General features: G+C 39.0%; 2 protein-coding genes across 2 annotated transcripts in view; one reads left to right on the top strand and one right to left on the bottom strand.

Annotated features, from left to right (window-relative positions):
• The window catches only part of LOC115223708 (TPR and ankyrin repeat-containing protein 1-like), a 66,163-nt gene extending 51,743 nt beyond the window's left edge, over positions 1–14,420 (top strand). Inside the window, exons 20-23 of the mRNA XM_029794384.2 lie at positions 5,579–5,795; positions 7,465–7,878; positions 10,816–13,128; positions 14,309–14,420. Coding sequence (XP_029650244.1) covers positions 5,579–5,795; positions 7,465–7,878; positions 10,816–13,128; positions 14,309–14,343 — 2,979 coding nt within the window. The 3' untranslated portion in view covers positions 14,344–14,420. The remainder of the gene's footprint in view (positions 1–5,578; positions 5,796–7,464; positions 7,879–10,815; positions 13,129–14,308) is intronic.
• A 10,841-nt stretch (positions 14,421–25,261) lies between these two features.
• On the bottom strand, positions 25,262–66,723 carry LOC115223629 (protein DEK-like). The gene is made up of 12 exons (XM_029794299.2): positions 66,565–66,723; positions 48,849–49,026; positions 47,283–47,435; positions 46,004–46,080; positions 45,234–45,328; positions 38,782–38,927; positions 36,909–37,093; positions 35,498–35,609; positions 32,405–32,472; positions 30,224–30,307; positions 28,301–28,369; positions 25,262–26,080 (listed from the first exon to the last, which is right to left on the bottom strand). The coding sequence occupies exons 1-12, from the start codon at positions 66,601–66,603 to the stop codon at positions 26,069–26,071; spliced, it is 1,218 nt and encodes a 405-aa protein (XP_029650159.1). The 5' UTR covers positions 66,604–66,723; the 3' UTR covers positions 25,262–26,068.
• Between the last annotated feature and the right edge of the window lie 5,366 nt (positions 66,724–72,089).

Here is a 72,089-nt window from a genome sequence, read left to right as displayed (position 1 = left end):
TTTACATAATAGTCAATTTCATAATGCCTACATACGTTTCAATATCTACCGTCATTTATATTTTATAATTAAAAATTACATTATGAATTTAGAAGATAAAAATCTCTTTATATTACTAAAATTTTGTTCTCATGTATTGAATGGATGAAAATATCTATAAATTAATCGATATAGAGATAAACCAGTGGACACTTGTGATGTAAGATGTCCTTAGAAAGAGCAATTTCTTTCTATACAAAACTATATATATATATGTATATATATATGTGTGTGTGTGTGTATATATATATATATATATATATATAATGTTTCATTGATAATGGCTGGTGCTGTAGTATCATTGTAAACTGCTAGAAGGGCAAGAGAGAGGAAACTACAGAAGGTATCAAAATGTTGGACCAGGTCATGAAGGTTACAGAGAAATATTATTACAAAACTGATTAGGGATAGTATTTTCTTGAATAGGGTGCAGTTGGGCTTTGTTCTAGAAAGTGGTACCACTAATGCCATATTTCTAGTGAGACAGCTATGAAAGAAGTGCATATCTGAGATTAAACCTCTATGATCTATTATTTATTGATCTAGAGACAATTTTTGACAAAATCCCTGATACTGTAATCTGATGGTCTCTAATTGAAACTCAGAGTAGATGAATGACTCGTGAGAGTGTTACAAGGCAAGTACAAAGTCAGCAATGAGTTCAGTGATGAATGTAGTGTAGAGGTAGAAGTCGATTAGAGCTTGTTTATTGTGCTCCTGCAAGCCACAACAGATGAATTTTAAGACCAGTTCCCTTCGATGTTCCTCTATGCTGATGGCTTAACTCTTATAGTAAAATCTGAAGTAGAAATTCCAGGCATGGAAGTAAAACCTAGAATTGAAGGGCCTTAAATCTTTAGCATTCAGTTCAGCCATATTTGACCCAAATATTGTACCTGTTCAGATGTTAAAACTGAGCAGATCCAGCCTCTTATGCATACCCTACAATGTCATTCTAAAAGTATACAAATATACCATTGAAATCTCAAAGGTACAAGATAATCCATGATTAATTCAAAACAATGTGAATAGATAATCCATGATTAATTCAAAACAATGTGAATAGATAATCCATGATTAATTCAAAACAATGTGAATAGATAATCCATGATTAATTCAAAACAATGTGAATAGATAATCCATGATTAATTCAAAACAATGTGAATAAATAATCCATGATTACATTTCACAGAATGATGTGAATATTAAAGGGTTAAAGTGTACTTAATGAAATAAAAAGTCGTTATAATTAGCCAGGAAGACGGGACTGTTTTAACATCAGGGATAAAGCTGTGCTCTGTATGCAGAAAAAGAATCGGTAGAAATTCCATAAAGTGTTTCACATGTTAACAAAGAACACACAAGGTCATGTTGGGGTTACAGGCAGGTTAAGAGAGAAAGTAGGTTTTTTCATATCCAGCAGATGCACAAGGGAAATGAGCACTAAGAGTGTTTGAGAAATAGATCCTTTCAAAGGCCCCGATGGTTCACTAGAAATGATTGATAACATTTGTTACCTCAGTGATGTGATTAGCTTTGAAGGGGTAATAGTTAGAATAAGAACATGTCGGAGAAAGTTCAGAAAGCTATTACCTCTACTAGCAACAAAGAGCTTCTCCCTCAAAGTCAAGAGCAGAGTGCACAGTGCACAGTGCACTGCTCTATGGCAACAAGATGTGGGTCTTAAATGCAGAGGATCTGTGGAAACTAGAAAGAAACGAGAGGGCATGATTTCCTGGTTGCTCCTTATTAAAGTATAATGAGACAGAATGGGTATTTGTGGGGATGAGCCGGAAGAAGAGGGTCATGATGTCAGTGGTCAAGGGATTAATCAGAAGAGGAAGCACAAGAGGAGAGAGAGGCAAGCGTCAGCCCCTTTTTGCATCATGAATGGACATTAGGAAATCCACTCCTGAGTTGTTCAGATACCAGCTGCTTATACTGGGTGACAGGGGAAGGGCAGGATTGTCGGGGAGATTACTGCTAGACAGGCAGTCGATGAGAGGAAGGTGAGTGAACCTCTTTTCATTCCCCATGCAGGACAAGCTATTTCGGCGATCATATACAGACATCATTGTCCCCTAACATATGATGGCAGCGAAAATAAGGATCGGCAATGATATCATCGGACCTTTCTATAGTCAAGTTTGTAGCAAGCCTCATGGCACTGTATTTGGAGGGGAGCACACTGGCACTCTGCCTCTAAATGAATGAAGAAGAATAACTGAGCGTGTCAAAGATCGTGCAGCCCTTGAGAGGGAGAGTAGACTGCTTTGGATAAGCTGGGAACGGTCAGATGGACAGGAGAACAGGTTGATGAATATGCTGCAGAGGTCCGGAGACTGGCTGGCTGTGCTGTCCGGTCTCACTGGAGAGGGTCTGGAGAAGGTAACACAACTGGGTTTTGTGAATGGCTTTCGCAATGACATGTCAGCACAGCTATAACAAGCCCACATGTTGGCACAAAACACCAGGCAGAAGGTTGCAAAAGCCCAGGATGCTGCATGACAGCCAGTGAAGGACAAAAAGAAACCTGCTGTGGAACAAGAGCAGCCGTTCACCACAGGCTTGTGTTTGAAGTGCCAGGGCTGTGTGGAGCCCGGACCAGGGAAAAGGCCTCAGAGAAGTTGCTGCCTCTCACCCCCCCCCCCATCTGCCTATGAACGAGTAGAGGCACTTGTGCAGTCACTGCCCGTAGTCGAGGTCATGGTTGGGGGAAACGGAAACATGTTCAAGGCCCTTGTACGACATCTCGTGTGACCCCTATGGTGACAAAGAAATGGAAGGGGATGTGTAGGTGTTCGAGTGGTTGACAGCAGCGAAATCAAATGCAAGGGTAGCAGCGACATGGAGATAGTGGTGCAAGGCACAATGCTAAGGCTGCGGGCGATCGTGATCACCATGTGGTAGACGGGATTGATGTGGTAATGGGAATGGACGCAATTGACCGCTTTGGAGATGTCAGTGCTGGAGGGGACATTGTTTTGTTTGGTGCCATGGGTTCATCATGCACTGTGAGTCAAGAATGTGAGAGGGAGCAGACCTCTGTGAGGGACTGCACTGCCTGCACCATTGAAGACAAGGATTTTCAGGCAGCATTCGATGGTCAGCAGTGGACAATAGAGTGGCACTGGAAAGAAGAGCCCCCGATGCTGAAGAACAGAATGAGATGCTACCTGAAAGGCCATACCAGGAGCAAGTTTGAAGAAGAGGTGGATTAAGGAAGGTGTCCCTATTCCATTGAAGGAGGAGGAGGAGGTGGTGTGCGGAGTGCTACCACTAATGGCAGTGGTGCAACCAGCAAAGGGCAAAGTCACACCAGTACTGGACTTTCGGGAGAGGAATGGCCATGTATCGTGCCACAGAGGTGGTGAGGCAACTGACATTTGCAGTGAGACGCTGCGCATATGGAGACCTCAACTAAGGCAGCAACGATTGTTGACTTGAAGTCAGCATATTTACAGCTCTACGTGAGTGACAAACTGTGGCAGTACCAGCTGGTGCGATACAGGGAAAAGTGGATAGGATAAGAAGGGCTACCAACTCCTATATAGATGACATCTTAGTGGAAAAAACTGTAGTGCCTGCCACAGAAATTGTGAGACATCTGAAGGAATTTGGGCTGATTGCGAAGCCACTGGAGCCAATGGCTGGAGGAGCTGCACTGGGGATTAAGCTTCAAAGAGACAGAACAGGTGTATTGGTGTTTCGAATGGGGGAATGAGATCCCGGAACTGGGTACCAATGTCAGCAGAAGAGAACTGTTCTTGATGTGTGGGAAACTAGTAGGTCACTACTCAATCACGAGGTGGCTGCAGTTACACCAAGAGATGAGCAGAAGGGGAGAACTGGGGTGACAAGATGAGAGAAGGTACAGTGGTGATGATGTGGGAAATCCCAGAGAGGATGAGAGTGGAAGACCCAGTCAGAAGGAACTGGCATGTTCTCAAATTGGATAATGGGACCGTATGGTGTGATGCTAACAGTATTGCAATAGGAGTTGTGTTGGAAATTGGAGGTGCCAAAGTAGAGGACACAGCCTGGTTTCAAAAAGCAGATGACTACAACCCCATCAATGTCGCTGAGTTGGACGCAGTGCTGAAGGGAGTGAATTTGGCCTTGAAATGGGGGCTGCGCTCCATTGAAATCCAGACGGATTCGACCACTGTGCTTGGCTGGGTAGGATCGGTGATCACTGAAGAGAAGAAGGTGTGAACCAAAGGGGCTGCGGAAATGTTATCAAAGCGCTGCCTAGGGTTTCTAGGAGAGCTGATTGGCAAGTTTGGCCTGAAACTGAACATGGTCTTTGTGCCTTCAGAGAGAAACAAGGCAGACGTTCTAACCAGGGTGAAAAAATCTTGGTTAGGGGAGCGAGAAGAATCGAAGCAAGGGATAGCCACAGTGTATTTGTGAAATGACTCCAAACTAAGGAGACAGCATGCTATGGGCATGGATAGGGGACCCTGTATCTCACCAGGAAGATTGACGTTACTGGATGGAGCAACCAAAAGCTGGTCGGGAACTGCGATAGGGGTCAATCCATCGCCCCCCCCCTGTTCTGAGAGTGAATGAGCAAGGAAACATTTTGGTAGAGCACAACTGGAGATGACTGGCAGGGGATGTAACACATGGGCGGGGCCAGAGGGCCATATTTGGAGGGAATTGATCACTTGACAAAAGAGTTGTTAACTGTAGAACCATACAGTCAGCCCTTGAATGAACTCTCTTCCTATTCTATACCCTCAAATTTCCCACCATATCTTCCCCTACCCTTTGAATATCCGTTCTATACCTGTCTCATATGTACATCATCATCATTGTTCACATTTCCATACTTGAATGGGTTGGACGGAGTTTATTGAGGCCGGATGGGCTGGATGGCCTTCCTATTGTCAGCCCTCGCCTGCAAGGAAGCTGATCTTTCTCCTTGATTAGACATGTCTTCACAGAATACTGGAAATAGAGGACTCTGCTTGTATGACAGGGACATTCATTTATAACTATCATCATGCTAAGTCAAGGAGACACAAGCACACATCTGCACACACACACAATGGGCTTCTTTCAGTTTCTATCTTCTAAATCCACTCACAAGGTTTTGATCAACCTTGGGCTTTAGAAGACACAAACTAACGTGTATTGCAGTGGGACTGAACCTGGAACCACATGATCTGAGAAGTAAAGTTTTTAACCCTACACACACACATCAGCGCGGGTGTGGCTGTGTAGTGAACAAGTTTGCTTCCCAACCATGTGATTTGGAGTTCAGTCCTACTGCTTTCCATATTGGGCAGGTGTCTTAGCTGTAGCCCCAGGCCAAGCAAAGCCTTGTGAATGCCTTTGGTAGATAGAAATTGGGAGAATCCCATTGTCATCAGCAACACTATTATTTGCATATATGTATGATGTGTGTCTGTACACACATGCATATATACAGTGGGCTTCTCCCAGTTTCTTTCTAACTAAGCTGTCTATCAGTCTATCTCTCTATTTTTGTATGCTTTTCTTTCAAGTCATATATATATGTTTATTGTTTCAGTCATATGGTGATTCTGCACCTGAGGATTTCATAAAGAATCGTCCAACAAAAGATATATTCTACCTCGCTCAGCAAGCTGCAAATCTTTACTACCAATATAAGGATTTTGAGAAAATGAAGGTGGCCTTGCTTCATTTCACCACATTGGAAGATAAACTGAATTTCCTGGAGAAGAAGAGACTCTTCAAAGATGCTGCTGAACTGCTTAGAAATAATGGTATGGATTAGCATTTCTACACGGATTATAAACCAGCTTCTTTAATTTGTTGATGTTTGTCTTACTTCAGGTCCTGAACTCCTTATAAAATTCCAGGGATGCTGTTTTGATGTAATTTGGGTACCTTAAATTTGATAGTCATTTAACTCCGGGGCTGAGAGAAAAAAGAGGATGCGAGAGAGAAAAGTAGAAGTCTCAGTACTGGACTGTTACTGACCCCGAAAACAATGAAAGCCAATGCCGACCTTAGTGGGATTTGAACCCAGAATGCAACAGAGATGAAACAAATACCATACACACACACACTTCATTTTTCTAAGCCTTGGATTAACCATGATCCAAAGAACATTATCAGAAATTCTCAGCTTCTTTGAAAACTGAATTTTGACTGAGACTGCATTATTTTGTGTGTTCTTAATTTTCTTGGGACTTTCTTGATTTGAGGAATATTTGGTTGCTATTTCTAACATTTTGTGTACAGAGTGTACACTACTGGCATAAAGTCTGTTTCTTTTAATTTGTTGGATGATTGAATATATAAATATGACTTTTTGTGTGTGATGTTATATCAATGTGTGTGTGTGTGTGTGTGTGTGATCTTCTTCCATGCTTGTATTGTTTCTTCCCCTTGTGAATTACCCCCACTTTTTCTTCTCTTTAGTTTTCTTTTATCTCAAAGGAGTTAAAAATAATGAATGCTCAGTATTGATCTCCAGGTGGAAATTGTAATTGAGTAGCAAGAAGCTCACCTTGTGCTCTTCGGTTCGGTGCCAACGCATGGCACTTTGGGCAGGTGTCTTCTTGTAGAAGACCAAAGTATTGTGAATAGATTTGGTTAGATAGCAATTGAAAGAAACCCATTATGTATGTCTGTCAAATGAGATTTGAGCCCAGTAAAAAAAGGCATGGTCTGTCACAAATGCCTTTCTTTTGCTGGGCTCAAATCTCATTTTGCAGAGCCGTAGGAAATAAATGCCCACCAACTATTCTACCTGTATATCTGTGCACACCTGTCAAAGCCGTGTATGCCATCAGGTCTGCAAATCTAAAGGAGGCCTCAAAACACATTTTAAGATCCACAAAGATCAGAATTTAACTGCAATTCTTGGTGGTCCAAATCGGATATGCAATCTGTGTGGGTGTCTCTTCAGTGCAATGTCTGGTTTAAAAAGCTACACTGGGCACCCTGATGAATCTAAGATGTAAGTCCAAGAATTGGTCATAAAGAGCAGACAACCACCAACCACTGCGTGTGTATGTGCGTGTATGAATGGTGTGGGAGAGCCTTGAGTAGACATCATGTAATGTTTGTAAACGAGCATCCCTGTCATACAAGAGGAGTTGTTTGTTTCCAGCCTTCCATGAAAAACATCTGGAAACAGGTGAGGGTTGCTGACAGGAAGGGTATCAGATTATCTGCCTCAACAAATTCCATTGTGACCCATGCAAGTGTGGCTAAGTGTGACCCACAATATCTTCGTGGTCACCTCGGTCACAATGCTGTTTCTGCCTCTCCACCAATAAGCAGGAAACCTGACAATTGACTTCACTAATTATCTAAATTTCTAAATCTTTATTTGTTTCCACAGTCACAGCTAAAGTCATACATAAGAATTTTTATTTGTTATTTGCTCATATATTTACTTCCAATATTTTTTTTTCTCAACAGGCCAAATTCAGTCTTCAATGGACTTACTTTGGCAGAACAACTTGTTCTCTGAGAGTGTAGCAGTGGCAGCCACCCTGAATGACAACAAGCTATATGCCGACTGCCTGTATAAACAAGCTGGACACAGCTATGTTGTGGCAAAACTAAAGACAATGCGCACACCGATGCCGTCCCCTGCTGCTGAGGGTGGAGATAGTGTTAATGACGGTAAGAGTGTTGACATTGACCTTGATCTCTCCAGAAACATTGAAGAAGATTTGAGGAATGCTCTGCTGCTTTATAAGAAAGAAGGCAACAATTTTGGTCAGGCTAAATGTCACCTGTTACTGGCTAAACTGAACGAAACAAACACCAAATCCACCATTGATGCAGTGGAGGCCTTCAAGCAGTTCAAATTAGTCAAGGTTCCAATTGGTAAGAGGCATTTTTTTACTTTGCTTGAAATAATAATTCCATAGATTAAATGCATCAGTGTGTGAGTGTGTATATTGGTTGGTCAGTGTGGGTCACTTGCTGTGCATGTATATGTGATCTGTGTGTGTGTCACTATTGGTCTGTCTGGTGATAAGCATCAATGTATAGATGCATTTACCCTATTCTCACATCTCTCTATGGCTTACTTTTACTTTCACTTTTAGAAGAATTGCCATCTCTCACTTCTCCCTTCCTCTCCCATTTCCCTGACAAACCCACCAAACCAAGATTCACCGTTATCCACTTTTACCATCCACTGCATCCATGTCCACCCTCATCTCTGCTCTCTGTCACTTGCCTTTCACGCTCTCATGAACCTGTCTACCCTGCCATCCTTCATTCTTAGTCCCTATTTTCTCTTTGTCCATCTTTTTGTACCTTGAGGGTACATCCTGATATCTCATCTCCATCATCCTTTCTCTCTTCCCTGCAGAGGTAGCCATGTATTTTCTCTTTGACAGGGTCAAACTGAAAAGTTCCTGACTTTGGGGAAAAGAAAATACAGGATGAAGATCAGTTAATTATGATTTTATTCAACATATTCCCCTCTCAGACAGGCACACACTTATTGCAGCAGCTACCCTTCAGTTTTTCTAAGCCCTGCAAAAAAACCTCGAAAGGAGCTTTTCAGCATCCCCTCATACAGCTGTGTCTGTGTGTCTCTATCAGACTTTAGCCTCTCAACACTTGACTCAAAGCCACCTCTCTCAATACTGTGCCTCCTTTCTCTCAAGGAGTCGCACAAGTTACTTGGTGGCCCCACTTGTGCTTTGCCATGGAAAAACAAAGCACTTAGTACATTGTGTAAACTGGTTGGCATCAAGAAGGACATCCAGCCATTGAAACTGTGCCTAACACAGGCAATGGAGCCTAACGCAGTCGTTTAGTTCATTGGATCAGGTGGAACCATCCAACTGAAGCTGCTATGGAATACAAATGTTACATGATGATCATGATGATGATGATTCTTGTCATCTAAAGAGACTTTCTCAGTTTGGTAGAATTTCTTTTGTTTCTTTCTTTTCTTCTTTCTTTTTTGCAAGTGAAATGGTAGATTCCCTCCTTCTCAATGGAATCTTCATTTCCATTGCACACATTCTTCCCTTGTTGTTGTCTTCTTTCATATTTTTGTACTTTTTTTAACCATGTGTTTTGCTTGTCTGACTTCATGTCTTCTTTCTCTCCTTTCATTATCATACTTGCTATGTGTGTGTCTGTGTGTCCGGTGTTAGTGATTTCATGTGTATATGTGTGCCCATTTGCCTGCTTATGTGAGTATTTGTTGGCATGACTATGTCTGAGTATCTCTGGATGTCCATTTTGGTATGATCTTTGTGTGTCTGTATTTGAACAGGTGTTAGTGATTTCGTGTGTGTGTCTGTGTGTGTGTGTGTGTGTGTGTGTGTGTGTGTGTGTGTGTGTGTGTGTGTGTGTGTGTGTGTGTGTGTGTGTGTGTGTGTGTGTGTGTGTAGTGCTCAGATGTCGTGTAAAACAATGTCAGAGAGTGTAACTCAGCTGTTTGCAGAATGAAATCACATGTTTTCCTGATTTTACTAACAAGATTTGCTCTGAAATTTTCATTTAGATATGAACAGATTATTCCAGGCATCTTTGGGCAGTTTGGTAACATCAACATTTTTGGGCATGTACAGGTGGGGCATGGATGGGTTGGTAATGAAAGGTTCAGTGTCACAGCTTCACTACCTCTAAAGAAGCCATGAAAAAGACATTTTGAAGTTTGTTAAATGGTGAGGTTGTTTATTTTGGAGGTCATTTGTGGTGATTACTAGATGAGAAACAACAACAGTCCCTGTTGTGGGTAAGAATTCAACTGACTTCAGGTTGAGACAGCTATTCTAGTTTTTCACCAGTAATTAATGTCATGTGTAGAGAAGTAAGTCTATTTTGCAAGTAGACAACCAAATGACTGCTTGAATTTGGATTTGGATCTCTTAGCTGCTAGTCCAGTACTCTACTCACTCAGCCATTATTACTTTCAGCCTTTGAACTGTTGCTTCTAAGATGAAAAACGATGAGCTTTGCCCGGCAAGATTGTTCTAATAATGTTCAGTTGTTCCTCAGTGATTTAGTTGATGAGGTGACATTCTTATGTTGGAAATAACTTATAGAAGTAGAGCTTCATGAACAAGGGAGCATCTAACAATTCTAATAAATTTAATATACTCGTTACAATCCACTTTTTTCTGCCGTCTCAAATAAGCCGTGCCATGGACTGTCAGTAAGTAACAGCGGCAAAAGGTGCCTTAGAGTCTTAGAGTTGAACCTTCACTTCATTGGTCCTGCATTTCGCTTGGGTCTGTCTACCTGGAAGCTGTTGAGTTTAACTCGTTGCCCTCTTCTTCTTCCTCCTCCTCCACTTCATGGCTATTTTCAGTTGAGCTTCTCTCAGAGATTGGTGCAAGTTATTCGGCGTTGGTTTCTCTTTCTCCTCCCCACAACACAAATACAAAGCTTTATGACCTTTATTTAGATGTCTGTATGCTGTAGCGAAAGAAGGCATAGAAAGAACATGGACGTTGTCCTCCCTTTCTCGATTATTTTAAAACTGCTCAGGCACGCAAACACACACACACACTGTAGATTTGATGTGATTTGAAACAAAGATCAAAGTATGTCACTGATGTGAGAGCTGACCTATGGAATCTGTGTACAGCTAGGTGGACTTGGGCAGTTATAGTTGTCTTATCTATTGATACTGTTTAGAAAAAAATGACTTGAGACAAAACTGTTAACTCTTTGGTTGGATTTCCAAAAACCTATCAAACTGACCAGCTGTGATTGTCCTGCTTTATTAGATTCTAAAACAACTTATTTCAAAAATTCTGTTCTCTGATTTATGTTTTGTTTCTTCTGCAGGTTGTTTAGAAGCAATTCAATTCTTCACAGATCTCGATCCTCATGATTTCTATAAGGAATCTTTTTGGAATGTTATCAATGAAAGTTTTGCTTTAGTACATTTGCTGAAAAGTCATCTGCAGAGTTCAAACCTTGTGGTAAAATCATATTTACCATATTTTGGTCTCTCTTTCAAGGATGATTCTGTGTGGAAATCTCACACAACAGAACCATTGTGTTGCATATCTCTCATAGAATACAATATTTGTAATAGAATGTCTTATGCAAGTTTTACCTTTGATAAATTCAAATCGTGGCTGAATAAATACCTCAAATTTTGTATTCGAAAGTTATTCCAAATACTGTATCACAAGTTAACCATCCACATCATCATAAGTACACCCTGTCCATTTGAATCTGCAGAATTATGCCAGTCTTCAGAAACTTGTTGTTGTCATTTGGCAAATTTTTATGGAAGTCAACATACAGATTTCTGCCGTTTTCAGGAGAAAAAATGCATGCATCTTCATGAATCCAGTACTTTACCTCGTTTTGATATTCGTGTAGTTATCTGTCAAATGCTTCTCACTATAAAGCTACAAGACGATTTTGAAGAGTTTAAATTCTTTGCAACTCATCTTTATAAAGCCCTGATTTCGAATTTAGATCAAGATACCCATTTGTCAGACGTCTTCCATCCAGACAATATAAATGCCTTAAAAATCTGTATTCGAAATCATTATAAAATGGTTTTTCAAAAGATGACTCTATTGGAAAAAGTACAGTCTTCAGATTTCTATTTTGAAGTAAATATTTTATTCAGCTGGCTAAATATTAGATATGATTTGAACAAACTCATGGAAGACATGTACCAACAAATTGGAAAAGAATCATTTCCAGACGTGCATATTGTAAACTCATCTTTGGTTTCTTCTGACAACAAATATATGTGCATATACCAACGGTTCTATGATTCTCTCTATTTTCTTTATGAAAGACATCAGCCATTTGAAGCTGTCATTCAATTTTCTAAATTTTGTGTTTTGTTTCTAAAAAAGAGAAAACGTATTCTGCCAGATTTGCACTGCCTCTTATTGTGGATTGAATTCTTTATGACAATAAGTTTCATGTTACTAATGAGACACTGCAAAATATCAGTGGTTCTATCTTCCTCTCATATTTCCTCAGTTGACATTATAGATATACTTCAATCAAGGTTTTCAGAAAAGCTTCAAGACATTTTAAATTCCAGTCGTATGTGGCTCAATTTGAAACTTCTAGAGGTACGTGTGGCCAAAATGGTCAGTTTGATTTTTAGTGACAACATTTTTAAGTGTTTACAAAAAGAAGATGTAAATTCAAGAAAACTTGCAAAGCGTGTTTTCATTTTGGGCCTTTGTTACATTCATTGTTTTTCTGAGCAGCCTTTTGAAAATATACCGGACCTCAAATTTTTAATGAAATGCGAAAATGTTGCAACTCTAGTTGAGGATCCTTTATTAAGAGTGAGAGATATATGCAGGCTGATAGCAGAAAACCAAGATGTAGCATGTAGGCTTATTAAAGCTACTGTAAAAGTTTTGATGCAGACCCCAGAATATGAAATCTCAAGATATTATTGGATGTTTAAAAATGGAAAACCATTAGGACTACAGTTGGTTTCTGATAAGCAATTGCCAATGTCGAGGCTTGAAATGGCTGACTCAAGCCCCACAGGTGTGTCTGAAATTGACTCTGAAATAACAGAAAAAATGGTTGAAGATTTAATAAGTAATGAGGAAAAAGATAAAAAGAATGATTCTGTGATGCAAACAAAAGCTGTTCAGGTGATTGAAAATGCTTACCTGAGATATAGAAATAAATTATTGAAGGAGCTGAGATCGTTGGAGATTCCAGCTAACTTACCTTTATTTAGTCCAAGTGAGAAATATTGCTCCGTGTGTGCAGTTTCTTTTTCTTCAAAACAATGGATCACTCCTTTTAAGATTAATGGAAACGACAGTTCTGATGAGAAAGAAACTTTATTTAAACACTTGAAGAAACCTGCTCATTCAGCAAAGATTTTGGAATTCAAAGCATTCTCAAAACTCTATGAAACTCGTTTTCTTCCTGTTAAAGAAAGAGCCAAAAATTATCTTGATTTAGATTTAGTTTCAGACAATGAAGAAATTACATTTTATTTCAATTTACTGAAATTAAAATTGCAAGAGTTTGATAAAAACCTGGATCAAATTTGCCAAAATGCAAACTGGACAGAAACTGAAAAACTGGAAACAATTGCTGGAAACATTGAACATTTTGCTGAGAAAATGAAGCAATTATACAAAAATTCAGGTGAGTGTCTCTTCTTTACTTGATAACATCAAAATACATTTGATTAGATTTTGGTAAGATATGTCCATTTGACATAACGTTACAGGATATATCAATTAGTATGAATAATTTGACTTATTTTCGTTATGTTTTCTGAAACGTCAAAGACTGATGTGATTGAGACGTATATTCTGTGGCTTTCATACTGGCCTTATTTTAGTTTGGTCCATTATATCATGTTATTTCATTATCTAGGATCAATCTGTCATCATTATCTCATGTTATTCCACATTTTATCTAATGTGTTCGTTAATTATTAAAAATTTTTTTTAAAAACCCATTAAATTGTAGGTGGTTGATTTCAAGGAAATTTGGCTGCTATTTCTAGCTGCTGTCGTGTCTATATCTAGATGCAGACAAAAGAGTTTGCCACAGTCTTGATGTGTCGACCACTTTTATGTGGAAGACATTTTTTCTGCTAAGTAAAGTTTGAGGCCCAGGTTCAGTTCTCAGCTACAGGTCATTCCTTTCACTGGCATTATTAATTCTACTTACAGAAAGATATTCATGGAGCAAATGGTAATTCCGCTTTTCTAACATTGTCAACAAGAATCTCCAAGTTTAGAGCAATATTAATATTTTTTCAGGCAGCATTGTTTGGTGTGGGGGTGATGTTTGGTCCATGTAAATGACAATGTTTAGCATTGCTCGTTGGCGCTAGAATGGGATTAGATAACCAAAAGGCTGACCAGTGATGGGTTTTGCTTAGATGATTCTCTAAATAGATTCTGTCACACTGTGTGGTACTTGCAGTGGCAGGTAGCAACAGCATCATCATCATTTGCAAAGGTTTTAGACAACAGAGCAACAGACAATGAAGTCTTGTGTTGCTTTATGTTCTGATCCAACAGCAATCAATTTTGTCTCATCTCATAAAGAATTCACATAATAAAATCAATTTATTTCCTTTTCCCTAAAATCTTCTCCTCGTTTATCTTTCATTTGCTTCAGTCATCGGACTGTTGCCAGGCTGAGTCACTACCTTGAATGATATTATAAATTACTTGTCAAAATCATTTAGCTAAGTTTAAAAAATCAGAAAATTAATGAAAAATCAAAATTATAATTATTGGGAAGTAAAAGAAATCCAAAAAATTTTTCTCAATGCCTAAATTACATTTTTGTTTTAATTATTTTTCAGAACATCTAAAGCAGGATGTGAAGCATTTGATGTGAATAATTTTTTAGCTGAATTTGCACAGACCTGTGGTAATGCAGCTGAAGAATCATTTTGGAATATTGAAGAATGAAAACCATAGCATAATTATGTGAATGGGAAATATATCAGTAAACTGAGGAATATGTCTACCCACTCATCCATTCATCTGTCTGTCTGTTTGTCTCTATATATAACCAAGTTCCTGTCAATTGTTGGCAGTCAATATTCTCTGTTAAACAACCCTGCCACCAATTTAGGCTTTGTGCTTTAGGAGAGAAGCAACTTTCAAGGGATGTGAACTTGCAGATTACAAAAGGCATCATACTTGCAGTATTCAGTGTTCCTTATGCCATTGACTCGTCATAGTCCTCCAGGCTGCGACAGAGGAATTTAAGATGGGCTGCTCCTGGGAGTTCTTCGATGCTGATGGCCTTGTTCTTAGAGCCAAATCACTATCAGAACTAAAGGAGAAATTTTGGGTGTGGAAGCAAGGTCTAGAAGCAAAGGTCCTTAGAGTTAATCTAGCTACAACCAAAGTCCTAATAAGTAGGAAGGCAGACAAATCACAAATTCCTTCTGGTGAATGTCCCTGCTCAATCTGTAGGAAAGGTGTTGGTAGAAACTCCATAAGATGTACCCAGTGCAAGCTATGGACACATGAGAGGTGCAGTAATATCAGAGGAAGGTTAACAGGGAAAATAGTTTTTGCATGTGGAAGGTGCACAGGCGCAATTAATAGGAAAAATGTGCAGAAAATAGGCTCCATCAAATGCCAGGGGAGAAAACTGGAAGTAGTTGATAGCTTCTGTTACCTAGGTGACCAAGTCAGTAGTGGGGATGGATGCTTCAAGAGCATAGCTGCTAGAATAAGAATAGCCTGGGCAAAGTTCAGAGGGCTCCTACCTCTGCTGGTAACAAAGGGCCTCTCCCTCAGAGTGAAAGGCAGATTGTACAATGCCTGTGTGTGAACAGCCATGTTATATGGTAGTGAAACATGTAACTTCTGAGGACATGTGAAGGCTTGAAAGAAATGAAGCCAGTATGCTTTGCTGGATGTGCAGGGTCAGTGTGCATGTACAACAGAATGTTAGCATCTTGAGAGAAAAGTTGGGCATAAGAGGCATCGGATGTGGTGTGCAAGAGAGACAACTGCACTGGTATGGTCATGTGTTGCGTATGGATGAGGAAAGCTGTGTGAAGTGCTAATCTAACGGTGGAGGTAACCCTAACCCTAACCCTAACCTGTAGATGTGGTGAAGCATGGTCTTTGAATGGACTTCATGGAGGCAATGACAAGTGTCCAAGACCTTTGGTGACATGTTATGCGTGAGAAGATCCACCAAGCTGAGTGAAATCTCAGTCGTGGCCGATGCCAATGTCAGTGGCATGTAAAAAGCCCCACTTGAGCATTGGGCTTCATGAAGGCAGTGGCAGGTGACTGAGACCTGTCAAGCCATGTGGGATTACATTCATGTCTGATGCCAGTGTTTCGTAACCAGCACCCGTGCCGGTGGCATGTAAAATGCACCTACTTCGCTCTTGAAGTGGTTAGTGATAAAGAAGGCATCCAGCCGTAGAAACCACACCAAATCAGATTGGAACTTGGTGCAGCCTCTCTGCTTACTAATTGTCAGGTCAAACTGTCCAACCCATGCCAGCTTGGAAGACGGATGTTAAATGATAATGATACCTATCATCATCATGATGCTTTCCATGCTGGCATGGGTTGGATGGCTTGACAGGAACACCAAGCACCTGTGTATTTTATGTGGCACCAGCACCCACACCAATGGTATCTTGGTTTTAGGATCTCAATTCTGTTGTGGTGCTCAGGTCTTCTCAAGTACAGCAATGTACCACGTAGCTTCGTCCTCTCTCATCTCCTTTGTAAGGTTCAGCATTTTGAGGTTGGCCTCCAATACTTTGTCCCATGTCTTCCTCTGCATCACATGACCAGACCAGCACAGTCTCCTCCTCCCTCAATACACCAGTGCTCTGTTGCACATCATACCAGCTTCATTGCTCACACATGCATCGTACAACTTCGCCTTCGCTTGAACTTCATCCTATTCTTAATCTGGTTATTGTACTCTCTGTACAGCTTCCTCCACTGCTAATTAGATAGCAGAAATGATCTACAACTTCCAGAGTCCCCAGGGCATCTAAGGAAATCACTTTCCTCTCTATCTCTCATCCTCCACAGGCAAATACTATTTTGTCTGTTAACCTTCCTAATATTCCACAACACCTCTTGTGTGTCTGTAGCTTCCATTCAATACATTGAATGGAATTTCTGCCTGTGCATCAATCAGGACCATTTACCAGAAGGATGAAGGGTCCTGTCTGATTTCTTGTTTTCTCAGACCTTGGTCTTTGCTAAGTTGACTATTTTAAAACTCATTGATTTCAGGTTCTGTTTCCACACCTGGAATTTTTTTTTTAATTCTTCTACATATTCTGTTACAAGGGCAAAATCATCAGCATATAATCGTTCCCATGGGCTTCCAATGTTAAATTCCTCTGGAGGACAATGATAAATAGGAGGGGGCTAATGACTGACCCTTAGACACCTACCTGTACACTAAACTCATCACTCTTACCTTACTAACAGCATCCCTGTACATGGCCTCTTCTGCTTTCACAAGCCATTCGTCCATCCCTAGCTTCCTCTGAGACCACCATATCACAGACTTGAAGGCTTTCTCTAGAATAACAAATGTCAAGTGCAACAGCTTGTTCTTAGCTAAATACATGTCTTGCAGTTGCCTATGGAAACAGCATCTGTGAAGCTGCTTCCCAGACAAAGCATTTCATCTTCATTGTTTCTAATTAATTCGGTCCAGCCTCTACGACTACTTCTATCTAGAGCATCTCCTTTGTCCTTGTAGCAGCTGATGATGCTGCACCAGTCACTGAGGATTACACCTTTCTGAATTACCTGATTAACTATACGGTATCCAATTCTACCAGATACTAGAAAGAAATTATTATTTCAGGTGGCAAGCAGGTAGAATCGTTAGCACACCTGACAAAATGTTTAGTGGAATTTCTTCTGACTTCAACTTTGCCTTTCATCCTTTTGGGGTCCATAAAATAAGCATCAGTTGAGTTGTAGGGGGTCAATGCAATCCACTTAACCTCTCCCTCCAAAATTTCAGGTCCTATACCTTGTGGTATTCAGGTGGGTTTACTCTTTAACCTGTGACCTCAGCCATCCAAGAACTTTTGAACTGACCTTCATCATTCCTCACAAGCAGGCCAGTCTTTCCCTGTCCACTCCAATGACAATCCCCCTATGACCCTAACCCTTTTCCTGCTTATCCCTCTTCAGGTCCTGGTTTCTATCTTGTTGATTTCATCTTTCTTTTATATTTATACTTACTTTTATTATCTTTGCTAATTTCCTTCAATTCTGGTAAAAATCTTAAAAAAAAGTTTTTTTTTTAGCCCCAGACAGAAATGCAACTGAGAAGTGCCAGTTGTTTGCTCAGGGCGTTTGACGGGTGCAGACCTGTTACTACACAGCGTGAGATCTCTCAACCAGCAAAAAGGGGAAAATACTTTTTTATGAATAAAATTATAAAATGTAAACATGCTTCTTTTGTCATATTTGTTTATCCAAAAGAATTCACCTGTGGTGCAAATGGTAAAATTGCTTTCATCATTGGCTGCGTATTTTGAATTACATCTTCCAACATTATGATGGATCCCCGATCTCCCAGAAACCGCTGTTGAACTCCCTAAACACATTACCTCTGCCCCTTTGTCATTTGTCTAAGTTTCACTTATCAACATATGTATTTTGTGTATGAAATCCTAATTTGTTTATCCACATTACTGCCTCCATATCTGCTCACTTGGATTCCTCTCGACTCTCTCATCCATATATGCATGTACCCTTGTCTAGACCTCACAACGGTTATAAATGGACCTTCATCCTCCTCCTCCTCACACAAGTAATGCTGTTTGTTTCCAGCCTTTCATTTCGTTGCATCGAGACTGGTGACAGGAAGAACATGCAACTAGAAAATTTGCTTCAAAGGACTCCACCCGACACAGGGATGGTAAATAATCATAATATATATACACACAAGTTATTGGACAAACTGAAAAACACAGCACATTTAGCAAGGGCTGTTAAAACAAATATCTATACAAGGGCTTGCTGAAAAGTTCCTGGCTTTGGGTAAGAGAAAATAGAGGCAGATCAGTTATGATTTTTATTTAACACATTCCCCACTCAGTAGTCCTTCAATTTTCTAAACCCTGTAAAAAGAACTTGGAAGGTTGAGCCTTTCTTCAATGCTCTTAAAACCAGGAACTTTCATTTCCCATCCTTAATCATGTCACACTATTTTCAATCAGTACATGGGTCTCTTGTCCCCTATTCACATTGAACCCAGACAATTTTTTGTTCCAGGTGGACAAACCATGTTTTCACCTCTTCAGCAAGACACTTGCTTCTCTTCCTCCAGGCTGTACCCAGCTCAGTTGAGGGGGTCTTATTTTGTGAGGACTTGGCGACCCCACTGGTGCCACATAAAAAGTCCCCAGAGGACTGTTAAGAGGTATATCCAGCCCTAGAAACCATGCCAAAGCAGATGAGTGGGGCCCGGTGGAACCATCTGTTCTGGTCAAACCGTCCAGCCAATGCCAACATTGAAAGAGACGTTCAATGATTATATATACGTGATTTTATGTGAAAATAAGTGTTACGTTTTGAACCAGTTTCGTTTGGGTGACTGTGTAGGGCCATCAGCATTTTGCAAGACATACAACTGACCAAAGAAAATCTCAATTCAACTGTGTAATTACTGCTTAGCTTGCATAAATTACTATAGATACACACCTGTAATACATGTAAAGGAATACAACATCAAATATGAAGTACAATTTAATAAATAACGAGACAATATTTTAAATTTATTATTTATTTATTTTTGTTGTTTTTTTGTTTGTTTGTTGCATTAGTTGATAAGGATTGAAAATGCTTTCCCCAGAAATTACATAGAAATAATGGTGGCAATGAATAAAAATTGGTCTACATCCACACAAAGAACTGTACTATACTGTCTGACATACAATAGCAGAGGTTAAAATTTGTATGAAGAGAGAGAAAGAGAGATTAGAACCAGTGGAAGGATGAAGGTGAATAGATTTAGATGAATTGATTGGTGTGGTGGTGGTGATGGAGGGATAAAAATGATTTTAAACTGCCATATATAACCTACCTGGGTTTCAATGTAACTAGAAAACTCTCGGCATAGATGTGTGTGTGTGTTCGTGACTCAACAGCTTTAGTATTACAACCAAGATGAAATTGTGACATCATTGGTTTAAAACTTCTGAGAAGTGGTTTGGTCTGTTCCAAGTGGACACCATTTCCATCTCCTTGCCTTACTCTTCTGTATAACCACACTGCTGACAATGAAGTAAGAATAGAACCTGTTGTTTTGCCGGCCAGGCAGACTGAGGCAAGAAAACACCAGCCACGTCGTGCCCTCCCCCCGTCACACAGAGTAAAGGTTTGATCGAAGAGACCTGACAGTTTGCCATAGTTTCTTTAAAATACTGAGTTATAAAATAAAATTCCAGCTTTAAGACCAAATTGAACACAAACTTAGAAAATATTAAATGATCCTTACTTGTAATACTAAGCACGAGGCCATATGGAGCCATCCTGGCCAGATTTTAAAAGGTAACTTTAATAAGAATAATGAACCTTGCACATTTCTAATCCTCTCCCATCAGAAATAAAATAGATTCTACACATGTGATCAGTCAACAAATATAATCACACACGTGCACATTTATTAGTAGGTAGGAGAGATGCATCAGAAAAGAGAACTGAAAACGAAAGCCAAACGCAAAAGGTTTCATTCTTGCATAAATAAATATATATATAGGAAACTTGGTAAAAAAAAAAAAAAAAAGTTCTTTAAATTTTAAGTTTAGAAAGAAAAAGGTTGACAAGAAAGTAAGTGATGGAGGGGGGGACCAGAAGACAACAAAAATAACCAATGCTTCACCCCTGCCTAAGCCAATAGGTAATTGTTAAGCTTTTAGAGGCAGTTTTATAGCTGAAGTGATGTTTTAGTTTCCAGTAGGTAAATCAGCCTGGGACCCAGAGGCAAGGAGCGCCACCAATGCCCTTCCCATCTCACTTACAAAACAACATTTACAGGGTGCATTCAAAAAATATCTGATTTTATATTTTCTTGCCAAAATCGTTTGGGTGGGAGGTGATGCCACCCTTCTGGCACGTTTGTGAAAATCTTTCTGCTGGCTCCGGTCGTTATGTCCTGATTACAGGTGTGGTGCAAACACATCAAGTTTTAAGAAAAGCTCAGTGATACTCAAGCTCAAACCATCCACAAGATTCAACAGGCCCTTGGTGCTGATGCCATGGGCAAAACTCAGATCAAGAAACGGCACAACTTCATTGGACAAGTCTGCACCTCAGTGGAGAGTGAGGTACGCTTGGGCAGGCTATTCTGAAATGAAGGGGGCCAATTGAGAAGTTTCAGTGAATAGTCATGGAACACCACTGTGTAACAATCCAGGAAATTACGCATCAAGTGGAAACAAGCACAGGATCAGTACATTCCATATTAATGGAGGATTTGTGCACATGGAAATATAAAGTCAGATCCATTTTGAACACACCTTGTAATCCAAGCTTTCCTGGTCACAAACACACGTTTAACAGGCTCCTTACTTGGCACCATGTGACCTCTGGTTCTTCCCCAAACTGAAAGCGGAGGGATTTAAGTGGCAGAACTGCAGAGAGAAGAGTGTGAACTCCCAAGGAGGGGGGGGGGGTTTATTTTGAAGGGGATCAAATAAAATTTGTCCAATGTACCAAATTGTTTTTCTTATACCTAAAGGTTGGATACTTTTTGAACACATCTTGTAGATCTTTTTACTCGTGTCATCAGGCTGTGGTCATGCTGGGGCACTGCTTTGAAGAAGTTCAGTTGAATGAATTGATCCCAGTACTTATTCTATCAGTCTCTTTTGCTGAATCGCTAAGTTATAGGGATGTAAACACACCAACACTTGCTAAGCAATAGAAGGGGACAAACACTGGTGAAACTAGAGTAAAAGACATTTGCCCAAGGTGCCACGGAGTGGGACTGAACCTGAAACCATGTGGTTGGGAAGCAAACTTCTTAACCACACAGGCAGTTGTTCTACCATGCCCTGCTTGGCTCCTAACAGTGGTCAGGTGAACGAAGTGGGGGTGTTTGCCACAGCAGAACCAGACTGGGGCTTCACTTCATCGATGAGCCCCACCCACCTCCCTGGGCAACCAAAAGACAAAGTTGACACCAAGTAGGAAACTGTATTCAGAATGTTATGTAAAGTGTGCACCACTCCATTATGCCCACCACCACTGCTACTTAGGCCATCAATTTTGTTTATATTTGTTTAAATCAACAATTGCCCACTGTATTACTGGTCCTTCAACGGTGCCTGGAAAGGGAACTGAACCCTGCAAGGCATTTAAAGCCAGAAATGGGTGATGAGGGGCTGGTTCATTAAATAGACCCTGGAAGGGCAAAAAGGTTGACCTAGCGACAAACTGAACTCAGAATACAAAGAGTCTGGAATAAATGTCCAAATTTTGGCACCAAGCCCTAGAGGGTGAGGTCAATTACATCGACCCCAGCATTCAACTGGTACTTATCTTTTTTTATCAACCCTGAAAGGATGAAAGGCCAAGTTGACTGTGGCAGAATTTGAACTCAGATCGTTAAGAGATGGATGAAATGCAACTAAGCATGTTGTGTCCGCATGCTAATGATTCTAGCAGCCGGCCACCGTTAATAATAATAATAACAATGGTTTATTACATAAGTAGGTTGATAAAAAAACAACTTTGCTTCATTTGAAAGGAGAAAACTGAGAATGCGTTGTTACAAGTGTTTTGTCTTTTCACAGAAATTAATATAAATGGAATAAAAGCCAGCTTGTTGTAAGCTGACATCTAAAAGTCTCTATTAATTATCATACAGTCACCATCAATGTTTTATGCAAGTCTGAAGCGAAATTAAACTCTCTGCAGCCGTGGCGGCGGCTGATAACACAAATGAAAGCATTCAGGTTAGAAACTGGAGCTGGCACAAAGGAGGAAGTGGGGATATCTAAAACACAGGGATCAATATATTGTCAGAAGGATTCAGAGAATTAAAACATCAAACCAGCAGCCCCACCTCATTCTGCAATGCATCATGGGTACTTCACACCAAACCATATCTTGACCTCACGTCCACAGAAGCCCCCCCCCCCCCGACCCAATAATCGGTTTCTCACACAGGGGCAACAGAAATGATACGCTAGGATACACATGCCCCCTCCTATCAATAGTATCAACTAGGAATTGAAACCATGCCCAAAAGATCCAGTTTACCAAGACTAATGGCTATTGGAGATGTCCCAGTAAGCACGGAATCAAGAAAGGTAAGACTTGGTCAAGCAGATACAAACTCAAAGAGTGAGGGCGGGGGGGAAGAATTTGTGTTCAATTGGCACTTATTTTATTGACCCCGAAAGGACAAAAGGCAAAGTTGACCGCAGCAGAATTTGAACTCAAAATGGAACAAGTGCAGCAGCTGAGTATTCTGTCTGATGCCTTTGGTACTCACAACATTTCTGACATAGAGGCACATGGCCCGAAATCTGGGGGAAACCAGTTAGTCAAGACTATCAATTATGAAATTGATCCTTAAAAGCCAAAGTGAATGTTGGAATATTAAAAGCCAGAATACCCTAAAGAATCCACTTCCTCAACACTGACAATTATGCAAATCTACTGCTCTGCATCTGATGATGATGATGATGATCAAGTGAAACTGATGCCTTATTAAAGATAAAGATGACAAAATTTAAAATGAGAAGACGGAGTTGATAAAACTGACACCCGACCACCACCACATACTGGACTGGTCTTTTATTGCCCCGCTTCTCCACTACGCTTAAAGTTGAAACAAAATTGACCATGAGGGGGTTTGAAACCAGGACTGCAGCAATATATAAATTCACAACCCTTTGTAAGAAGCCTTCAAGCAACACCATCCAGCCCACCACCAAACAGCAGTTAAAATACAAAGTGAGATGTAGATGCATATAAACACACGTTTATTTGACATGTGCTTTTCCATGATAATTATGACCTAAACAAATGTATTATTGAGGTGTTATTTCACACTTAAATGCCCATCTTGTAGGACACACTTTTGAAAGCATAAAACCAAGAAATGATTTGTTGACAGGGGAATTGACAACAATGTCACTGCTTGTAGCTCAGTGATTTTTGGGGGTGAAATGTAACCACAACTACACAATCCTAATCATACATACGATGGCAGGCTTTGGTTGGCCTGTAACTATAGAAGACACTTGCCCAAGGTGCCAAACAGAGGGACTGAACTCTAACGTGTATATGTATGTGTATACACACACACACACACACATAGACATTTGTTTTTTAAACATTGACACAAGGTTATAAATTACTAAAGGAAACAGCAAGGCAACAACAATAATAATAATAATAATAATATGTTGAACTGAATTAGTTTGTGATGGATTCTTACAATATGGAACTCTTTCACTTCCAGAGCAGGGGAAAGGAAAATCCCGAAAGGATGAAAAGCAAAGTCGACCATGGCACAATATGAATGTAAAGAAGCAGAAGAAATAGGGGAAAGCAGTTTCTCTGGGAGCCTCATGATTTGGTCAACTCAACTTTAATCATGTCGTTAATAATCATTAAGGTGGGCAAGCTGGTAGAATGATTGGTAAAGCAGCAGGAAAATGGCTTAGCAGCATTTTGTATACCTTTACATTCTTAGTTCAAACTACACTGTGTTCAACTTTGCTTTTCATCCTTTCAGGGTTAAGTACCCTCTACCCCGCCCCAAAATTGCTGGCCTTGTGACAAAATTTGAAACCAATTATAATAATTATTCTTTCTGCTAAAGGCATAAGGCCTGAAATTTTGAGAAAGGATTACATTGACCCCAGTATGTGACTGGTACTCGATTTATAGGCCCTGAAAGGATGAAAGGCAAAACTGACCCCAGTAGAATGTAAACATGGCTGCCCGAAATTTTGGAGGAGGGGCCATTCGATTAAATTGACCTCAGTATACAACTGGCACTTAATTTATCGACCCCCAAAAGGAGGAAAGGCAAATTTGACCTCGGTGGAATTTGAACTCAGAACTTAGCGACAGACAAAATACCGTTAAGCATTTCACCCTGTTTGCTAACATTTCTGCCAGCTCGATGCCTTAACATACACTGATAGCAATAATGGACTTTAAAACTAAGTGCTATATTTACATAAATGCTTTGAGAAGGAAATGAGAGAAAAGACAACGTGTGAATCAGATGCTTGGAGATATTCATCTCTTTAAATACAGAGCCACGTGTCATGTATGGATATGTAACAGTGTGTCTTAACATAGGGTTACATATAGCTATGTGCCTAAAGGACTGACGATATACACAGAGAGAGAGAGAGAGAGCCAAAAGTCATGCACCAAAGCATTTGCCATTTTGTCCGTCGTGTACAAGTACATATGCCTTCAATGCTCTTCCAGAGTGCATTGAACTGGTTCCCCCATTCGGTCTCCATGGTGCAACCAATAGAACCATTGCAGACTCCTTCAACCAAAAGCCACATTGGCATCCAAACATGTCATGCAACAGGCAGTGTGCATGACAAATACCAAAGTGGCTGCCTGGTGCTATCACACAAGACACGGGGGATCTGTCATAATAACAAGCTTCAAAAAAAAAAAAAAAAAAAAAAGTCTAAAGAAATCAGTTTGAAGATCCTTGCAGGAAATTGGCAATTCCTCATGTGACAAATAACAAAAACTGCAGACATTTCGGAACACTTGTGATCATACTGCTGACATTTTTTTTGGCTTTGTAATTAAATAAAAACGTGTTGTCTTTGAAATATGTAATATAATTAAATGAGTTTTAATTTTGGTTTGTGACTTTTTGGCCTATTCTGTATAAATGCATGTATATATATATGTATAAATTTAAAAAAAAATTAGTTATCCAATCAAATTTAAATGCTTATTCGTTGAACTGGTTTCCATAAATAAACTCACAATTTATAAAATTCCATTACTGGTGTGTATTACAAGAACCATCAGATGAATAGTCATGTGAAACAACTCTGAGCAGCAGTTTGTGAAGTTTCTTTTTTAGCTTTAATAAAAGAGTACTTTACTCTGCCTTTCGTATTTGAGCACTAATTTCCCCCACCTTATGTGTTTGTATGTATATATGTGTGTGTGTGTGTATGGGGAAGATAGAATACTTACAGTAGGGGGGGGGGATAAACACTCCACCCCACAAAATGTCAAGTATTTTGAAGTAGAATAATGGAATAAGCCAGTTGTCGTTGTCGTCATCTTTGTCATCACATCTATCACTGTTAACACCATCACCACCATTGAGAAAGAAAATTACAATGAAAATGTAGAATATGTGGAGAGAGAGATAGAAAAATAAAAAGAGGTGGGGAGAATGAGTGAAATATTATAGAGCCATGATGAGATAAGGGGACAATGAAATGCTTGATACCCTTCCCACACTCCCCACCCTACTCCCTACCCCCCATCTGGCCCAACCGTCCACCCAATCTCATCATACACAGATGTGATTGATAAATCTTCCATCCAGCTTTATATAATACAATACTACAACACACAACTCAGGAAATGATCTGAAAAGAGAAGAAAAGAAAGAAAGAAAAATGCAGTTAATTGTGGCAATAATAATAATAATAATCCTTTCTCCTGTAGGCACAAGGCCTGAAATTTTAGGGGAGGGGGTTACCTCAGTGCATCACTGGTACTTATCTTATTGAACCTTGAAAGGATGAAAGGCAAAGCCGACCATGGCAGTATTTGAACTCAGAACACAGTGATTGGATGAATCTACTTTCTACTAAAGGCACAATTTTGGAGGAGGGGGTTCAATCGAATACATTGACCCCTGTGCCCAACTGGTACCTATTTTATTGACCCTGGAAGGACAAAAGGCAAAGTTGACCTCAGCAGAATTTGAACCTAGAACATAAAGACAGACGGCAGTTCTGCCAGTTTGTTGCTTTGAACAATAACCAGCAGCAACTGGGGAAATTCCAAAGTGCAAGGCAACAGATTTGAAAACACTTTAATATGTTAAACACAAAGAATTTCAAAGCAATTTGTCTTTGAAACTGTGCCATTTAATCAAAACTTTCAGATACAATCGAAATGGTGTCGTTTCTTTACCTTCTTTTAATACGTTTGGCAGATATTTTCAGGAAACAAAAGACAAAGGTAAAAAAAGATAAAACCTGTACACTTCTCTGCTGAACTATGACCAAAGATCAGTTCAAATTATTTAGTAATTGAGATTATTTTCAGTTTATTTCAGCTACTTATCTACCTTTATCATCTGTAGACTCACCTATGTACCTATCTAATTAACTAACATATCTACCTTCCCTTCTGCCAATGTATTTGTCTACTCTCATAACACCAATAAGCAATCGAAACTTAATAAAAAATAGCCTTTCGTTTGGAACACGTAAAAGACAAAAGTGCACCATCAACAGGTGTTTGCATTCTAAGGTCATTTCACTTTAACTGTCGTCCATAATGAATGAGCTTTCAGCTTGTTTCATTAAGTGAAGCCTTTCAATCGTGCCTTGGAGTTGAACACATGCACAATATCGACACCCCACCCCCCTTCTTCAGTCACATTGTTACCTCCCTTGGCAGAAATGTAACGCAATGCACAGACACACAGACACTAGCAGAAGGATAAGAGTAACCAGACCACCCATAATAACCCGGCACCAGCAAAGTCGGAATTTCCCAGCAACAGAGTTTTACATGATTTCAACAAATGTGACATTGAAATCATACGTAAACGGCTTCTTTCCCCAGAAAAGGAAAGATTTGGCTGCTATTTCTTGCATGCTCTGCCATCATGTAACAGGTATTTCGGGTCCTTTATCGCAAATAGCTGTTATGTAGTAGCAGCGCATGCTAGAAACAGAAGCCAAATGTTAGGAAAAGAGATACAAAAAATTATTTCACACTGAGGTTATCAATGGGTCTTTTATGAAATATTTACCATATTTTTAAAGTCATTTTCACTTTAAAATATCTTAAATATAACAAAATAATTCTTTGAAATGGTTATTCACTTGAAAATAATTTCAAAAAACATTAAAATAGTGTCTGTTTAAAGAAAGCTGAAATATAAATCCTTACTGTACATTTTTGTAATCCCATTCACTTATAAATATTTCTAAATGATTAAAATATTGTGTTTAACAAAAGTGAAAATACATTTACTGTAAAAAGCAACTTGTATTTTTTCGTTGTCCAATCGAAGGTTAGAGTTTCTTTCCTTTCAGGGTCAAGTTATTTCTGGAATATTTTCCCATTATGCACCGTTTGGGGTTCATTTTCACATTTCAGGGGAAAACTTAATACATGGTATTTTCCCCATTACGTGCCAGTTTGGCTGGGTAACATTCCAAGCAAGCAGGATTCAAGCTCACTAGATAATAATATTCTTCTCTACTAAAGGCATAAAGTCTGAAATTTTGGGGGAAGGGGACACGTTGGTTACATCGACCCCAGTATTTCACTGACCCTGAAAGGATGAAAGACAAAATCAACCTCAGTGGAATTTGAACAAAGATGGATGAGATACTAATAAGTATTTTGCCCAGCTTCCCCCCCCCCCAGTAATTTCCAAATTTTGGCACAAATCCAGCAATTTGGGGGAGGGGAGTTCCAGTCAAATACTATGGATTCTAGTATTTGATTTGTACTTTATTTCATTGACCTTGAAAACGATGGAGCTGGGTGCTATGTGAACTCAAAAATATTTTTCTGATTCTCCAACACTCCTGCCCCACTAACAACAAAAAACAAATTACCTGTTTTACAGTTGATTTAATGAATTCTTTCCTTTGGGTGAGATCAAAGTCAGGATATTTTGCATATACCTGCAGGAAAAACACATCAGAAAGATTACACACATATCATCATCATCATCATTTAATACCTGCTTCCCAGACTCCAATTGTCTGTTCTGACCATGGTTTCTACGGCTGAATGCCCTTCCAAACACAAACTACTTCACAGTGGGGTGAGTGCACCCCTTTGTGCCACTGGCACAAAGGATGTGTTTACGCAGCACCAGCACAAGCCTGCACACATGCACTAAGCTGCCCAACCGTATTGCTTCAGGTCCAGCCCTTCTATGTATGACCACCCCAAGCCAATCGATGCCATTTTAGTAATTTTGGCAGATGGAGACTGGAAGGACCTACCATATACATAAATGATGTTTACATCTGCAGCCAGATGCACTATAGCTGGTGACCTCTGTTGACCTTTCTTGTCAACAAAATGCCTGCTTTTGAATTCTTTTAGAATTAAAAAAATCCCCTTATTTGAAAAACGGGTCAAGACAGTTAAGGGGAACATCCAGCCATAGAGGCCCTGCCTCATGCACCTTCCCATGTAAGTCTTGCTAGCATGGAATAAATAGATGAAGAAACAAATGAATCAACACTGTGATGGTGCAGACTTGGGGTGGCTTAGAAAAACCGAAGGACCCCTGCAATAAGTGTGTGAGTCTGAGAGGGGAATATGTTGAGTAAAATCATAATTAACTGGTCCTCCTGTATTTTCTCTTACCCAAAGCCAGGCACTTTTCAGCCCCATCCCCTTCAAATAATGACAAAAACAAAATGGGGCTTTGGATGAAGAAGCCAAAAATGTGTATGGGATGTAGTTTAATATTTTGCACTCATTTAGGGAGCGGAAGAAGCAGTAATGATTGTTGCTGACACAAGAACTGAAATATGATCACATGGCTGGCAACTAGACTACAGTATGAACTCATTCAGCTTTCATGGTCTATTGTTAAACAGTCTTGATTCTTTAAATACAACATGACCAAATTGAAAGCCTTTACCTTTTGACCAGCAGATTTAGAAAATAATTTTTTGTAACTGAACACTTTCTACCAATATATGAAGTATACTGGTAGAATGTGTCATATAAAACAATTTTTTATTCTTAGAGTTTTCAAGAAAACTTTATATTTACGAAGTTTCGTAAATATTCGTCATATTTCGGTAACTTCAACCAATCAATGACATGTATTCAGCTGAATAAAATTACTGCTGTTGTTTGTCATCAACAACTTCTAGCAGTGTATATATTGTTTGTATGGATAAACAAGTGTATCTGAAGCATGTTTACTTCATGGCACCACCATAATTGTTTGCCCCCCCCCTCTCCCACCCACTCCAATTTCTTCATTTAACATTTTTTCAGTAACTCCCTAACCCTAAAACCAGTACAAACGCATGAATGATGTCATAAATAACAGTGACAAACAATATATACACTGCCGGGAGTTGTTGTTGACAAACAACAGCAGTAATTTAATTCAGCTGAATACACGTCATTGATCGGTTGAAGTTACTGAAATATGACTAACTTTATAAATATAAAGTTTTCTCGAAAACTCTAAGAATAAAAATTGTTTTATATGACACATTCTACCAGTATACTTGGTATACTGGTAGAAAGTGTTCAGTTACGAAAAATTTATTTTCTACATCTGCTGGTCAAAAGGTAAAGATCCATTATATATGACAGCCTTGGCTCTAATCCCGGTCAGAACTGGGCACAAACGGTTCAGGAAGCCAGGTACAGGATCAAATAACACCATGGAGGTCAGGCCTGAAGCTGGAGACAAAAAACAGCCTATACCTTTTTTTTTTCTTTCTATCAATAATTTGGGGAGAGTTAAAAGAAACTGTGCTAACGATGTTAGCACTTACCTGCTTTATAACAGTTTTCATAGTGACTTCTTCTAGGTTGGCACCTTCCAGAATTTTCTTCACGTCTTCATGTAACTCCTCATCCTGATCAAAATGGAATAGAAGAACCAAATCCAAGTCATTAATCATTAGAATAGTGTCAGGTGCTAGAGAAGGAACAGAAGGCTGTTGTTGAGTTTGAATCACACCTTCCAGAAATGATGATGATGGTAAAAATAATTTGCTTTGACGAGGTAAAGATGGATCAACACTAGTACATTAAAAAAACCCCAAACAACCTCACTTTCTACATCCCAGTTCTAAAAGGCTACCAAAACTATTGTTTCCATCACACTTTAGCAACAAGCCATATTTTGGACTGGAGGCAATTGCTTCCATTAGAGTATCCTTCTTTGCAACACGTATATTTTATTAAATATATTTCTCCAAATTTTTCTTTCTTCCATTTCTAAGCACAACAACAATTCCTCCAGGGCCAAGCTAGAACCTGGTTATATTATTTACTTTTACTTGTTTCAGTCATTTGATTGTCACCATGCTGGAGTACCTCTTTCAGTCGAACGAATCGAGTCCAGGACTTATTCTTTGTAAGCCTAGTGCACATTCTGTCAGTCTCTTTTGCCAAACTGCTAAGTTACGGGAATGTAAACACACCAACAGTGTCAAACAATGGTGGGGAGACAAATATAGAAACACAAATACATACATATATATATATGCGACAGGCTTCTTTTAGTTTCTGTCTACCAAATCCACACACAACGCTTTGGTCGGCCTGAGGCTATAGTAGAAGACACTTGCTCAAGGTGCCACGCAATGGGACTGAACACAGAACCATGGTAAACAAGCTTCTTACCACACAGCCATGCAAAATTAAGAAATCAATGCCCATTAACTAACATCCTGTAAATATATATAAAAACCTTTACATATAATCAACTAAACTGCATCTTGGCAGGTGAAAATGACATGGCAACAGGTAAAAAATATTACATGCACACTATATACTAACGATCACTGTAATTTATTGGTAATTTTCATCCAAATTCATGCAATACTTTTATACTGGACTGTGTTTCATAAAAAACTCTAGTTTCTAAAACAATCAAGAAGTTTTATATAGAGAAAGCATTACAGGATGTTAAGGTTTAAAACACAACTGGAGAAAACCAACAGATGCTAATGGCAGCGATTTGACAGTCTTCACTTGCTAAACAGTGTTAGCAGCAGGTTAGCCTTTTGTATAAAACTGAGGTTTTTGATATAATTGCGTTGGCCAAGAGAAGAGATGTATAGCTCTGACATAGTGGAGATGGCTCAACCCCTGATAAGGCCCAAGGTGAATAGCTGAACCATGATAAAGTGTAAACAGCTTAATGCCAGATCATTTCTTTGCAGCAGTGACCAAAAGAACCGATGACTAGCCATATAATTATCCTGTTTCTCTCTCTCCAGACTTTGGCTGCCTAAAATCAACCCAAGAGTATAGATGATAGACAAAAGGATGTAATGAAAGCAAAGAGAGCAGAGAAGCTAATCTAAAAGGTCTCTCTTTAACGAGCCACATTAAGGGGACGTGAGGGGGTGGGGAAGAAGCAAGAGTAACTGAACAGCAGGAAATGTTTATTTATGCTGTAGGCAGGGCCATGTGCTAGAGAAGCTTGCTTCCTAATTATGTGGTCTTGAATTTAGTCCCACTGTGTGGTACCTGGGGCAAATGCCTTCTATTGTAGTCAACTGAAGCTTTGTGAACGGATTTGGTAGACTGATTGAAACCTGTAGTGTGTGTGTGTGTGTGTGTGTGTGTGTGTGTGTGTGTGTGTGAAGCCCACATGAGGGTGGTGCACAAACATCCCCATCATGCAAGCAATGTTTGTTTCTAGTCTTCTGTGAAAAAAAATGCCTGGCCATAGAAGTACTGACCATGAAATCGAACTGCATAAAAGATTTCCTTCCCAGCAAAAAGGAAAAAAAAAAAAGAACCCAGAAGTACTGACCATGAAATCGAACTGCATAAAAGATTTCCTTCCCAGCAAAAAGGAAACAAAAAAAAAGAACCCAGAAGTACTGACCATGAAATCGAACTGCATAAAAGATTTCCTTCCCAGCAAAAAGGAAACAAAAAAAAAGAACCCATGGCTAATAAAGGTCAAGACAATTGGTTTAAAGAGCAATACTTACCGAAGGAGGTGATTTCTTTTTCTTGATGATGGGTTCATCATCTGAGCTATCAGAAGAAACATCAGAAACTGAAACAAATGTTAAAATATTGGATTATTTTTAACTCTGAAGAAACACCCAAAGGAAGTTAGGGGTCGGTTAAATTTAAAATTAACTCTACTTAGGAAGCTGCAGGTATAGCTGTGTGGTTAAGGACTCTGCTTTCCAACCACATGGTTTCAGGTTCAGTGCCACAGCACATTACCCTGGCCAAGCTGTAGCATATGCTTGTGTCACCTGGTCTTGACATTGCATGATAGTTCAGAAGTATCACCTTCATATAAAAGGTGGTGTCAATCATTTCCAAACACTGTGTGGCCATAGGGAAATGTTAGTTATCTTGGAAACAGGTAAGGGTAAATGGCAGGAAAAACATCTGGCCCTAGAACAATCTGCCTCATACATGCATGTAAAGTAAAGTTGATGTTAAAATGATGAATAATTAACCCTTTCGTTACTAACCCGGCCGAAAAATATTTTGGTTCATAATACCAATCTGGCCAAGAGAACCTATTGTTATTTAAATGTAAATTTGAACCCAAATCTCGTTGGTGCATTCGTTAAAACACGTGATTTCACTTTGTAAATAGTTGGGTTATAGTATCCGACATTGCTTGACACGATATCTCAACTCAGTGAATTTTGGGAGATTTTTTTCCACATTTTTTTCGGCATCGATTTTTCTTCAACTTTGAAAATGGATAGGAGTTTCATGTTATCAAGCATTGATTCCGAATTTAAAGCTTTTTCAATGGAAAATAGGGAGATATTGAGAAAAAGAATGAATGAGGTACAAAAGCACGTGGTGTATAATAATGAATAGGATATTTTTTTATCCGTTAACCGAAAGCAGCGATTCCGAAGAAACAAAGCGGCGATGGCGACAGCAAAGACGATTTTACATCGGAATGAAGTAAAAATGTTTTTATTAGCAATTTTTCTGAGGAGATAGTTTATCTATAGTCTTTCTTAGGAAGTGAAACCATTAGACTTTATTTTGTTTTAGTATGCTTGTTTTAAGTGATCACTTCGTAAACAAATTTACGCAGATTGTAAACAAACACAGAATGGGGGATCAAAGTTTGGAAAATTTGTGAAGCAAATACTGAGTACTGTTGTGGATTTAGTTTTTATACAGGGAAAATAATGTTAGTCAGCATGGCCTAGGGAATGATGTGGTCTGGAATTTATCACTTCCATACCATAACCAGGGCCATATATTATTTTTTGATCGATTTCTTTAGTTCGGTCAAACTTGCGGTGGATTCCAGTATTTCAGTTTATTCCACCTTTATGGTACACCTGTTGTGCATTAAATTCAACTGATGATCTAGTGATGTGCACAATTCTTCTTTATCAAAATTTTGTTGCATACCCATTTGAATATTAGCTGATGATTCATTTTCTATGGTGATGTTTAAACAAAATTTTAATGTTTTACTTTTAGCTCAATTTACCTGTAATTAAAGTCACTTTGAGACAAAAGTTATGCAATAGAATTGATTAAGAACCCTTTCTTTATGTTCCAAATATCACAATAATATGTTGATAAGTAAAAAAGTTACAGTTATTTAATGAAACAAGCCTAAATTCATGAGTATTTTAGAATTTAATTGAAACTCATGAGGGGTGTATTTTGGTCAGAAATATAGTAACGAAAGGGTTAACAAGTGTCTCATTGAAGATCTGCTGCCTTCACTCTCTCCATTTTTGGAGAGAGTGCTAAGTATAACTACCAAGTTACACAGATGCAAACAAACCAACATTGGTTATCAAGTGGTTGAGAGGACAAGCATGGACACATACAAGGGCTTCCATAGTTTCCACTTACCAAATCCACCCACAGGGCATTGGTCAGCCTGGGGCTGTAGTAGAAGACCCTTGCCCAAAGTGCCACAGTAAGACTGAAAACCAAACCAGATAGAAGAGAGAACATGCCATAGTGGTTAGGATGCAGTACTCATGAACACTAGAGCGTGGGTTCAATTCCCAGACCTGGCAGTACTTTGTGTTCTTGAGAAAAACACTCCATTTCATGTTGCTTGGCGACCATTTCAATATGTGACATGTGGTACGCTCATGCACCTGTACAGGTAAGGTAAGTTGAAGGAAGGAGCAAGGCAATGTGCAGCACAAACATCTGATTACTGTAAACGAATCATTTGTGCAGAGCCATCTTTCTTGGACGACCATCCATCCATAGAGATTTAAGACAAGTCTTTTAAAAAAAGGGAGAAAGAAAAACTGAAGGTGCATGGCCTAGTGGGTTAGGGTGTTGCATTCACAAATGCTAGATTGCAAGTTCTATTCTAGGAGCAGGTGGTACACTATGTTCTTGAGCAAAAAACTTCATTTAATGCTGCTCTGCATACTCACACACCTGTACAAGCAGCATTGATTTGATGGAAGCAGTGAGCGACTGTGCAGCGGCACACAAACATTGATCGCTATAAGCAAACATTTGTGAAAGTCCTTCAGCAAAAACCAAACAGTCATAACATCATCTTTGATGGAAGAAGAGTCCATCAGGTACACATCATGTGCAGGTGACTTTTGTTTTGTATTACACGTGAAGACATTTCAGTCCTCAACAGAATAAGTGTGCAGGAGACTATTCTCAGAGCCTGGCCTATGAACATTTGTTATACATCACAGAATGTTCCCTTAAGTTTCATGCAGTTATCTGGGCACACGACACCCAGTTATGGTTGGTCTTATTGAATAACATAAACAAGTAAAATATCCCTTTGTTCTGTGTGCATGTATGCACGTGTGTAAAATACTTAGATCAGCATAGAAATTTCCACCCAGAGACAATCCACAGACATGGGCAGTTGATGGGGAGGCCTTGTGTGGTTTGATGATACAACAGAAATAGATTTAATCCATTCGAAACATTGAAGCCATTTCACTTTTATATAAAATAGATTTTAGGTAGAGACATTTGCAAACAAAACTCCATGATACACACAAATATATATGATATCTATCCATGCAAACTTATACAAGTTGTCATGATATTATTTTCATTATTCAATCAACACCAATGCCAACCTTTTCGCTTTTTGGCAACCACTTTCTTTTTGGGGGTTTCCTTCTTTTTCTCTTTCTTCTTTTCTTTCGATGGCTTCTTCTCTGGTTTAGATTTCTTCTTTTTCTTCACCTCCTACAAAACAAGAAATACATGGGGTGGGAGAGATATGTTAGTACATGTGGAGAGAAGCAAGGGAAACAAAAAAAAAAAAGAATTATAGCCATGCTTATTGCATAATCAAGAGTTCAATTCCCACCCGCTTTCCCACAGAACTGATTGGCTAACATACAAGGTGCCCAGATTACAATGGCACTTGTGGAATTTCGATCATTGTGAAATCCCTTCCGCACACCTGCAACATCAATAACAATTCCAAATGGTTTTATTGCTCATTGTCATCACTACCCTTTTCAAGTCCAATTTCCCACACTCACAGGATTGGATGGAATTAGTCGAGGCAGATTTTCTGGGGTTGGATGCCCTTCTTGTCACCACTTCAAGTAATACTTCCCCATGACCTGACATATTTTCAGGGAAATGAAGGACCCAGCTTGTATGACCCTGACATCTGCTAACAACTACCGTACAATGCCAAGGCAAAGAGACACACAAACAGGTTTTTCCTTGTTTCTGGTACACTTACAAGGCTTTGGTCAGCATGAAGCTATAGTAGAAGACACTTGACCATAGTGCGATGCAGTGGAACCGAACCTGAAACTATGTAGTTGGGAAGCATAGTTTTTACCAGAGCCACACCTACCTTAGGTGTCTTTATTCAGGAATAACCCAACCAATGATCAGAAAAACTGTAAATATTAGCAAAAATATTGAATGTGTCAATTTTTCAAAACAATGTGCATGTGACATGCCAAGCAGAGAAGGGCTGCACACCAAATACTGAAATAGATTTAGGTGCAAGTGTGGCTTCTCAACTATGTGGTCTTGGGTTCAGTCCCACTGCCCAGTATCTTGGGTTTGATCAAAGTCTTTTGAACAATCTGGTAGACAGAAACAGAGTGTGTCCGTGTGTCCTTGTCATGTGAGGGTTATAAATAAGCAAGTGTCCTTCACTCCCAATCTTCAGTGGAAAACATGTCTGTCCATGGGGAAATATTACCTTGCTTTGAAAGTGGTAATGGTTGGTGATAGAAAGGGCAGCCAGCTACAGAAAACCCATTTCAACAAATGCTGTTCGACCCATGTGACTATAGGAAAGTGGATGTTAAACGACGAAGATGAGGATGTTTTGTAAAAAGCATTCAAAAGACGTATCTCATCAAGTGGCCATTCATGATAAAGCAAAAGGATTTCCTAGCTTTTAGTAACTCTTGAAAATCAGAGTAGACAGTGAAGCACACAAACTTTTGGTGACCAGATATGCTTGATGGAACTGGAAGAAGAGAATAAGAATGGCACAACTACAAAACTTACTTTTACTTCTTCTTCACTTTCTTCTGATTGTTCACTCTCTTCATCTTCTTGTTCCTCTTCCTCCTCCTCCTCGTCGGAATCAGACTCAGAAGAGTCAGACGACACCACTTTCTTCTTTTGAGAACTAGATGATTTCTTCTTGTTTTTCTTGGGCTTGCTCTTTGACTTGGTTTCACCAGATTTCCCTGCAGAAAAAAAGTGATGGATGCCAAAGAGAAGGAAAATGAAAAGAAGGACACAGCCAATGCTTCAAAGTGAATATGAACAATAAAACATTGTAGGATGGACTGTTAACCATTGACCCCAAATCCTCTGAGTTTTTATAATTTCAAACATTCTGTGGAGAACACATTCGGCCATAGGGAAACAGGTAAGGGTTAGCAACAGGAAGAGTATCCAGCTGTAGAACACTTGCCTCAATCAATTCCATCCATGCAAGTATAGAAAAGTGGATGAGTCTAGACACCAATTTAGCCCTTTCATTTTCATACTTCTAACTAAAATATTTTTTTCTGTGTTTTATTTAAATTTGAAACTAATAACTTCATTTATTAATTATACATATAAAAGAATACAGGATGAAGAACCTTCTCAAGTCCAATAGGCTGAAAAGGCTGCTTCCTGGTTGCCATGGTGAATAAATTCTCCACTGGGACAGGATGCCAGTCCACTGCAGGGTTACTCACTTTTGCCAGCTGAGTAGACTGGAGCAATGTGAAATGAAGTGTTTTGCTCAAGAACACAATGTGTTGCCCGGTCCAGGAATTGAAACCACAATCTTATGATCACGAGTCCAACACTGAGCCACTAATATGAAAGTGGTGTTTTAAGGACAGCTTCAAAGGTTCTAACAGAAATCTATTTAGGGTATTTGTCTGAAAACAAATATAGATAAAAATCAATATAGTTATGCCCTGCTTTTGTCTAGTTTATATTCATTTTATCTCCTAGCACCTGTGCTGGTGCCATGTAAAATGCACCCAGCCCACACTCTGTAAAGTGGCTGGCATTTGGAAGGACATCCAACCCAAAGAGACCATCCCAAAACAGACAATTGGAGGCTGGTGCAGCTCTCTGCCTACCCACCTCCTGTCAAGCCATCCAACTCATGCCAGCATGGATAATGGATGTTACGAGGATGATAATGATAATATGCAACACTCATCAGTATTACCCTTTTTATAGTCCAGCCCCACTGCCAAGCACCTCCCACTATAGCCTCAAGCTGGCCAAAGAGAGAGAGAGAGAGAGAGAGAGAGCTAGCTCTTGCCTCCTTGTCACTTTTCCTAGAGGCAATATTGTGTAGCTTGGTGCCCTTTCAGATATTTACCTTATTTCATTTGTCTTGCTTTAAACAGCTGAACAATGGGACATAAGCATCAACACCCACTTAGTGACAATGAAACAAAACACACACATACATGATGGGCTTCCATACAGTTTCTGCTATCTAAATTCCACTCGCAAGGCATTGGTCATCATGAGACCCTAGTAGAAAACACTTGACCAAAGTGCCAGACAGAGGGACTGAACCCAATACCTCATGATTCAAAGCAAATTCTTGCCTGTTAAAATTATTGGAATAAACAAACCAGACCCAAAATAGCTTTGTTAAGGGAATTAACAACTGCATAATGGGCTGCCAAGGTGTGGGCCCCTAATACGTAGCAGGGGTGAATTTTTATTGCTCCCTTCATGCCTGGAGGCATAACAAATATAAACAAATGACCTCCGAATTCTTGATTACTTTAAATATCAATTGAAACACTTTTCATGTTTCATCAAGTATATGATATATGCAAAGATGAGATTAAAGATGGGCAGACAGCAAGAGGACAAAGAATGGAAAAGGATGGAGAGAGAAAACACTAACGTTTCTTTTTCGGTTTAGGAACACTCTTGCCTGTATCCTTTGGTTTCACAAGGAAGTCCATTATCTTATTGAGTATTTCATCTTTTGCTCCTCCTCTTTCCAGCCCCAGAATTTCACATATTTTTCTCAGCGATGCCGTAGTGTTCCTGGAATGAATAAATAATTGAAAAAATCCCTATGATAATGTGTATAACTAGGCAAGGAGAGAGAGAGATTTGAACACAACAAAACAACTACAAGACTGAAGAAAAGCCAAAGCATAGAGTGAAAGCATTAGGAAGAAGGCCTCAAATTTGAAGGATGGATATAGTCATCAGCCTCCAACATTCAGCTGGTGCTTATCTCAGGAGAACATAGATGTGACTGGGATTTGAACACAGAATGTAACTAACTGCAGCAGGGCATTCTGTCGAACCCTCTCTTGATTCTGCTTATTTTCCACCCTATACAATAAATACTGTAATACTTGAGAAAAAGTTTGACACTGGATTTTAGGCCAAAAAGTACAGTGATAAAGCCTAATAGGCTATGAAGCCCTGAGGGGCACAGAGCGCCAGCAAACAACCCCAATGACTTGTGCATCCAGCATCAGTATTATTGTCTTGTGTTTATTTAATGTAACACATTAACATGTTATTTCAATTACTCAGAATCTACTGCTGATGCAGTAACAATGAGAGGCTGTTTCTAGCACAATTCAAGGAGAAGGCAGTAGACATGTACGGAAAACCACACACCCTCACATACCCATTCCCCACATTGGTATGGGTTGGACAGTCTGACAGGAGCTGACAAACCAAAGGACTGTGCTGAGCTCTGGGTACGGTTTCTACAGTTGGATGCCTTTCCTAATGACACCCACTCTAGAGAGTATACACAGCGCTTTTTCAGTGACACTGGCACCAGTGAAGTCACTAAAGTCATAAAACACCTCAAATGAAGGGGAGGGGTAGTATTGAGGGAGGTGGGTTTTATGCCAAGTGACAAGCATTAAACATTATTAAAGTAAAACAACCAGTACCACTGTGTTATTGTATTGTTATGTGTGATCAAGGTCTGAAGATATTTTGTACTGATAGCTATTTTAGCAAGCAATACCTGAAGCAAACTACTTCAACCAAGGAGCCACCATGTGGTCACTTGACCCGGTAAAACCAGAAGCCAAATCTCCTTCAAATTTATCCTGCATTTCACATAAGAATAATTAAAAAACAAAAACAAACAAACAAAAAAAAACTGTACCTGGGTCTGCATCACGTGACCTATCAAAGAGTTGCTTAGAGAAAAGGCAAAATTGCAACAAAAGCTATAACTTCTTTTGGAGATTGTCAAATGTAATCTGAATTAGCTAGTTTCAGAGGAAAGTGGACATCTAATGAAGCAGAATAAGGGCTCTCAGGGTACATGATAGGGGTGGTTACGATACATCACCAAGTAAACAATCTACAGTTAGAGTTAGAAAGAAAACAGCTGATCCTAGTTACTACACAGAAGATGGCAGACGGAGTAAAATAATAGAGACACGAAAAGTTTTAGCAGATATTTTCATCCTGTTTCACAAGAGCCAAATATCTATGGCCAGGGGAGATAACAAACCATTTACCGGTTGAATGGTGGCTTACATTCATGAGGTTGTGAGTTTGATACGAGACATTGCATTACATCCTTGGAGCAAGACACTTTATTCCACACTGCTCCAGGCTACTCAGCTGGCATAAACGAGTTGTATTGCAAAGGCTCAGTTCTCTGTCTTTGCTCAACCATATTAATTTCATGAGAAGGATGTTCTGTTGATTGAGTGCAACACTTGTTCTTCAAATAATAATGCCATTATTATTGTTGTTGAGCAAGAGAGCAGTGCATGCCATCAAAGTGACACTGGGGTACAAATACACAAAACCCTGTATACCCATCATGACTACTCGTCAGATAAGGGTACACTAGGCCCATGCATCACAACCATGTGTACACGACATGGTGATCTCGTATCAAGATAAAAAGCACATGACTTTGCAGGTGGGGCCCAGTTAGAATTTTCTACAGGCTGAGTAGCCCATCTAGCTCAAAAGGTCCCTGAATAAGGGTTGTTTAAGGAAGTTGAGCGAAACGCCAATGTTTCCAAAGGTGAATTATCCAAACCCCAAAGAATTCCTCTCAACACATGGCTATCACCCTGCCCCAACACTCCTGCTCATGATCTGAGATACACACATCGTCAGCCACTAAGAGACGTGTTGAACTGGTTACGGTCAAACAATTGACAAGCAAATCTGTGGTATTGAGCAGAATATTTACTGAAGCCAATCTTTTATACCAAGACAAAACAATGTACATGATAACACTTCCAATCATTTAAGATGAAAAGCTATGAGAGCCACTGCCTGGTTCTGTAACAGGGCATTTCATTATTATTATTATTATTATTATTATTACGGTAGTAAGTTGTAAATAAAGTAGAACCAACAAGTTTGAAATACCATTCAAAATTTTTCTTCACACTTATTTACTTGTCCAAGAATAGTGAAATGGGCAGAAAACCCAAGAGGAAATATGCAGTATATATTTGCAGGCCTTTACAATTTGAATTTGATTCCAGCTAAAGCCTAAAGCCTACTCTATGGGGATTAAGGATCAATAAAATAATGTACAAGTATCAGGGTCAATCTAATCAATGTCTCTGTCTCTCCCAAAATCAAATTCCTGTTCTTGTGTCAATAACTGAATGTTTGTTTACGTGTATGAGATTGGGCGGCCAAGAGGAACGAAGGGAGGGAGTTTGTGAGTTAGTTCCATGCATTTACGAAACAACTGGCTGGCCTAGAAGCAGTTCATTTGGCACATCTACACAACTATGTACAACTTGGTGCCTTAACCCTTGAGGTCTTTGTTTCAAGTAATTCGGAAAATAACAAAGAATTTGTGGGAATGATTACTGTTCTTTATCACTACTCACAATAAGGTGGTAAGCTGGCAGAATCGTTAACACACCAGGTGAAATGTATTTTGCCCATTGTGACGTTCAGAGTTCAAACTCTGCCAAGGTTGACCTTGCCTTTCATCCTTTCAGGGTCGATAATTAAGTACCAGTTGTGTACTGGAGTTGATCAAATCAACTGCCCCCCCTCCTACCCTCCCCGCAAATTTCAGGCCTTGTGCCAATAGTAGAAAGGATTATTACTACTCAGTTATTTCCAGTTGAAAACAAGGCTTCGGAAGGATATTTAAACATTGGTGACTCCTGATCAGCAAGGGTCACAACTGAAGCAACTAACGACGGATACCATATTCTCGTTCTTAGAAGGCAAAAAGCCTACTTACAGCTAATCATTTCCAGTCTTCTGTATTCAACAATCTCACCAGTTCGATAACCGGAATTACAACATTAACAAACTGCCGTCGTTAACCTTCTAGTATTTAAACCGGCCATATCTGGCTCAAATATTCAACCTGTTTTCTCTTCAAACCAGCCAGATCCAGCCTCTCATACCAATGTTGTTCTAAAAATACGCAACCACATCATCAAAATCTCAAAGTTACGGGGAAATGCATGATTAAATAAGCATTACATTTGATAAAATAATCTGAATACTAACGGGTTAAGAACATAAATAAGAACATAAATAAGAAAATTTTGATGTGACACGTTTGAATTGAGATCAGTTTTAATGCTTTAGCATTCTGATTACTTAGATCAGAGATCTTCAGTGTTTCGATTATGTGATTCTCTATTTCTGGAATAAAAGCGTGGGGCAGGGGAAAGAGGCTGGAGCTGGCTAATTTGAGTACAAAACAGAATATTTGGGCTGGAGATGACTGGTTTAAATGCTAAAGGATTATGAAGCAAGAGTGACCTCAGGCAGGTTAGCAAGAAAACAGAAGTCATAATAACTAAGAGGAAAACGAAGACCATTTTCCCTGTGTGCAATGAGTATTTGAATGCATTTTGAACTCATTCTAGTCACAGTTGGTTTTCCGCTGTAATATTTATTTTAGCTGATTGTCGTCTCCAGTTAGTTATCAATCATTATGTATATATAATAATAATAATGAAATTATTGTATACAGTGCTCAGGTGCACCACAACTTGTCAGAGTATATGCAGTAATGTACAAATGTCTGGAAAGCGAACAATGCATGAGTCAGATACATGCTTGCGTGTGTATGGAGGGGAGAAAATCAGGTGTAGTGTTGGCGAATCTCAGGAAGCATGGAAGTTTTGAAGGATGCAGTGCTCCGACAACTAACAACTGATGCCGGCAGTTTGTTCCATGCTTCAGAAACTCTCAGCGTGAAAAAATGTTTCCTGAAGTCATGGGAGCTGTGCTGTTTTCTGACTTTGTAAATATGTTCACGGGTGTTAGATGGGTGAAGTTTGAAAAGGTGCTCAGAGTTATTGTTTGTAAGATGGTTAATAATTTTATGGGTGTCTGCCAAGTCAGCTGCCAGACGTCGGAGTTTCAATGTGTCCATGCCCAGGGAAGTAATGCGTTCAGAATATGGCAAATGCCTGATGGAGGGTATTCTTTTGGTTGCACGTTGCTGAACGGCTTCCAGACGATTGATATCCTGGGCAAGATAGGGGTTCCAGACCAGTGATGCAAATTCCAGGTGAGGTCTTACCGTAGCTATATAAAGCCACAGATAGATAGTAGGAGAGCGGCTCACAAAGGATTTGGTGAGTGATGCCAAGACACCCTCAGCCTTCTTGACAATTTTAGCGATGTGTTTTGTCCAACGCAAATCACTGTCAACAATAACACCCAGGTCACGTTCACATGAAGACTTTTTGAGACTAGTGTTGTGGAGGGAGTAGGTGGACGCTGGGTTTCTCCTCCCAAAATGCATGGTGGTACATTTGTCCACAGCCAGCTTGAGTTGCCAGTCCATGATCCACTGCTGCATTGTGTCCAAGTCTGCTTGCAATAGAGATCTATAGTGTACAGGATCTGACCTCTTTATTTCAAGGTACAGCTTGATGTCATCTGCATATTTCAGCACTGTGGCATTCTTTAAGTTGGCATCTATGTCATTAACATATGCAACAAATAAAAGGGGGCCAAGAACAGATCCCTGTGGTACACCAGATGTCATCTCATAGGGCGAAGAGTGCTGTCCTAGAACTGTGACAACCTCTTTTCGGCCGAAAATAAAGGACTTCAACCAGTTATAGAGTTCGTCTCTTAAGCCCAATGCAGAAAGCTTCACCATAAGTCTTTTGTGTGGCACAGAGTTAAAAGCCTTAGCAAAGTCCAGGTAAACAATATCTACCCAGGATCCGCGATTAGTGATTTGGGTAACGTCCTCAAGAAACTCGATGAGTTGATTACAGCAGCTGGAGTTAGGAATAAATCCGAATTGTGACAGCTGGATGAGGCTGTGAGACTTCCAGAGGGTTTCTCTGATACAGGATTCCATCAATTTGGCGATGCAGCTAGTAAGACTAACGGGGTGATAGTTGACAGGCGATGTGCGGTCGCCTTTTTTGAACAGAGGGATAACACTGGCAGTTTTCCACTGTTCTGGAGTAACACCATTGTCAAGACAGAATTGGAAGAATAGAGAAAGTTGACTTAGAAGAAAGTACCGACCGCATTTGAGAAGTAGGTATGTAACACCATTGAGACCAGGAGAGGCATAGTTGCGTTTATTCTTAAGGTGGCGTTGTAGCATTGCTGGTGTAAATTGCATAGTAGATATGGAGTCCGATGTCAGCGGTGATGAAGATGGGACATTTTGGTCTTTGACAGTAAAGATGCCGGCATAGCACCTAGCAATGATTTCTGCACATTCTTCGGGATTGCCAGTAATCTGTCCTGTGTGGGGATTGCGAAGGGGACCAACTGGAGAGTGGGGTCTCTGCTTTGAGTGCACATACTTCCAGAACACTTTGCTGTCAGGGTTGGTTGCAATGCATTCGAATTCAAGCACTGCCTTTTTTGTCACCTGCTTGAGGTGGTTGGCTGACCTATTGTGCTTTTTCCTGTTGCTCTCTAATTTGTGCAATTTGTATTCCTGTTATATGCACATGGATGCAGACACGCATGGGATCAACTGTCTTTTTCTTGCCAATCAACCAGAGAAATGGGGTGGGAGTAGGAGAACAGTGAAGCATATGCAGGCTCGGAAGAAAGAAATGGACACCAAATATGTGCACTTTGATTATGGTAATTATAATTTGACTGTGTCCGTTAGGAAAAGAAAGAGTGAAAAATCTAAATCAGTTACACAATACAAGAGAGCAAACATTTGAAGCAGAAGATGATTCCTACTACATTCGACTGATCTGCTAGAAATAGCACCCAAATCTCCCTCTTAACGTCACTAATGTCAATCACGTTCATAAAGAGGAGGTGATAATGGCAGATACACAGCATACATTTTATACATTCCTAGCAAATGAAAACCAACACAATAAGAACAACAACAACATCTAAAACGTGAAATGAACATACTTTGCTAATAAAGCCCTTTTTTTGTCAAATCGTTTGTCGTCTTTTCCAAAATCAAATCCATTGAATTTTCGAATATTACGTTTAATTTCAACCAGCTGAAAGAAAAGAATAACAATATTAAATACACACAAAAAGAGAGAATCCAATTTAATTTTTCAATCTTTATACATCATTTTCTCTCGTTTCCAAATCGAAGAGAGAGAAGTGGAAGCCACAGGTGGGTGGTTTTGATGGGAGTTTCCCATGCCAACCATCATGAAAGCTTTTCTAATGCTGAGGACAGCAACATTGCTTTCATCAAATTTCTTTAAAAGCCCGATGGTGGATGATGGATGAGATTAGGTCGACAATGGGTCTGGACCTATGGAAACTGTACTCATAGCTATGAATGGTGGGGGAGAGATTGAAAGTGACGGAGGACATTGTTGTTTCCATCACTTTAGGAGATGGTGGGCGGGGCCAGGCAGCTTGGCATTCTTCACAATTGGACACAACTGTAACAGGTCTCCTGGGATCAGGGGAGATAAACAGGCTGATCAATTCTCTCTCATACACACATTGAAGAGATTCTATACAGTTTCTGCTGACCAAATTTCCTTTTCAAGGGAGTCTGTGGTAGAAGACACATGTCCAAGGGGCTGTTTAGTGAGATCAGGCTCAGAACCTATTGACTGCAAAGTGAGGTGCTTAACCCCATGGTTATGCCAACACCTGTTACAATGATATGAGAGAAATAAATAAACGACAAGGAATTAAACAAAAGCCCTCACCGATCCTGGCCGGTCAAACAATGCACGATGAATTATCTTCAGATTTTCTGCCTTTACTCGATTCAATTGATATTCAACTGAAAATAGAAAGTTTTAAGAAGAAGGTATGTTAAAATTAATTTTATTAAAATACACTAGTGTATGTGCTGACTTGCTTGATATAGTAACCAAAATCTCCCCAAAGCTAGAGAGAGAGAGAAAGGATGAGAGACAGGTAAGGCCTACAAAATCAGAGATGAGCAAAGCCTTGTTGGTGTTATTTTGGTGTCCCAGTTTAGACACAGTAAATGGCTGGAACAAACCAACGGTCATCTTTCTTTGCTTTGCCTGTTCCAGTCACTGGACTAAGGTTACACTGAGGCACTGCTTTGGAAGTTTTAGTCACAAACAAATTAATCTCAACACTCACTTTAGAAGCATCAAGTTACAGGAATGTAAACAAACCGACACACACACATATGATGGACTTCCACACAGTTTCCATATAACAAATTTACTCACAAGGTATTGGTTAGCACAGGGATAGTGTAGAAGTCATGCAACGGGACTGAACCTGAAACTTTCATCATCATCCAGTGTTTTGTCCCCATTAATAGGGGTGGCCGGATGCACCTCAATGCCATAGAAACTGCCCTCACACCACCATCTCCCCCGGTTTTGGGCATCCTTCCTTCTCAAGCCAACCCTACCAATATCCTTCTCCACCTTTTCCTCGGTCTACCTCGCTTTTGCGCTCCATTTACCTCAAACGCAATCATCCTTCCTCAACACACGCCCACCCCACCCCACCCCATTCCATCGATTCTTCCAACCCCAGCGTCTCCATCAAATCCTCCGTCCTCCTCTTATCGAACAGTTTCACCCACCCCCACATTTCTCCCCCCCTCACTCCCATACAGCATTGCAGCTCTCACAGACCCTTGTTTTCATCTTTAATGCCTCATGATAGCAAAGGAAAGCATGTGGTTGCAAAACGAACCCCTTAACCCCACAGCCATTGCTGCTCATGGCAGGTGAGAAAATTCTTTTAGCCCTTTAGCATTTAAAACTGGTTGTATCCGGCCTAAATATTCTTCATATTTTATGTTGAATCTGGCCAGATCCAACTAATCACACTTACCCTACAATGTCATTCTGAAATATAAACAATCATATCTTCAAAATCTTAAAGCTACAAGACAATATACAATCAATTTTAAACAATGTGGGTAAACAAACACCACATTTGGTAAATGAACCTGAATGCTGAAGGGTTAAAAAGTGGAAAGGCTTTACTTACTGATGGGGCAGTCACCGAGTTTCTCTCCCGTGCCTTCTGGAATGAGGATTTTTTTCTTGTCATTGGCTGAAGTTACTGACATCTCTAGCCTTTCTACTTTCTTCTTCTCCCGCTTACCTGATTCAATAACAACAGGCCGTTCTAACAGACCCACTGAAATAATATCCAAAAAGAGGATTTCATATTAAGTAAAGGAAAAACAAAAAGAACAATGGAGAGGGGGGGATCTGAGTTGAAAGAAGGTAGAATCAACAAAAAGAATTAACCACACAACAATGCCAAATAGGACCCCCCCACCCCAATGAATGGGCCGGAAAACAACGGTGAGAAGATTAGCAGGGGACAAGCTGTCAAGTTAATTAAAATTAAATGGTTAAGGCATCAAGCTGTAGAGACCAAATCAAGCGAAAATGGACTGTGAAACGTGGTGTGGCACCTGGCCATGCCAGCAAGAAAAACATGTTAAATGTTGATGAATATCCAACACCAAAGGGAAGAAAGAACTCAGTGGAGGAAAACTTTTAGTCTTCTTCTCCTTAATAAAGAAGGAGAAGACATTGGTTTTTGTCAGGTTGAAAATCACTGCTCTAAATTAATGAAAGGTACTCACAAATCACTTGTGATATTTTATAGGTAAAAGACCTCATCCCACCCCTGGCCAGTCATTTAGCCTTGTTAATCTCACTGCTAAAATAATGATTTCTATCACAGGCAGAAGGATTTAAGCTTTGTTTTGAGGTAGGGGAATGCGATAAGGGATAGTCAATATGGTGATCCACTACTCGGTTGCTACTTTGACGATCCTGGAAGGATATCTAAGCAGAATTTACTATATGAATGCCTTTAGTTCATGTGGCAGCAGCATACCAACTCAAACACCACTTTATATTTCCAATCTGGATTATTAACTAGTAATTCTCCTCAATAACTCAGGGACATTTTCTGGGACAAGAAGAACTACCACTACCCCAACCAGCCAATCGTAAATGGTATTACCAGAATATGTGCTACTTGAGGCATTTATGTGTGACACTCACAGACAACTTCAGAATTTAGAGTTAGGAGTGGTTTATTATTTCTAGCAGGCTCAGTGATTTCAAGATCACAGCTGAAACCCCTCTGTTCACAGATCTGATCAAGGTAGAGAGTCCACGTCCAAATTACAGTAACACCACCACCATTTATCGTCCATCTTCCAGGCTGGATGGTTTGATAGGAGCTGGCAATCCAGAGAGCTGTACCAGGCCCCGTTGTCTGCTTTGGTTATCGTTTTTATGGCTGGATACCCTTCCTAAGGCTGACCACATTACAGAACATATTGGGTACTTTTTATGAGGCAGCAGGCAATTAACCACAGCATGCCAGGGGGTGGTGGTGGTACAGACCTTCGCTTGGCAATGTATTGGCTATCTAGAAGAGTAGATCTTCAAGTTGCATTTGTTTGAACTTTCATAGAGCTGCTGCACAACACTGGATGCCACAGGACACGAAACACCAACCAGTGAGACTTAAATAAATAGAAGCTGAAGTTGAAGAATTAGTTGAAAAGTAAAATGAAATTCTTACATTGTGGTTCTTCATCCTGCTCATTCACAACATCTTCATTTTCTTGACTTGAATTCTTGTTCTCAGCCACAACCTCACTGCTGTCTGACTTAACACTTTCCTCCTTCTTTGGACTGTCTTCCTTGACAGTGTCAACAGATTTTTCCTCTTCTGCCTCCATTTTTTCAGCAATCTTTACCTAAAACAATATTAAATAATTAGTTTTCTTACCTAGACACCAGAAACTTGAGAGGGAATCACTGAGTGCATCAAGGAGAAAAGACTTCAATGACTTTGCCTGATTTTCAATGCAAAAGTAAATACCACAAAGCATTTTGACTACCGAATTATTCTGCCAAAATAAAATGTAGGACTCTGAGCAGTGTCAGAATAGTATTTCTTGAAATAAGTGTGATTTCAAAATTTCTCAAAATAATGCCCATTTTGATGTCCTTAGTTGACCATGTGGGCAGTTCACTACCATTTTCAAATTTTTACCATGCATTCTTATACTTCTGAAGATGATGTGACAGAAAATTTGGTGTTGTTGCTCAGATTCCTTTCAGAGTCGTGAATTTTTAGAAATTTTGTTGTCAGCGCTTTGTACACGGTCAACTTATTCATAAAGCATGGATACAACACAACACATTATCCATCAGTGATTTATTCAGTGTAGTATAAATAAACGTCTCTTAAATTAATGGGTTTTCATTGATTCAACAAATGGCAAACTACTACGGATGTAATCACGTTTTTACATGATAATGTACAGAGCCACACATCATAAAACACGGATGTTAAACTTCTAGAATTCATAAAGAATTCAACATTATTTTAATCAGGGATTACATTGCCCTTCATTGAATGACTCAATACAGTAGCTATTGATTCATTGATGAGAAACAAGGCATATCCCTGAGCACAGAGTCCCACTGGAATTAGTACCAAAGTGACAAGACAACATGCCACAAAATGATTTAAATTCACCAAAAGTAAATATTAAAAACTTTCAGTGCCCAACTCGATAAATTGTGTTAAATATTTATAAAACACAAATGTGAATCCTATTAATTCTGCACAAATAGTGGGAATAGAGTGAGAATTTCGTTTAGGGTCACTTGAACTAATTGTGTAGGTGTGGGCAGCACTTTTGCCTTGAGTGATTGGTGCACTGATTACACATGACATGTTGCCAAGGAACCCAACATTCATCCTTACGGGATGCTGCTGGCCAACAAAGTACATTGGTTCTCGATCCTTTCAGAAAGGAAACAAGAACATCAGAATGTTTCCCACATATCAGATGGAAGTGTACACACAGACTACATACTTGTCAGGCCGTCCATATCATCTAGGGATACTCTTTTCATCTGAACCTTATTTCCTGGACAAGGAATGAAATAACTCCAGCTATTGTGTTGCAAGCATCAAACTGTTCAGCCAATTTGTTGACAGCATTTTCTTGTACTTGATCTTTTGAAACAAAGAAAAATTCAGTCCCATGAATGTTATCTCTTTACATGTCATATGGTATTAGAATTTAGTCACGTTTACACATCTGAGATCAGAGGTTGAGGAGTCTTTGACACAAAACACAAAGGGATGCACTGTAGCTTGGGAATTATCCCAATGATGCTCCTACACCACATCCTGTATGATAAAGATATAATTTTCTGCAAAATCAAGGAATATGATTTTCTTTTACTTGAAGATTTTCTTTAGATGCACTCAAAGCCTCAGGTAGGTGCTTTTGCAATAAAGTGCTGCTATGTAAGCTTACAAAATGATTCACACATGATATCAATGAAATCTGCTGCAGTAGCTTCAGGTGATACGAGCATTGTTCCATCAGTGTGCACCTGTTGTTTATATTTCTTCATATCACTTTGATGAAACTCTCGACTGTCCAACTGACCATTGAGGTACCCTTGTAATGCCTCTTTCTCAGGACACTGGTCACAGGCATGCAACATAATGCAGTCTCTACTTTGTACATTGCAGACAAGTTTAGACAGCACTTTGTGGTAAATGACATCAACTAACCCTAATTTTGCATTTTGGTGGTACTGAGAAACACGCACTGTAGGTGTACCTTTGGGACCCACAGCTACACACCTCTTAGGTCATAACTCACAGAATTTAGAAAATCTTATTTTGTCATTGTACCTGTTTTTGAAAGCCGCACACAATTCATTTCAGTTTGCCAGCAACAACCTGTTTGTGAATCTTGCCTTCATCTGTTCTAACAGACACATTATCTTTCTTGCCGGGACATACCCTAGAAAATTCATCAAGTTCAAAAAACTGCTGTACCTTTACCCAGGTATCTTGTGGCAGGGCATGGCCTAGCTTTCTTTTTCTTTTTTAAAGATCTGGCTCATCTTACCAAATACTTCTCGAGTCTTCTGTCTGCTCCAGCTATCTGGCACTAGGGTTAACATTAGAATTTTCTCTTTCTTTGATGACACTTTGCACTTCTCCACCTGTAAGTCGACCAACTTATCAAAGTCTTTACATTTCTCACAATTTCCTGTATCTGTGTCAACGTCCATGTCTGAAGGGGCATCCCTCAAGAGACTTAATATTCCCTGTGTAACTGCTTCCATTTTCTTTACCTTGCTCCAGATGTAGGATGCCTGGTCCCTAGGGCTCACATACTTGATAGGTGAACAGCCCAACACGGTTGCAGTGGCATTCAAATCCTCTCAAAGAGTTTCTGAAGGTTGTAAATCCTCCACATCATGGGTAGTGCTTGGTCCAGCTTCTTCATTAGTTTGTATGATCCCCAACTCTTGTAAGGTCCCTCCAGCGACTTGAGCATAGTTTCTGTCCTGGTGTCAACCCCAGATTCTTGGCATTGTCTTTTCACTTACACTGCGGAGAGATCCTGAAAATACATTGTAACATATTATAAAATGTTGTCTAATAAATTGAATAATAAATGTTATTTTTTTTTAATTGCATAACACATCACAAACTTGAAACATTGTGAGTCCTAAGGAAGATATCATTAATTAATTAAAAAGACATTTTGCAGCATAACAAGATATGGACATTGAAAGATTAATGACAGTTTATCTGTCGTTATGAACTTAGAATTTGCACAGTGAACCGTCCTAATAATTCGCCATATGATTAAAAGATGACAAAATTTCATTCTCCTGAACAACTTCATACTAGCTTCTGTAACTTATATGATGGGAAAATATCAAGTATTAGCTCAATATCTTTGATACTTTTAAAATTGCAGGCCTCTTTAATATTGACTAATGTTTACATTTTTTACCAAATGAGCCTCCCCAACCAACTTAAGACAGTCGTCTCTCCTCTAATATGGCAAGCACAACTTTGAAATCCTGTGTTTGGCACTAACCTTTTCTGTAGAGTTCAAATATCTTATCAACTCCAGTGTATCTTGTATATTCTCCCATCTATAGGCCTCTGAAAATTGCCAAGAATTAAATGCACAGCAAATGTATGCCTCTTTTAGGTATATTCATCCCAATGGGTACACTAGATAAAGCAACCACAATTGTTTTCCAGTCATTTAGCATATAGCAGACCCTTTCTGAGCAGTAACCATGTTAGCTGCTATTAAGGGAATGTCAGAATAGTATTTTTAGAAATAAGTGTGATTTCAAAATTTCTCAAAATAATGCCCATTTTGATGTCCTTAGTTGACCATGTGGGCAGTTCACTACCATTTTCAAATTTTTACCATGCATTCTTATACTTCTGAAGATGATGTGACAGAAAATTTGGTGTTGTTGCTCAGATTCCTTTCAGAGTCGTGAATTTTTAATGCATCATATTTAAAGTTCAGGTAGTTGTCCTGCCAAGATGGAGTCTTGTTCTACATCTTAGTGTAATCTTGGAAGTAAATTGGAAAATGAATGTCATAAAATCACTTATTCAAGAAAATGGTGATTTTTTTGAAATGCAATTCTTAATCTGACAATAAAAATACTTTAAATACCTGGAGGTCTGGAGTTTTACTGCATGAAGATGACAATGTTTTTCTATCATGTTATGGAAGACTGCAATGTTTTTGCGTAGATCCAAAAAGCATTCACAAAAGAAGATATCTCATAAAAGATAACAGTATTTGAATGGTATAATTATTGATTTGCAAAACATATATGAGAGAATTTGAAAGACAGTAATATTTCGCTATGATAGTGTTACTTCATTAGCCTCGGCTAATGATAGATACAGTACTATCTGTTTGTCAAAATTCTATCATCTTTTAATAAATTTATCACAGGCATGATTTGGCTATACTCTTGCCAATGGTTGAAACTAAAATAATTTTTATGTACAAATAAAATACTAATCAAGATGGTGAAGGTAAGGCTGGTAATAGGCCCTGGTGATGTTTTGCCATCTTTTAATCATATGGCGAATTATTAGGACATGGGTTCACTGTGCAAATTCTAAGTTCATAACGACAGATAAACTGTCATTAATCTTTCAATGTCCATATCTTGTTATGCTGCAAAATGTTTTTTTAATTAATTAATGATATCTTCCTTAGGACTCACAATGTTTCAAGTTTGTGATGTGTTATGCAATTAAAAAAAAATAACATTTATTATTCAATTTATTAGACAACATTTTATAATATGTTACAATGTATTTTCAGAATCTGGGGTTGACACCAGGACAGAAACTATGCTCAAGTCGCTGGAGGGACCTTACAAGAGTTGGGGATCATACAAACTAATGAAGAAGCTGGACCAAGCACTACCCATGATGTGGAGGATTTACAACCTTCAGAAACTCTTTGAGAGGATTTGAATGCCACTGCAACCGTGTTGGGCTGTTCACCTATCAAGTATGTGAGCCCTAGGGACCAGGCATCCTACATCTGGAGCAAGGTAAAGAAAATGGAAGCAGCTACACAGGGAATATTAAGTCTCTTGAGGGATGCCCCTTCAGACATGGACGTTGACACAGATACAGGAAATTGTGAGAAATGCAAAGACTTTGATAAGTTGGTCGACTTACAGGTGGAGACGTGCAAAGTGTCATCAAAGAAAGAGAAAATTCTAATGTTAACCCTAGTGTCAGATAGCTGGAGCAGACAGAAGACTCGAGAAACGAAATTCTCACTCTATTCCCACAATTTGTGCAGAATTAACCCTTTCGTTACTATATTTCTGACCAAAATACACCCCTTATGTGTTTCAATTAATTTCTAACGTAATCATAAATTTAGTCTGGTTTCATTAAACAACTATAACTTTTTTATTTATGAATATATTAACGTGAATTTTGGAAGATAATTTAATGAAATGTTCTCAACCAATTCTATATTATAATTTTTGTCACAAAGTGACTCTAATTGCAGGTAGATACAGGTAAATTCAACAAAATATAAAATTATTAAAATTTTGTTCAAACATCGCTATAGAAAATGGGTTATTAGCTAATATTCAATTGGGTATACAACAAAATTTTACGATAGAATTTGTTATTCTGGGTAACTTTCTGATACCCATAATAATATTTATGGCAAAATAGGCCTTAATTTTATTTAAGGTTGTGGGAAATAACAAACTATCCTTTCTTTCGCTTTGTTTACGTTTAGCGTAACGGTTCGTTTCCGCTGTAATGATTTCAAATAGGCTCATTCGAAAAAGTAAAAATAAATAGTCTAAGGCTTTACTCTCCTGGGAAAGTCTGTGGCTTGGTCCAGTTTCTTCAGAAAAATCACCGAAAAAAACAGTTTTTAAATTTTCACTCCATTCAGGTGCTAATTCATTTTCTTTATCGCTGTCGGAGCTCTCGGATTCACTGTTTTCACTTTCGGAAAATGAAACATCAGATTCATTATCAAATACCACATGCTTTTTTTTTTCAGTCATAGAGTTAGATTTATGAAGGTCTTCAGTAGAAAATCCTTCGAATTCTGACTCACTGCTTGATATAATGAAATTCGTATCCATTTTTTGTCAGAATTACAAATTTTGAAAACACAATAGGAACAAATTTCAGAAAAAAATCTCCCAAAATTCACGGAATTAAAATTACACTTCGATTGTTGTACAAAACTGTAGTTGAACTGTTTACGAAATATAATACGTGTTTTCACGAATGTACTAAAGAGATTTGCTCTGATATTCTCATTTAAATATGAATAGGTAAATTCGGGCGGCTTTGGGCGATTTGGTATCGAAAGGGTTAATAGGATTCACATTTGTGTTGGACCTAAGTATGTTTTATAAATATTTAACACAATTTATTGAGTTGGGCACTAAAAGTTTTTAAATAAATATATGTTGAATTCTTTATGAATTCTAGAAGTTTAACATCCGTGTTTTATGATGTGTGGCTCTGTACATTATCATGTAAAAACGTGGTTACGTCCGTAGTAGTTTGCCATTTGTTGAATCAATGAAAACCCATTAATTTAAGAGACGTTTATTTATACTACACTGAATAAATCACTGATGGATAATGCGCTGTGTTGTATCCATGCTTTATGAATAAGTTGACCGTGTACAAAGCGCTGACAACAAAATTTCTAAAAATTCACGACTCTGAAAGGAATCTGAGCAACAACACCAAATTTTCTGTCACATCATCTTCAGAAGTATAAGAATGCATGGTAAAAATTTGAAAATGGTAGTGAACTGCCCACATGGTCAACTAAGGACATCAAAATGGGCATTATTTTGAGAAATTTTGAAATCACACTTATTTCTAAAAATACTATTCTGACATTCCCTTAATAGCAGCTAACATGGTTACTGCTCAGAAAGGGTCTGCTATATGCTAAATGACTGGAAAACAATTGTGGTTGCTTTATCTAGTGTACCCATTGGGATGAATATACCTAAAAGAGGCATACATTTGCTGTGCATTTAATTCTTGGCAATTTTCAGAGGCCTATAGATGGGAGAATATACAAGATACACTGGAGTTGATAAGATATTTGAACTCTACAGAAAAGGTTAGTGCCAAACACAGGATTTCAAAGTTGTGCTTGCCATATTAGAGGAGAGACGACTGTCTTAAGTTGGTTGGGGAGGCTCATTTAGTAAAAAATGTAAACATTAGTCAATATTAAAGAGGCCTGCAATTTCAAAAGTATCAAAGATATTGAACTAATACTTAGAAGCTAGTATGGGGAGGTGAGCTCGGACCCTCAAGGTGATTTGACATGGAAATGACCATAGAGCAGAGGCAATAGGTAGTAATTGTAGGGTCTCACGGAGTCAATCATTTCCTTTGTTTGGACAAAGTATGCCTGTAAAGCAATTCCAACAGGTGGCCAATTGGCCTCACCACTGAAATGATGATGATGTAAACTGAAGTAATTCACCTTCTGAAAATTGGATAAAAACTGGATGCACAGAGAACCACTGGTTAAACCCTGCCAAAAGCTTTTGATTAATCCAAGTGGGTCAGTCTTCAAAACAAAGTCTATCATTCACCCCCAACTCTCTCTATGATGGATGTATCTGCTGTGAGTCATACAACCAGCACGTTCCTGACCACACTATTGATAACAAAAGCTAACCTCCTTGAAAGGATCTTTACCAAAATATTAGACTCTGCATGAATAGAGTTATGAACTGGAAAGTGCCAATAATGCTTCCTTAGCAAGACACCACACATCCCATAACTGGTAATGTTCCCAGTTGGGATAGATACTTGCCAAGGGAGGGGTAAATAAGCATGGTGTATGTCCAAACACAACTACTCCTGTATCTCAGTTGCCATTATTGGGTCTTCGCAGCACAATATTGCTACTAAAAGTTCTAGCATACCATTGAGGTAGGCACCATTGCACGCCATTCCAAACAATGGAAGGGCAGCTGGAAAGCAGCATCCACACACTTGCTCGTTTGAGTTTGTTAACATGTTCCATCTTTAGCGCTTGGGTTTATCTAAGAGCTTTCATGCCATGCTTAAAAACATCAAGTCTGATATCTAAAGATTTCTCACTAATTTAAGTGTTAATTAAAACTAGACAAAGTTTGAATGTGGAGGTAGGAATTTCAAATTTGGTGTTGCCACAAGTTAAGTTTTCATTGCAGTGTTGCCATTTATTCTGGTCAGCTCTGATTGAGTAGACCTACGGTCAAAGACATTCCATTTATGACCATCCCTACTGCTTCTCAATAACAAGACAACATTACTTGATGTATATACTTTGGTTTTTTAAGATAGTAGGATAAAATGTGAGGGAGACTTGGTTGCTAATTCCAGCAAGTCGAGCAACTGCATGAGAGAGATGAGAAGAGAATGGCAGTGACATGATAATACTGATTTTATAAGCATGCCTACCTTACCTTTCTGGTAATGCTAATGAAATGAAACGGTGACACAACTAGGAGCATACAGCACCCACATTGACAAAGCAACAGATATATTAGTGTGGGGGTGGGGAGGGGGGATTGTTTCTTTTTGACTAATTGCTTGTAGCCCAATCATGTATTTGACAACAGCTTGGAAAACAATGTTGAAAAGGAAGGCAGTGAATATACAAATTTTATTTATTGATTTATGATTTCTCAATAAGCACCAGAACTGCAGATATACAGATGAAAAAGAATTGAAATTCAATGATGTTCATGTCTTTCTCAAAAGCCTTTATGCAGAAACAAAGGAAGAAAAACTGCCACAAGGGAGGGTTTACTAAGCTCACCCACTTGGCCACTGCCCATCTCTTCACTGTGGCCAGTCTTCCACTCAAAGAAGCCTAACAGATACTGTTATATATTTCAAATGCAGACACAGGAATTTAAAACTCAGGTAAAAGAGTCATAGCTTACGCAGGAGTTTAATAAAGAAGGGTAAATGTGTGTGAGTGTGATGTGCTGGTGATCCAATCAGAAGTGTCATGCAAAAACCAGTTTAAGCTCTGGCCTTGAATCATAGGATTCTTGACAGCCTTAATCCTAAAGGTGTGTAAAGAGACACACAAAAACTCTAAATCCTAATGGAAAGTGTTATATAAATAATCTTCTGGATGCAGATACAGGAATTAAAAACCAAGAGAAAGGAATCATAATAGAAGAAGGTCATACGAAGTGGGGTAGCCATGATAATGAGGATGCGGCAGACTGCAGCGGTGGGGTACCTTTCTATTAAACGATGATTCTAGAATGGAAAATCTACTTTCAAAGAAGTTGGGGCATGCCGGTTGTTTGTCTAGGTTAATTTCAAGAAATAATGCACCACTGGAGGAGGACACCGTAATTAAGAGTGGAAACAAGGGGATGTGGAACATCAGGTATGAGCTATTAGTAACTTTGGAAGAAATAAAAAGAAAAGTGAGAAATGACAAATTTATTAATGAGACAAAAAGAAAACTGGCCAACAAAAGGAAATAAAGGAAGGTCTGATGCAAAGAACTGCCAAGATGTGAGTGTGTACTCTATACGTTATGGTACACTCAGAGGGTGGCCATACCACAGACATTACAGAAGAGAATGCTAAAAGAGTTCCATGTGGGACACCCAGGTATCTCTAGAATGAAAGCGCTGATGCAAAGTTTCGTATACTGACCAAGTATGGACAAGGAAGCTAAAAACCTGGTAAAAGGCTGCAGAGGATGGGCACTGGCAACAAAACTACAAAATGTGAACCTTGGCCAAAAGTGAAAATACCACGGTCCTGATTTGAGATACTATGGAAAAGAAGATGCAGAAGTGGTAAAAACTGATCTCAAAATGAAGATGCTGCAGAAAAGACTGGCTCAATCCATGCAAACATGGACTGGACAATGATGCATGGACTGGATTGGATATAAATTACATGTTGTTTACATAAATGGCCTTGAGCCGAAACAAGAAACTACTGAAGTGAAAAACAATTCCATCACTGGTTAGTAAGCCAGAGGAATGGTAAGTGAATGAGGGGGGCTTCATTTAACACACAATCCTCACCCCCACTGGACTATACAAGAAATATTTCACCAAAGCTGAACACCCCAATCTACACTATCCCAGAAAAATTAGGGAACAGAAAGCAAGGGCAATATCCCTCTTAACAAGCATGGTTGGCTGTGTTTGTTACAAGTCTTTGAAGCAGAAACCCTGAATCTCTCCTTGCCCACATTTTTCACAGAAATTCAAAATTAAATATCATCTACATCAACCTTACTTGACGAAGAGGGGCTGCAAAGATCTTGGGCACTAAGAAAAAAAAAGAAAAAAAAAAGGGCTTAATGCCACCTGCACCCCCCTTTTCTCTCTTGCTCAAATTTTTTAGGAGGGAGGAAAAACAATGAATAGCAATTAAGTAGTGTATTCAATCAACTGTCAGCATCATCATCATCGTCGTCGTTAAACGTCCACTCCCCATGCTGGCAAGCCAGAAGGCTGCACCAGGCCCCAATCCATTCTGGCAAAGTTGGGACCGGGTGCAGCCTTCTGGCTTGCCAGCTCTCAGGCAAACCATCCAACCCATGCCAGCGCTCCTTGAAATCTATCCAGGCACAGATGTGGCTGTGTGGTTAAAAAGGTTGCTTCTCAACCATATGGTTTTCGGGTTCAGTTCTTACTGCAGGGCATCAGGGCACATGTTTAGGTCTCCTTGTCATGCAATTTTAATTGTCATTCATTCCCAAAACCATGTCTGGATTGGTGACAGGAAGGACATTCCATTGTAGAATATCTGATCCTTAAATTCTGTCTGACCCATGTAAGCATAGAAACGGATCCTTAAAACGATGATGATGTGGTAGTGGTGACCTGTGTTCCTCTATGACAGAAACAAAGAACAGAGACCAATAAAATTAAGACGAGACCGAAACAAGAGTGGCCGAAAGAAATGCAATTACGATACCTGAAAGAGACTGATGTTGTGCACCAAGTGTAAGAAGGTGTTTTGATTGTGTCTGGTCCTGAACACAAGCCAGATTTATTTCTCATACAAGCCATAACCCACAAAGCATTTTACTAAACAGGAGAGAGCCGAGCAGACCCGAGTAATTGATACGAATATAAGTTACAAAGAAGAAAAAGAAACGTTTACCAAGTAAACACTGGTAAACGGTTACTAAGTAAATACCGATAAATTAAATAAAAGTCTCTTTCAGGTATCGCAATTGCATTTCAGTAGTTTCTGATAGACACTGAAACAATCTGAGAGTACCTATCTACATGGTCTACCATGCAGTCAGAAATAGCAGCCAAATCACACATCATCATCTTGGGCACCTGGAATGCCTTTCGTTATAGGTCTACACAGAATAAGAGTTGAAAAAATAACTGCAGATTGACAAATGTAACTGAAACTAGACCCCCGACTGTTTAGTCTGAGATCAGCTTTATGGATTAAGCCAGGGGTGGGCAAACTTTTTTGATCGCGGGCCGCACAGTGCGTCTTTGGAACCTTGGCGGGCCTCATTTATAAAAATCAAGTGAAAATATTGTGAATTACCGTACAGTTACGAAGTATCTGCATAGAAGTTGGGATTCATAAAAGCTCTCGGCGGGCCGTAGTTTGCCCACCCCTGGATTAAGCAATGCTAATAACCAAGGTAACTCGACTTGCTAGAAATAAAAGCCAAATCACTCCCTATAATCTTAAAGGAAGGAAATCTTGGAATATAATCCTGGATACTTTGTTTGAAATAAGATGGGATAGTCATGGATGGAACATTTTTCACCAGTGACCTACTCAATCAGAACCGACTTGGGGCAAGGTAACAATAACTACATCTCCACCGATCACAAAAGCACTATTATTGCTATACCACCCACAAAGACTTCAACCGGTCACTTGACATGCTAGAAACAGCAGCCAAATCTCTTCTTAACCATATTCGATGTGATCCTGAGCGTGTATGGTGTCACAGCAAAAAGCCTTTCAACATTTATCCTTGCTCCATCAGAGCTTATCAACAGCAACAAATATCACCATCACCCGCGCCGTCTTGCGTTTCTAATCAACAGCAAGCGACCAGGTTTCGTTGCCATTTTATTATCCTGCCGATAATAAAGAAGACACAAACACCAGTGGAACTCCCAGTGAACAACAAACACAGTCGCTCACAGCGCAATAACCACCACCGCCGCCGATAAAGCTAGACATAGCAGCCAACTCTGCAATGTCCTTCACACCATATCCACCGTCATTTATAACAAGGGAAGGCACCAGCTGCCTAAAAAGACTGGATCTGAAGCGAAACAATGGTGACGGACACTGACTGGAATTATAAACAGAAACCTATTCAGAATTTATCGGATGAACGAAGGCGACTTATGCGCTCAACGTGCTAGAAACTGCAACCAAACCTCCCTCAAATCACACCGCAGTCGTAAAAACAAACAAAAAGGATAAATAATAATAAAGTCCTAAATGGAGTAGTGACCATCCCATCTGAAATAAAGGTCCACCAAATTTGAGGTCACGATCAGAATGGCTTTAGCTACGGGTCACATTCAGAAGGCGACAGGGGCAACTCTGTGTTTGTCGAAATGACGCACGCGTTACACAACGATGGAACGAAATCAGCAGAAATGAAAGAATTCGCTTTGAACAACATCGAGTAAAAACTGAAGCATCAAAAGAGAAATAAAGAAAAATTAGGAAACGTGGGAAGTTGAAGGCTGCTTGCTGCCAGCCGATTCATTTCTTCATAACATCAGCAGTCAAAAAAAGAGAAAAGAAAAGAAAAGCTGTGCATGGTGGATAGAGAGATAGAAAGAGAGATAGGTTCCCTTACTTCTCACACTAGCAAGACAAGTGGTTTCTCGCTAGCAGTCAACTTGTACGAAAAATTAGCCGCTCCTTTGCTACTTACAGTTGCCAAATTTTGTGTTATATATATATATAACCCGTTGGCTAGTTAGGCAAATACCTAGCTTACAAAATTTGACCAGCTTCTCGACCGTTACAGATGAAAAATGTTTCCATTACATTTCAATCGGTTTTCCCCACATTCCAAGATGTGTACCAAGTTCCAGTTGGATTCGAACACTAGCAAACTTTATATCTAACCACTGGGCAGCTTACCGTTCGCTCAATAAAATGTAATACAATAAACGTTAGCGGAGCGAATCGGAGATGAAATATTATACATGGTAGCATGCAAATGTTGAAAGATGGCGAAAATGTATTGTCGAGTTCATTGTTTGAAAGAAAACTGGGTACGTTTTAAACAGTTAACATAACTTGCACAGGAGAATTTAAAAAAAAAAGATTATTAATTAAACCCTTTTAGGGTGGTGAGTTGGACAAAATACATATTTCTTTTTCCAGCCCTATACTTTGTCTTTCATCCTCTCCGGGTCGATAAAAGAAAGTACCATTAAAATACTGGATCGATTACTCCTGCTAAAATTTGAAGTTGGTTTAATATATTCATTTTCCAGAATGAAATCAACTTTCTAGACATTAACAAAATACAATGGAATTGTACTTGCTTGTAGTAGATGTACTCTTTGAGTGTACACACTGGAACAGTGAGAGGTCACAGAGATTTTAATCGATTCCAGTACCGGCCTCCTGCTAATTTTTATCCGTCTGGACGCATTTCAATTTTATTCGATACACCTATTTTCACCCCTTATGTATGTATACAAACCCATTTCTGTTGGGGGTGAGAGAAAGAATCTATCCAATATCCTGTGTTTTAGAGCTTTCCACCATCAGTGAGCCAGCAGCTGAGATTCTGTCTCGGCCAGTTGACCAGTTGTCATGCGCTCAAGAAGACTCTATGTAATTCTATTTGTTAGAAATCGTAACAACATCGCCCTCCTCATACCACATCCTGCACTCAGGTGGAAGTCCTCTGATTATAGGACCGCTCGACTAGACTTGATGGGCTCTGAGGAACGCGGGGTCGCGTAAAGGCACCCACCCTTTTTAGCTTGCAATGAAGGGAGATACTGAGAAAGCGTAGCAGAGCAGTGGAAGACGGGCTTTTCTTCAACACCTCACTGCTACTACTACTACTACTACAAGCCACCCAGCACAAGTAGGGGAGACAGCAAGAATAACAAGTGTATTTGCTGGGTACGTGGCTAGTCTAGATTCTTGGCAAGGGGGTTGGGGTAAAGGGCGAATCCCTCAAAGAAAGAGCTTCCTTCAGAACACGAACCAATGAAGATTCGTCTACGTGGTCGTTCTAGCCACAAGAAATACCAACCAAATATCTGCAAATTCACAGCCTGACGTCATTTGATAATAGCTGACCCAGAAAACAACAAAAGCTACAAAGGACAAAGTTCAATGGAAAGAAGATCGGATCGCACTAATCGAACGAGGGCCAGGGGGATTCCACTACCAACTTGACAAGATACTGTTCATTACAAGAAAAATGCCATCAGCTTTAATTGTTGTTGTTTAGCATCCCATCTATGTTCTGGCAGACCCTGCAGATGTGACCATTTCGTATTTTTGTTCCAAACAGTGGTAGACCCTACAACTACATTCTCCAGCGTACGCATCCACCCACCATTTAAGACGGTAGGGTGCGGCATTTTCAGATGGGAGAGACGAGGAGGAAATTTGGCGGAAATCTAACAGCCCAAAACAAACGATAAAATTGATTTTATTCAGTGTCCGAATGGAATTTGAAGTGAGACGGAGACATCAAAAGAGATTTAAATATGCATTCGACTCGAGACCCGACAAGTCACAAGTTTTTAGGCTAAGAAACGGAGAAAGAACGAGAGTAAATCACACTAGCGTAGCCTTCCGTTTTCTTTCCCCCGGAGCCCACAAAAACCACATATTGCCTACAGCAGACCCCAAGTTGTGCCCCTTTAAAAGGGCCGACCCTTTCTCAACTACGCTAGTGATTAGGCGACATTTATTCTTCCTACTTTTCGAATGATGAATTAAAGAGGCAACGTAAGTGAAGTGTTGTAGGTTTTAATTGAAACTCGGAACTGCCCGACTCCATTCACAACAGATTGGTACCACTTAAAGAAATCGGAATGTTATTAATTTTGTCGAGTTGAAATCTATGGATTTCAACGAGAAGTTACCTGGACAACCTTCATGCATTTTCCCATGTTGTGGAACTAAACGCATCCCTCGCACGCATCATTGCGACATAAGATCCAATAAGGGAAAAATTTTATGGTCGTTAGAGCTGCTGGAAATAGAAGCCAAATCGCCGGGACACCGTAATCCCAGATACAAGCCCAAAACCTTAAAAGAGGTTACCACCAGTGCAATGCCATTGTTCACTGGGATGCTCAAATGTAGACAGCCACCCCAGATGTTATTTGACCAGCAAATACACACATCATTTCATGTCTGTCTTTAAATACTGGCATGGGTTAGACGGGTCGCCACGATCCGAGTTCTTATTTTGGGATTTACTGTTCAGAGATTGGTGCTTGAATGTGTCATTTAAGGCTGAGCTTCTACAGCTGGGTGCTCGTCCCATCGCCAAAATGATATATTTACCCATGGCACCAGCACTAAAAGGACCTCACAAAGCTACGCTCTCTCCATTCACGCCGTTTTACAAAGGAATATACACACATACATAAATATACTGATATGTATGTGTAATATATGATGTGCGGTAAATTCAAAAATATCCCGCCAAAATGTAGTAATGCGAGTGAAATACGAGACAAGCTACCAAAAGTTTTGTAGCCGCAACCATTCAGGTTATATTTCCAATCAAATTATATGTATAAATGCTTTTATTTTGAATAAAAGCGAGCAACTCTTAGACAGGAGACAAGTCTCTGGGGTTATTCGGGGAAAATACTCCCCCCTCACAACATTTTTTTTTTTTTTGAAAACCAAACAGGAAGAAATGTTAAGTGGGATTAAGAGAGATTAACGAGGCACTGACATTGTGTGTAAGATGAGTGTTGAAAGAAGAAAATAAGAGAAAGAAATGAGCGGCGGAAAGTATGAAGAATTTCAGACGTTTGTGCATTTGTGTTTGGTTGGATGAAAGGGCCCGAAGGCTAGCAAAAGGTTCTTCAACCGAATATTCACACATTATTTATAATCTTATGTGCTTCGATAGCCACTGTTTCAAAAAAGAATTAACTATATATGCCTGCATGTACGGAAGCATATATATATATATATATATATATGCACATGCTCATATATTTAGACGAAATCTCTCTCTCTCTCTCTCTCTATATATATATATATTATATAGAGGGCAGTATTACACATAGACGTCTCACGCTAGGAGGGACTATATATATATATATATATATATATATATATATATATATACAGAGAGAGAGAGTTAATTACATAAACAAGAAGAAACAGAAAATACACGAGTAATTCATATAATCTTATTATTATATAGGCGAAGGCGCAGTTTTGGAGAGCTTATGAAACTAATTCGATGTGTGTCTTTTACACATGCGTATAATACACGCATTTCTAAATATATATATATCAGTTAATGAGTAAAGAAAAATCGTCTTTTAAATGCCTAAAGACAATAAACAGTGACCAGATAAAGGAGTATAAATGGGGGCGAGGTGGCAGAATGGTTAGCAAACCGGGCGAAATGCGGAGCCGTATTTCGCCTGCTGAGTTCAAATTCCGCCGAGGTCGACTTTGCCTTTCAGCCTTTCGGGGTCGATAAATTAAATACCAGTTACGCACTAGGGTCGATGTAATCCGTTTGTCCCCTCTGTGTTTAGCCCCTGGTGGGTAGTAAAGAAATAGGTATACATGAGAGAGCTTGGCCGGGGGGTGACCGGCGAATGTCAATCGAAGTCTCAAAGGAGATTCGGTTTTGGAGTCAGTGACGATCGAAACAAAGATCGTAGAGTTGAGGACTCATCACTCGTTTTGAATTATACAGATTACGATCTTAGATTTCGCTTTCTGGAATCTCATTTTAATGGTATTTTTTGTATAAAGCTTGATTGCAACCGAAGTGAGGACTTTGGCGCTCAACTAACTCAAACCCTGCAACGGTCAGATTAGCTATTCGGAATTTGAACTGCTAAAGTGTACGAATGTGCGTAGAGGAGGAGAAAGGAATTGTTGGAGAGGAATTCTCGATTAATACAGAGAAGTTTATTTGTTCGAATCAAAGAGTTTCTCTCTCTACAATCAAACAGAGAAAATAATCCGAGGAGCGAATAATCAGCTTCGAATTCAGAGAAAAGCAATCTGACCTAAACTGACGATTTATTTTTAAAAAGTTTTTCTTTCACTTGTTTTCCCTTAAAATGTTAGAATGAGAAAATAGAAACCGAGTTTCTGATCGGTCCTTGCTGCGAACGGACAGACTCGGTGACCATTTCGGTATGAAGCAGAGTCAAAATACAAATTCACTGCTCGGATGTAAACTGATGAAATCCTTAAGCATTTCGATCCAACAACCGAACGTGTGCAGGAGCCAGTGTGGTCGCTCGCTGCCAACCTCCTCCGTGCCACACATGTGTTTCTTCTGCGACATAGATTTCCTCAATAAACAGCCAGCCATGTGTCCAACGGTAACAAAATGAAACTGAGTTTTGAGAAGCGATTTTCTCGACCAGTTCTACAAGGAAGGGACATATTTCAACGGCGGTGATATCTCAATACTAGACATAAAACACTGCGGGGAAAGGCTACGGAGAGAGAGGTTCGAGACGTCTGAAAATCGCATTTGAAATCGCTGCTTCACACAATCAGTGGAGCAGCCGAGACACGAGCGAAACGAACGACGGTTTTTCGGCGACCATAAATACAAATCTAGCCAATTGATCGTGCCAAAATTACGGATTTGAATTGTCCAATACTTATAGTAACAACTGGAATAAAACCAAAAGTATTAACTCACCTCCTCTTGAGAAACATCGCTAGTGTTTTCCTCTGACATTATTCAGAATTCCAACAAAATGGCGGCAAAATGGTTAGCGGGAAGGCGTTAGCCAATCAACATATTCGATTTATACGTTGGTTAAATATTTCCTAACGTTCATGCAAGACGCAATCTGATTGGACCACTCAATTACTCCCCCTCCCACTCCCACCAAGCTGGCTTTCGGTATTCCGTGATTTCCTCTCGTCAAACCTTCGATGTTTGATGTCTGATCCTTGAGCAATTTATTAATTAATTAGGAGCTGTTTTATTGGAGAGAAAGCAATCGACCTACAACATCTTTTTATGTCTTTCACGTATTGTTGATATCTTCAAACACACAACATACTTTTGTACTAGAGAATTAACTATAAGAAAACATTCTGTTGTGTCTGGGGAGAGGCATTTTCTTTTTGTGCCTTATAAAATTGAAAAGGTTGCAAGACGCAACGAAAATTTTAGGACAATAAAAATAAGAAATAAGTGTAAATTTTATCGGTGAGTGTGTTACATTATAAGGCACAAAAAGAAAATGACTCTCCCCAGACACAACAGAATAAGCTTCAACACACGAACTCATATAAAGAATCTTGCAAACCAAATATAAGAAAACGTTTATGAGTTTACTCTATTTTTGTTGTTCATTGTTTGAGATGTACATCCTAGAGTGTTTATAAATTGTCTACATTTGACGGGTATAAGTCAAGTTGACAGGCAGGGTTTTTGGAACATTTAAGTTTATCTGCACGAATTTTATAGTAAGGTTAGAATCCACTTATCGGTAAACGTTTTGTTTGTAGTCTTATGCTTGCTTTAAAATTAAAATCTCAAACTACAGACAAAGATATATTAAATTTGTGGTGTAATATATGGATTCACAGAATCGTGTGGCTATCACAGAAAGCTCCTCTAGCGGATTCAGCTAACAGACCACAAAGTAAGCCAATAGGGAGAAGTCTAATGCAGAGTTCGGCTATATATGTTTCGTCAGTAAATCATAAATACGAAAGAGAAATATAAACTAAGTTACAGAGCAATTAGATAAAGGTAGTTATGGCTAATGTACAGGGTAACCCCATACACCGGCTATAGCCTCCTTTAATTACACACACACACACATGAAGTTAGATAAGGACGGTTATCTAATTTTATATAATATACTGCTCTATAACTTAAGTGTGCCTCTTTTTCCGACGATATATATATATATATATATATATATATATATTCTTGTTTCAGTCATTTGTCTGCGGTCATGCTGGATCATCGCCTTTAGTCGAAGAAACCGACCTTAGGACTTATTCCTTGTAAGCCTATTGTGATCGATTTAGTCTCTGGGGGTTCGCTTGGATATTCACACATTCTTGAGGACCTCTTGATCAGACAGGCAAAACTCCTGAGCAAAAACAGTCTGACACGTCCAAAATTACAAAAAGAGAAAAAAAAGCATAGGTTTCTACTACAATGTTGAGCAGTTTTCCTTCCGACAATCAACACTAAGCTGGGATGCTCATATATAATTATAAAGAGAGAGGGAAGCGCAACGATGTTTACGTAGAGGTGAATGCATACTTAGAAGATAACTACAAATATTCTTTTCTTCTCAAAGCACAAGGCCCGATTTTGGGGGAGGGTGCCAATCGATTAGATCGACCTCAGTACGCAACTGGTACTTAGTTTATCGACTCCACCGGATGGAAGGCAAAGTCGATCTCGGCGGAATTTGAACTCAGAACGTAAAGACAGACGAAATACCTATTTCTTTACTACCCTCGACAAACGGATTAAGTCGAATATATCGATCCCAGTGCGTAACTGGTACTTTAATCGACCCCGAAAGGATGAAAGGCTAAGTCTACCTCGCCCGGCGTGCTAACGGTTCTGCCAGCTCGCCGCTTCAAGTATACTACAAAGAATGGCTGAACTCTCCAAGATATCTGTTAAAAGAATAATTTAGAAGAATGAATAATTTTTATATTTAGTCGACTTTAATATCAAGAGTTATCTTTCTTTAAATTCGCGCGTCCGCATTTCTTTTTTTTTTTTAAAAGGTCATGGATGGAAATAAAGAAAAAAATTGTAATATTAGCAGCAACATGCCATGAGCTACTGAAAGGTAACGTGTTTTAGATAAGAAAGGAACTGGACACCTTACAAAGCGTGAAGAGTGGTTTTAATAGGATAACTGAGAGCAATTGAAATCTGTCATCTTTTCGGTTTGAACGGCAGTTTTTAAAAAATAATTTCCACGTAACTAAACACTTTTAAACTTCGTATACTGGTAGAATGTGTTTATAAAACATCTTTTTCTCTTGGCTTTATTGAGAAAATTCTATAGTTTATAAGATATTTGTTGTTTTTTTCTCCATTTTCTGCAGTTTCAAACCAATCAATGACGTCTATTCAGGTGAAAACATTCTGTGCCGTATGAATATGTCCCTCGTTTAAGAAACAGATTGGATTTATTTACATTTGTGAAGAAGAAAAAGATACCCTTCCCCGCACCCCTAACCCTAGCCCTAAAACAGATTGAGATGCAATAGATCGATACTAGGGTCATAATTATGGGTGACAATTTCATATGACACCGCTAGAAAAACTGCCGTTCAAACCGAAAAGATCCGGGAATGAACAAAAGGCAATTTTAAATTAGAGCTCAGAATCTCTCTATCTCTATAGACTAATAGATAGATGGCTACAACAAATGGTTTGTTTACGCTTCCGTAATCTGGCGGTTCAGCAAAACTTAAATACTAAACCCTTCAAGGCGGTGCTCCAACATGGCCATAGTTCAATGACTGAAGCAAGTAAAAGTATATATATGTATATATATATATATATTTATATTATATTGAGGGTACTACTATTCGTAGATACCAACACGCTAAGAGGGACCAATGTGGTCAAAACTACTGAAAATAAACAAAATTTTACCGAATGCCAAACTTCAAAACACATCATTTTAAAAAAGAATTCTTTTTTAAAATCCGCATTGGTCCCTCTTAGCGTGTTGGTATCTACGAATAGTAGTACCCTCAATACAATATAAATATATATATATATATATATATATTGATAAAACGGTAAGATAACAAAAGAAAGAAAGAGACCTCAATATTATGTAAATAGAGGAAATTTATCTATACAATATGTTACATTACTCGGTAGTCAAGATAAAACTCTGAGTTTCAGATGCCGAAGTGGAAATCCACAACACCATCTCTTCGGTTATCTGGCTATTTGAAATAGTTTCAAATAGCCAGATAACCGAAGAGATGGTGTTGTGGATTTCCACTTCGGCATCTGAAACTCAGAGTTTTATCTTGACTACCGAGTAATGTAACATATTGTATAGATATATATATATATATATATATATATATATATATATATAAATGTTATATATCTGTATATATATATATATATATATATAACATTTATATATATATATACACAAATATAGGAAATACATTTTATGTATGTTTATGATCTATCCATATATATGTAGGTTTTTGATCCAAGCAAGAACACAGGACTCAAAGCATCAACACACACACACACACACACTGTGTGATAATGTAAGCAGTATGCGTGCGCGCAACGACTCTAGTATAACTTCCGGGTCAGGTCGAGATTATGAAAAAAAAAAAACGCCAAAACCCTTGAATGGGAGACACGAAAACCGTGGACAGGACTTAAAATATAAACTCTTTCATTTTTAATATATGTTTAGATATTTCGAAATGGAATATTTTCCCATTAAATATCATCGTTTTCATGGTTTAATTTATAGCAGAATTTTCGCAGACAGATTATTCTATCTTTTTATTTCCTTGTGACATTCGCTGCGAGTTTTGCTTGTTTCGCTTCTCAGTCGCCACATACTTAGATTGGACACATCACATACACAACGAAATATATATATACACACACACACACACTCATATTTCTTGTATATATATACATATACATATTTCTTATATATTTATATATATATATATATACACATACACACGCATATTTCTTGTATATATACATATACATATTTCTTATATATATATATATATATAATATGTATATATTTATACATAGGAACACGCTAACGATCACCATGTTATTAAAACGTATATCTACACGAGGAAATTCCTGAAAGAAAATAATTCTATATACATAAAGGAAAGTAACAGTATATACATACATACACACATACATACATACATATATATATATATATATATATATATATATATATATATATATATATATATTGTATATATATATATGTATATATATGTGTGTGTAGCAGAAAAGAGTGTTTAAAGCTGCAGGTGAAGGAGTTTCAAATCCAATCGTGGATCTGGACGAGCCAGGAACGGTATGTTATTCCTATACTAATTGTTGTGTGATTGGAAACGGGAACAAATGTTCCAGTTGTTGTCTGATTGTTTCAAAAAAAAAAAAAAAAAGCAGTTAATATTACAACTAGTTGTGATTTTATTTAGTACAAATTCGTAGTTCTTGCAGATTTTCATTACTAATATATGTATACCCACACACACACACGCATTTATTAGAATAGACTTCATCGCCTTTTCCCCATGTCTTCCAAGGAGTAATTATGAGATACTTGGACTAAATTGTTGAATCCATGTCTTTTTTTTTTTTTTCATAGGAAATCTAATTGATATTTCGTATGGTAATATGGTCAGTATCTGTATACACACGCGTGTATATGCATACATATTTATATATAGAGAGAAGTGGTGAGGTTGAGTGCATGTTGAGTCAAAAACTGAGCTACATCCGCCACAAAAGTAACAGATCTGTCTGATAACGTGTTTTCCATTTCCTTCATGTCTTCATCAAGCCCTTCAATCCCAAAGAAAAGCAACCTCTTTGATTCTGCTAAGCACCCTCGCTTCCACCGAACCAGAGACGGATATTCTTTGCATTCGTTCCATTAACTAGAAATAGTAACCAGATATCGCCCGAATCACACCTAATCATCTTAAGAGAGGTGCACTGGATAATGCCTTAGATACTATGCCGTGTCTATTAATAAGTTGGTTCAATCACAGCTGGAATGCCTTAGACACTATATCTGCTTGGCCAGAGCTGACCTCTGACCTAACGGTAGTTGAACCACATCAAAGGTGATGGAAACCGACGTGAACAAGCATCTTTCATCACTTTAAATCTCAGTCTTTCGAAATATTCACGCATCCCGTTTTCGAAGATCAAGATTGTGTTAGAGAGTTGCACGTCTCTCATCAACTGCTTTCTTGTCCTTGAAAATTACAACAAAAACCACAATTTCTTTCTGACGCCAGCACAACCTTCGTCGTGACTGGCTTTTTGTTCTTGTTTAGTGACCTGATTGAGGAGTCGTGACAGGGTAGAGTGTCACAGGCATAACACAATGAGCGAAAAAGTTTTGATCAATTGAGACTATCCGTGCAATTAGGAGATAAAAACTCCGTCTTATAGTGCAAAAACTCCAAAAA

The sequence above is a fragment of the Octopus sinensis genome, linkage group LG23 (genome assembly GCF_006345805.1).
Source record: "Octopus sinensis linkage group LG23, ASM634580v1, whole genome shotgun sequence".
In the NCBI taxonomy this organism is placed as follows: domain Eukaryota; kingdom Metazoa; phylum Mollusca; class Cephalopoda; order Octopoda; family Octopodidae; genus Octopus; species Octopus sinensis.
Note: the sequence above shows the minus strand (reverse complement) of the source record. Positions and strands in the feature narration are given on the sequence as shown.

Coding starts and splice junctions, on each gene's coding strand:
- LOC115223629 (XM_029794299.2), bottom strand. CDS start 66,603: ATGTCAGAGGAAAACACTAGCGATGTTTCTCAAGAGGAG. Junction 30,308..32,404: donor AAAAGAAATCACCTCCTTCG/GTAAGTATTGCT, acceptor CATTTTGATCAG/GATGAGGAGTTACATGAAGA. Junction 28,370..30,223: donor TGAAAACTGTTATAAAGCAG/GTAAGTGCTAAC, acceptor TTTTTCCTGCAG/GTATATGCAAAATATCCTGA.